At 46.6% G+C, this 71611-nt stretch overlaps 4 protein-coding genes across 6 annotated transcripts; 3 read left to right on the forward strand and 1 right to left on the reverse strand.

Annotated features, from left to right (window-relative positions):
• Positions 1–30710: 30710 nt before the first annotated feature.
• LOC123187543 (3-oxo-5-alpha-steroid 4-dehydrogenase 1) lies at positions 30711–32288 on the forward strand. Its single transcript, XM_044599430.1, has 2 exons — positions 30711–31182; positions 31732–32288. Exons 1-2 carry the CDS (start codon positions 30841–30843, stop codon positions 32206–32208), a joined length of 819 nt encoding a protein of 272 aa, XP_044455365.1. The 5' UTR covers positions 30711–30840; the 3' UTR covers positions 32209–32288.
• A 1853-nt stretch (positions 32289–34141) lies between these two features.
• LOC123184767 (UDP-glucosyltransferase 29-like) lies at positions 34142–35919 on the forward strand. The gene has a single exon (XM_044596832.1). The coding sequence runs from the start codon at positions 34320–34322 to the stop codon at positions 35715–35717; it is 1398 nt and encodes a 465-aa protein (XP_044452767.1). The 5' UTR covers positions 34142–34319; the 3' UTR covers positions 35718–35919.
• A 220-nt stretch (positions 35920–36139) lies between these two features.
• On the forward strand, positions 36140–40690 carry LOC123187546 (protein LURP-one-related 11). The gene is made up of 2 exons (XM_044599434.1): positions 36140–39999; positions 40116–40690. Exons 1-2 carry the CDS (start codon positions 39763–39765, stop codon positions 40506–40508), a joined length of 630 nt encoding a protein of 209 aa, XP_044455369.1. The 5' UTR covers positions 36140–39762; the 3' UTR covers positions 40509–40690.
• A 278-nt stretch (positions 40691–40968) lies between these two features.
• LOC123187544 (uncharacterized) lies at positions 40969–53370 on the reverse strand. Of its 3 annotated transcripts, none has more exons than XM_044599432.1 (28): positions 53026–53370; positions 52775–52925; positions 52529–52674; positions 51288–51404; positions 51054–51185; positions 50499–50676; positions 49762–49933; positions 48451–48572; positions 48057–48148; positions 47452–47488; positions 47163–47223; positions 46215–46363; positions 46031–46101; positions 45784–45954; positions 45638–45706; positions 45284–45385; positions 45114–45203; positions 44548–44626; positions 44369–44468; positions 44198–44273; positions 43810–43989; positions 43030–43152; positions 42870–42953; positions 42579–42763; positions 42352–42490; positions 42192–42251; positions 41862–41966; positions 40969–41445 (listed from the first exon to the last, which is right to left on the reverse strand). In XM_044599432.1, the coding sequence occupies exons 1-28, from the start codon at positions 53218–53220 to the stop codon at positions 41332–41334; spliced, it is 3300 nt and encodes a 1099-aa protein (XP_044455367.1). In that variant the 5' UTR covers positions 53221–53370; the 3' UTR covers positions 40969–41331. The 3 variants fall into 3 exon arrangements, with proteins under 3 accessions (XP_044455367.1, XP_044455366.1, XP_044455368.1); XM_044599431.1 differs by having other exon boundaries at positions 47452–47494; XM_044599433.1 differs by having other exon boundaries at positions 47452–47494; positions 52529–52668; positions 53026–53354.
• Positions 53371–71611: the final 18241 nt, after the last annotated feature.

A 71611-nucleotide genomic window follows, 5' to 3' on the forward strand; every position in this document is an offset into this window, starting at 1 on the left:
ACCTTCCCGAATGAGGATCCTCGTCCATCTCGCCGTCCCGCCGGTTCAGCCGCCCCGTCCTCCACCTCCAAGGAGCTGCTCCGACGATCGCCTCGTCTATCGCGGCTGCTCCATCCCCACAGCGTCGCCTTAACCTGCTCCACCGGAACCGCAACATCCTCACCGACTCCTCGGACGAAGCCGAGGCCTACTCGGCGCCACCAAAGAGGTTGTACACTCATTGCATCACACCTTCTCCTTAACTCGACCTCCCGGCGTCGACGGTGCTCCATCCCGCACCCCCATGGAGCGGCTACCTTGAAGCCGGTGCCGCGGGCGACATCTCCACGGCGGCTCTCCCCCAGTGCGAGGCCCCTTCGGCGGCGGAGGCCATACCAGTCGGATCTGCTACAGCTCTCCCCCTCGCTCGTGCTGCTGCTCTGCTCCGATTAAGCCACACTTTAGTCGACTGAATCGACTTTTGGGTCAGTCGATTTTCAGGGGTTGGGGGGGCTTGCTGGAGTTAAGGAAGAACCACCCGCAGCGGGGACGGCGGCTCGCCGGAGAGGTACCCCACTATCTATCTTAGGGTTCAGGGTGGGGTGGGGGGGGCTAGAGGGCTGGCGGGGGCGGCGGTAGCGAGTTGTTTCAGGGCGGCGAGGTGGCGCTGGGCCGGCGGTTCGGCCGGTGGTGGCTGGCGGCTCAGGGGGGTGCAGGTTGAAGATGAACTGCAGACCCTCCCTAAACTACATGTCAAGTGCCTCTCTGCTACCATTGCGTTCAGGTTCGGCAGTAGCATTCAGATTCCACAGTAAATTTTAGTTTCAACAGTTAAGTTAAGAGTCAACAGTTTTTACCTCATCTGTTGTAGTCAGGTGGTTTTTGGTGATGTTAATTTTACATCCATTTTACATCATCTATTGGAGATGCTATTAGAATCCCACTTGAGATTGACGATGTCTGTCTTGTGCTGCTTCAGCCTTGACGCCTTACGGCTCACCGGAGCTGCTCCAATGACAGAACGATCCGTCACAACAGAGCAGTGCCCTGGACGCCATCTATAGATCTTCCTCCACACCTCTGACAGCCATCTCTGCCTCAACTGCTTCAGCGACCAACCCAATGATGCTGAGGTCGACACGGCTACGACAAAGAGGTTGTACACTTGTTGCATCACTTATTACTATACATTCACGTCGATCCATTAGGGCTATTTTGGTTCAACGAAAAAACAACGATCCACTGGTTGTTACCATCACTCTAAATTTCTGCATGCTCTCCTTACATAATCTCACCATGTTTTTTTCGTATGCATGTCAGATATTGTACACAGTCATGCTGAACATGTAGAGAAAAAGAGAAGAGTTTTGCGCGGCAATACAATGTCATGCATACATCGCTCCATGGTGGGTTCAATGGCAAACCCTCCCCACCCCTCTCCAGATTGTAATCCAGAGGAAGATATCTATTCTGAGGCAGATTCGGACGCTGCTGACCACTCCTATTTACCCCCCCCCCCCAAGGTGTTTGCTCTACCTTGGCATGATGATGTTAGTCATATCATGCATATGTTGCCTTACAGTGCCTACTTTTGACATCATATATGTCATCTGCTTAGTTTAGACATGTTCTGTAATGCCACCTGTTTAGTTTCTATATCATATATGGGAATTATGCAGTCTCATGTCTTTTAGCCAGCCATAATATATGTGCAATGTGCAATGCCATCCTGTTTAACCAGGCATCATATATTTGAATGATATCTTGCCCATCCTTTTCTTCATTACATTTCCATTTGTTGATAATGTTTGTACATTAAACTATTCTTCCTGTGAATCGGCCATTTGGGTGGGAGATGGAAAAATCTGGAGTGAAAACAAGGCCTTCAGAGCAGACAGTGATACCTGTCGAAGCAGATCTCTTGTTGGGTCCCGATAGCTCCTCAGAGATGGATTCAGAGATAGATGACCAGTCCTATTCCCCCACTGAGGTGTATGCTCTAACTTGGCACGGTTATAATGCTCATATCATGCATACGGTGTCTTGCATTGCATAGTTTAGACACCATATACACAATATTCAACACCATGTTCTTAGTTCAGACATCATATCGAATGCCCTCTATTTAGCATATAAATCACATATGTGAATTAAATGATGCGATCCTGATTACTTACATAACATGTAGGTGAATTATGTCATGCGATCCTGTTTAGTTATTCATCATATCTTTGAATTATGTTATGCTATGCTATCCAGTTTAGATAGACATCATATATGTGAAATTATGTCATGCTACCCATTTTAGTTAAACAATATACATGTCAACTATTGCATGCCCTCTTTTTTTCCACACTATCTATTGCATCTGTCTCTCATACAATGTTTGTACATTCAACTATGTTTATCAGCCATTTGAATTGGAGCGGGTGATGCCAGTATCTAGCGGACTAAAAACACGGTCTTCAAATAAAACAGTGCTACCTCTTGGTGGAGATAGCATCCCGGTTGTACATGCACAAGAACCAGCCCTACCACACATAACCCAAACTCTCGCAGATTGTACCCCTACTACGATGGACAGAGAACCAGCTTCACCCAATCTAACCCCAACCCCAGCCGATAGTAACCCAGTTCCTGTTGATACAGCACCATCTCCACCACAGAGCTCCCAAACAAGAGCAGTTAGTAAGGAAGCTCCAGTGCCCAAAGGGCCAGTACTATCACGGCGAACCCCAACTCCACCAGTTAGTACGCTTATTCCTTTGGAGGAAGCATAACCAGCTAGTCGTAGTTTAGCATCTATCGCATTTGATGTTGTTAAATCGTATGTGCATATCTTCCCATCTTGGAAATATTATACTGAAGATGAAAGAAAATGCCAGTTGCAGGTGTTTGTCTAGGAGTTATGTGTAAGTAATGTTATTCATGGCAATTACTTTGCTTCGTCTCGTACATCCTACCTCCATGATGGTTATAATACAGCAAATTTTCCCATTTTTCTCTATAGAGAAGGACCGATTTGGAAACTCGGGATGAGGTAACCTGTGCTAATACCTCTGCTATCTTCAAGAATGCTTGGTGGCAGTATCGGAATTACCTGAAGAAAACGTACTTCACCGGCAAAGAAACTCATCAAATTCCCTTACGTTCGCCTAAGACACATTTACTGGATGATGACTGGGAACGCCTTGTTCTGTACTGGTCCCAAACCAAGAATGTGGTAAGGTCTATGAGCTCATTTTCTATTTTTAAGTATTATATTCTTGCGTCTTACTATACTCTGTTCATGTAGAACAAGTGCCTAAACCTGAAGAACAACTGTTCTAATTTAAGATTCCATTGCTACCATAGGACATTGATATATGTTTGTTTGATGCTTTTATTATGTACTAGTACTTGGCAATAGAAAACTTGGTAGTTTAATCCTATCCACCTTACTAATGAACTGGTTCACCGAAATGAGTTTCATATACTAGTACATGCTAAACTTGTTATGTGTCTGCTTGTTTCTTCTTTTAGAATGCTGACAGAATATTGGGGAAGAGTGCCTTATTAAGCAACGGTAAAGGAAGTAATGCAGATAAGGTTCAGGATAGTGACACATCCTGTCTTGGTTTAGTGTTGGAGTTACTGGCCACTACCGCTTGCACAAGCTATTCAAACTCACTGTCTGAATCAGTTCGGTTTCTTGAGTCTCAACTAGAAGCTGAAAGACATCGATCAGATGTGCTGCGACAAGAAGCGGAAGGACTGCGGAAGTCCCTGGAGCATTCAGATGCATACTTTCTGGTGCAACAGCAAGCGTTGGAGGATTTTAGCGCCAAACATGACAAAGCTAATCAGCTTGCTAAGCTTATTGCCAGCATGGTGGATACCCAGGATGACGATTCTTGACCTCTTCTGAAGTTGTTTCAGTTATGCTCTTGTTTTGCTACCGCGTTTATTTGCACTGGTGGCCAATTTTGAAGGCCAGTGTATATGATATGCTGCTTTGTTCCCTATATTTGCACTGGTGGCGAACTTTGATGCCTAGTGGATGTAATATGTGTAATACCCGTGATAGCCTAGCGTTAGTTGCTTGTTTATTTATTTCCTTGTTGTCTTGTTTATTTGTTTGCTTGTAGTCATTGCAGTTCTTTTTCCGCGGTTAACTAGTGGCTGCAATAACCTATTTTTTAAAACTAGGCCACAATAACCACGGGCTAATATTTACTGTAGTGACACTAGGCCTCCAACGGGCCGTATACGGGCCGTATGATCGATTGGCCAAATATGGGCCAATAACAGGCCGCATTATGGCCGTAAACGGGCTAGAGTTGGAATCGTCCGTTCATGCGCCGACCGTAACGGGCCATCGTTAATAGGCCGTATTTGATGACGCTATGAAAACGGCCCAATGTATTAACGGACCACAAATGGGCCGACTGTAACCACGGGCTGAATTTGGCCCGCAAGCAGAAAATGATAGTAACGGGCCGTAAGTAAACGAATGCTGGAAATGAGCCCAAGAATAAATGGGCTCTGAGAAGGCCGAAAGATAACATGGGCTGGAAACGGCCCAATGGAATAACGGGCCGTTAATGGGTATAAAGTGATACACTGTTCATTATGGGCCAGTTTCACCACGGGCCGTTAATGGGTGTAAAGTGATACATTGTTCATTACGGGCCAGTTTCACCACGGGCCGTTAATAGGCCAAGAGTTACATAGGGCCTCATATGGGCCGAAAGACGTCATGGGCCATACATGGGCCAGAAGTGAAAACGGGTTGGAATCATATTGGATGGCCTAGATGATGCTACTGGGCCTAATTCGGATAGGGCGTAACGGGCCTTGGGTTAGCGGGCTGTAAATGGGCTATATGCGAACAAGCCATTAACAGGCTTTCCATGGGCTGGCCCGCCACCTTTTGACCAAGTCAAATGGGCCGGCCTTTTCATAGGAATGGGCCTCTGTTGGGCCATGCCACGTGTCGACGTATCATAGGTGCCTATCTGACCCACTGACGAGCTGACACGTGTTTCGTCCGGCCAATAAGAATTTTACACGTGAAAATTTCCCATTGGTTGGGGCTGTTAACGGGTTATCGGATCCAAAACCCGACCCGATAGCTTAACAGCGTTCCGTTACGGTGGATGCCACGCGTCGGTCACCCTTGACGAAAGCACTTCTGTGATGCGCGATTTATCGTCATGGAAGTGGACACTTCTGTGATGATAATTTTGGTAATGTCATGGAACACTTCTACGACAGCACAGGTATGACTATCTTGATTCTGTCATAAATTTGTCATGGATGTACATGCATGACAAAAAAGCGACCTACTGTGACAAACATGTATCATCACAGAAGTGTATTTTTTTTTGTAGTGCAGCCCGCGAACGAAAGGGTGGAGTGGAAACCCTAGCCCGCGGAAGAAATGGGGGATGAATACTACCCTCTCTATGGGCTCCGGCGTGGGGACGACTTGTCCCTCGGCTGGCAGACGGTGGGCGATCTCCTTCGCCAAATATCTGGCTGCCCGGAGCTTAGTAATGTCCTCCTCCTTGACGGAGGAGACCATCCACTTGCCCTGACCACCAGATCCGGACATGGTCGCTTGAGTGGAAAGGAGATGAGAACTTGGGCACTGGAGCCTGAGATCGGAAAGGCGGAGACGGAGAGAGAGCGTGAGGAGAGGAAGAGGGAACCCTTATCCCCTTATAAAGGCAGTAAATATTAAACACCTCCTCGCTCGTCTTAGGATTCGCCTATGTAACACCCACGATGCGGCTATATCTCCCACGTGTTGGAGCACGACTTAGAGGCATAACCGCATTATAGGCATGTCGCAAGAGGGGTAATCTTTACACATCCCATGTACTGAATAAGAAAGAGGTACAGAGTTGGCTTACAATCGCCACTTCACAAAATACATTAATATAGCATTACATCATCCAGAATACAATCAAGGTCCGACTACGGAACCAAAATAAAGACAACCCCAAATGTGTAAGATCCCCAATCACCCCAACTGGGCTCCACTACTGATCGTCTGGAAAGGAAACATAGTAACGTCCTGAATCCTCGTCGAACTCCCACTTGAGTTCGGTCGCATCCCCTAGAATGGCATCATCGGCACCTGCATCTGGTTTTGGAAGTAATCTGTGAGTCACGGGGACTCAGCAATCTCACACCCTCGCGATCAAGACTATTTAAGCTCATGGGTAGGAAAAGGTAGTGAGGTGGAGCTATAGCAAGCACTAGCATATATGGTGGCTAACATACGCAAAAGAGAGCGAGAAGAGGAGCAAAGCACGGTCGATAAACTATGATCAAGAAGTGATCCTAGAACTACTTACGTTCAAGCATAACACGAGACTGTGTTCTCTTCCCGGACTCCACCGAAAAGAGACTATCACGGCTACACACGCGGTTGATGCATTTTTATTAAGTTAAGTGTCAAGTTTTCTACAACCGGACATTAACAAATTCCCATCTGCCCATAACCGCGGGCATGACTTTCGAAAGTTCAAAACCCTGCAAGGGTGTCCCAACTTAGCCCATCACAGGCTCTCACGGTCAACGAAGGATATTCCTTCTCACAGGACGACCCGATCAGACTCGGAATCCCGGTTACAAGACATTTCGACAATGGTAAAACAAGACCAGCAAGACCACCCGTTGTGCCGACAAATCCCGATAGGAACTGCACATATCTCGTTCTCAGGGCACACTGGATAAGCTAAGCGTACGGGGGCCAACGTAACCCAAGTTGCCAAGGGACGGCCCCCCACGGTGCTCTAGGTTGGACCAACACTTAGAGAAGCACTGGCCCGGGGGGGTTAAAATAAAGATGACCCTTGAGTCCGTCAAACCCAACGGAAAAAGGCTTAGGTGGCAAATGGTAAAACCAAGGTCTGGCCTTGCCGGAGGAGTTTTATTCAAGGCGAACTGTCAAGGGGTTCCCATTATAACCCAACCGCGTAAGGAACGCAAAATCAAGGAACATAACACCGGTATGACGGAAACTAGGACGGCAAGAGTGGAACAAAACATCAGGAATAAGGCCGAGCCTTCCACTCTTTACCAAGTATATAGGTGCATTAAAGTAAACAAGATATAATAATGATATCCCAACAATAAACATGTTCCAACAAGGAACAAACTCCAATCTTCACCTGCAACTAGCAACGCTATAAGAGGGGCTGAGCAAAGCGGTAACATAGCCAAACAACGGTTTGCTAGAACAAGGTGGGTTAGAGGTTTGACATGGCAATCTGGGGGACATGAAAAAGCAAGTGGTAGGTATCGCGACATAGGCATAGCAATAGAGCGAGCAACTAGCAAGCAAAGATAGAAGTGATTTCGAGGGTATGGTCATCTTGCCTGCAAAGTTCTCCGAGTTGACGTAAGCTTGATCCTCGTAAGCGTACTCAACGGGTTCCTCAATCACGAACTCGTCTCCCGGCTCTACCCAAGGCAAGAACACAAGCAAAAGAAACCACAATCAACCACGGTGCGATGCGCAAGCAACATGATGCAAAACATGACATGATATGCGGGATGTAATATGAAATGCATATGCGTGCTCCAGAAGGAAAAGATTGAATCAGGCCTCAACTTGGCAAACCAAGAGCGCCGCTGGAAAGATGAGTTGATTTTGGTCGAAATCGATATAACGATCACCGGAATCGAATGCACGGTTTGCAAATGGCAAGCAAAACAATAATGGCACAATCCGGCGATTAAGAGCACGATGCCATCTAAAATGCAAGAAGAAAGTAAGCTGATGCACTCTAAGATAGCAACAAAGCGCATGGCTGGGATCTACTAAAGATGCTTGACAAAAGATGAACACTGAGCTACGGCTAAATCACACAATAGCAGGTTCAAACAAGCATGGCAAAAGTGCAAAAGATATCAGCTTCACACACTTAGTGAAAATAACATGTCAGGATTTAACATCAGGAAGCAATGTTTAGAGCAAGATAACAACATGCTACAGGATCAAAACATAGCAACACAAGGCGCGGCATGAATCTACTCAAAGCATATAACAAAAGTCCCTTACTGACCATAAGCCAAAAGGGCACATAAAACATGATGGCACCCATGTAAACATAGCAAGTTTCGTTAACAGATTCAGACTTAGCAAAAAACTGGACATGGCAAAAACAGAGTTACGAAGGCACGTTCGTGAGCTCGATGCACTCACCACAAGGCATTGCATGACAAACTAAGCATACATCCAGCAAGAAGACATGTTCAAGAAGCTAACCATGGCAAGAACCATCTCATAGCATGCACGGATCAACTACAACAACCTTGGCAAAATTGATTAACACGTAACCAATCTGCGAGGAGCATTTTATAGCAAAAGTAGAGCAAAATTAAGTCATGCTAGGGTACTCCATAATTGCAAATAAAGACATGGATGGAAAGACCATAACCATATGTCAAAATCATCCTTACTGAACCTACTCAAAAGAAGCATGGATCTCTCTGTATCAACATGAATACATGGCACTAAAATAACAACAGGGAAATGACTTAGTGAAATTCTAAGTCCCTGAAATCAACAACATCACGAGAGCTACTTAGCATGCTTGTGCTAGTCACCACATTGATCACAAAAATACATGGCATACACCCCTGTAAAGATGGCATGGCATATCCCAAAACACATGTAGGGGTCAAGCTCATATGCAGCACACATTAATCATGGAAAAAATGACAAATGCTCAAGACCTGCTAAGTAACAGGAACTAACATTATGAAGCACTCTCGAAACAGTCATTATGGCATCAATATGGACTCAAACAAGCATGGTGCACTGGAACAAAATGAAGAGCACATCCTAACGAACAATTTGATATATGGCACGCCCAAAACGGAGCTACGATGGCAGAGATATGATGCGATGAACATGGCTAAAAAAATAACAGAAAAAGACTTAGAGGAAAACGGGTCAACCCTAGGGTTTCGGATCCGATCCGGATCTCGGCGCATGGAAACCGAGGCAGCCAGAGCTCTCGCCGGAGTTGGGGGACGCGGTGGCCGGACTTGAGCTCGCCGGATCCGGAGCTTGACGCGGTGAGGGGGCGGCGAGGAGGCGCGGGCGGAGGGCATCGGCGTCGGGCGGCATTGGCGGTGGGCAGGCGCGCCGGCGATGAGCGGCAGTCGGGCGCGGTGGTGGTGGTGCGCCAGCGGGCAGAGACGCGGCGGCGGGCGAAGTCCGGCGAGGGGCGACGCAGGGCGCGCGAGTGACCGGGCGACGGAGCGAGGACACGGTGGAGGCGGGCGGCGGCTGGGCCCGCGAGGGCCGGATCTGAGCCCGGAGGGCCTCGGCGGCACGCGGGTCGGCGGCGGTGACGTGGCGGCGCAGGAGTGGCTGAGGCCGCGGGGCGGACGCGTTCGGTCCGATCCGGACATGTCCGGCGGCGCGGGGAAGAAGAGGCTAGGGTTTGGACCCGGAAATTTCGGAGGAGTGCACATATTTATAGGTAGAGGGAGCTAGGAGAGTCCAAATGAGGTGCGGTTTTCGGCCACGCGATCGTGATCGAGCGGCTAAGAGGATGGAGGGGGTTTGGATGGGTTTTGGGCCACTTTGGAGGGGTTTTGGGCTGGAACACACACGAGGCCTTTACGGTTCCCCGGTTAACCGTTGGAGTATCAAACGAACTCCAAATGGCACGAAACTTGACAGGCGGTCTACCGGTGGTGTACCAAGGCCTCTTGGCAAGTCTTGGTCCAATCCAGGAACTTTTAACACTCACACACGAAAAGAGGCAAAAGGGGGGCGCCGGAGGACGTATGAGTGCCGGAATGCAAAATGGACAACGGGGAAATGCTCGGATGCATGAGACGAACACGTATGCAAATGCGATGCACATGATGACATGATATGAAATGCATGACATGAACTAAATGCAAAACGAAGACAAAACCCGACCATGAGGGAATATCATAACTTAGAGCCGAAAATGGCAAGAGTTGGAATAAAAATATGGCAAGTTACATACGGGGTGTTACAACACTCCACCACTACGAAAGAATCTTGTCCTGAGATCTAGGACTGGAAAAACTCCGAATATTCAGAACGGAGGTGGTCCTCGCGTTCCCAGGTGGCTTCTCGGTCGGAATGATGTGACCACTTCACTTTCAGGAATTTGATTGACTTGTTGCAAGTCTTGCGCTCAGTTTCTTCAAGAATAGCAATGGGATGATCATGATAAGACAGGTCTTCTTGGAGATCAATCTCTTCGAAGTTGATGGTGCGGTCAGGAGTCTTGAAACACTTGCGAAGCTGAGACACGTGAAATACGTCGTGCACATTTGCAAAGTTGGATGGAAGCTCAAGTTGATAGGCGAGATCGCATATTTTGCCAATGATCTTGAAAGGACCCACGTATCTAGGGGCAAGCTTCCCTTTGATACCGAAGCGACGAGTACCTTTCATTGGAGAGACGCGGAGGTAGACATGGTCTCCGATCTCGAAAGCCAAGTCATGATGCTTCCTATCATAGTAATTCTTCTGGCGCGATTGCGCGGCTTTGAGATTTTCATGAATGACTTTGCACATTTCTTCAGCCTCTGTGATCAAGTCATTGCCAAGAAGTTGGCGTTCACTAGTCTCTAACCAATTAAGAGGAGTACGGCACTTTCTGCCATAGAGAATCTCGAATGGGGCCTTGCCCGAACTCGCTTGGAAGCTGTTGTTGTAGGAGAACTCGGCATATGGAAGACAATCTTCCCACTTCATACCGAAAGAAATGACACAAGCCCTGAGCATATCTTCAAGAATTTGATTGACTCGCTCGACTTGTCCACTAGTTTGAGGATGAAAGGTTGTGCTGAACCGAATGTTGGTGCCCATGGCCTTCTGGAAGGAATTCCAAAACTTAGAAGTGAAGATGCTTCCACAATTTGAAGATATCAACTGCGAAATGCCGTGCAGAGAGACAATCCTGGAGGTATATAGCTCTGCCAACTAAGCTGTTGTGATAGATTCTTTGATAGGAAGAAAATGAGCCACTTTAGTAAGCTTGTCGATGACGATGAAGATAGCATCATTGCCACACTTGGACTTGGGAAATTCAGTCACGAAGTCCATCTCAATATGGCCAAACTTCCATTCTGGAATGGAAAGAGGTTCGAGGAGACCAGCTGGCCGTTGGTGTTCTGCTTTCACTCTTCTGCAGACATCACATTCATTCATGAACTGAGCAATCTCACGCTTCATTCGAGTCCACCAATACGACTGCTTGAGGTCATGGTACATCTTTGTACTTCTAGGATGAATAGATAGGAGTGAATTGTGAGCCTCGTTCATAATGACTTTACGAAGGTCACCCTTAGGAACAACAATTCGATCCTCGAAGAATAGAGTATCTTTGTCATCAAGGCGATAGCACTTGTACTTGGGTTGGCTCTTGGCAATCCCAATCTTCACCTTCTTCACCATGGCATCAAGAAGTTGAGCCTCACGAATCTGATATTCCAAAGTAGGAGAGACTTGGAGGTTGGCAAGGAATCCTTGAGGAACAACTTGGAGATTAAGTTTGAGGAAAGCTTCACAAAGATCCGGTTGGAAGGGCTTGAGAATCAAACTGTTGCAGTAAGCCTTCCTGATCAAAGCGTCAGCAATGACATTGGCCTTGCCTGGAGTATATTCAATACTCGGATTATACTCTTGAATCATTTCGACCCAACGAGTCTACTTGAGGTTGAGGTTGGGCTGAGTGAAGATGTACTTGAGACTCTTATGATCAGTGAAGATGTCCACTTTCCTTCCCAACAAGAGATGTCTCCATGTTAAAAGAGCATGGACAACTGCCGCCAACTCCAGGTCATGAGTGGGGTAGTTCTTTTCGTTGGGCTTCAACTGGAGAGAGGTATAGGCCTCTTCTCTTGCATTAACACAGCACCGAGACCTTGCAGGGAAGCATCACAGAAAAATCTCAAATGGTTTGGATTCATCAGGAGGAGTCAGAACTGGAGCTGTGACTAACTTCTCTTTGAGGGTGTTGAAAGCGATGTCACATTCAGGCGTCCAGACATACTTCACATGCTTCTGGAGAAGGTTGGAAAGAGGCTTCGCGATCTTAGAGAAATTCTCAACGAATCTTCGATAATAGCTTGCGAGCCCAAGAAAGCTGCGGAGCTGCTTCACATTCTGAAGCGGTTCCCAATTCACCATTGCAGACACCTTCTCAGGATTAACAGCTATGCCCTTGGCGGAGATGATATGCCCAAGGTAGAGAACCTCATCGAGCCAAAACTCGCACTTTGAAAACTTCGCATAGAACTGATGTTCTCTGAGTTTGTCCAGCACCAATCTCAAATGCTTGGCATGATCCTCTTTGTTCTTGGAAAAGACCGAAATGTCATCGAGATAGACCAAGACGAAGTCATTTGTGTAAGGGTTGAAGATGAAGTTCATCATGCGAGACAATGTTGGAGGAGTATTGACGAGGCCGAAAGACATGACAGTGTATTCATAGGACCCATAGCTTGTCCTGAATGATGTCTTGGGGATATCTTTTTCACAAATGCGAATTTTATGATAGCCCATACGGAGGTCAAGCTTGGAGAATACTTGAGCACCTTTGAGTTGTTCGAAAAGCTCGTTGATGTTGGGAAGTGGGTACTTGTTCTTTATGGTCTTCTTGTTCAATGGACGGTAGTCGATGCAGAGTCAATCCGTGCCATCCTTCTTCTTGACAAAAAGAACACCACAACCTCATGGAGAAGTACTTGGTCGGATCAGACCCATACGCTCTTGTATATCGAGTTGTTTCTTCAGCTCCTTCAACTCTTCTGGTCCAAGCTTGTAAGGACGTTTGCAAACAGGTTCCGTGTCAGGCTCAAGATCGATGAAGAATTCAACTGGCCGGTGAGGAGGCATTCCTGGAAGCTCTTCTGGAAAGACGTCTTGATATTCACAAACAACTGGAATCTAAGAGATGGCATTCAACTCGCCCTTCTCATTGAGAGAAAACAGTCGAATGGTATCGTCACGAGCGGCAAAGACAATCACATCCTCAGACGAGTGTGTCAATTGAATCTGCCTGGCAGCACAATCAAGTTGAGCCTTGTGCTTAGAAAGACATTCCATGCCGAGAATTAGATCAATATTCGAGTCACCAAGGACCATTGGAGAAGACAGAAACTTATAGTCACCCATCTTGATAGAAACATTCGGGATCATCGTGGTAGCCCTCATAGACTTGGCCGGAGAAACCACTCCCATAGGTTTACTCAACATTTTCGAAACAAGGTCATGCTTTGAAACAAATGATCTTGACATGAAACAATGTGATGCACCAGTATCAAAAAGGACTTTTGCAGGAGTAGAGTTAATTGGAAAGTTACCCATGATCACTTCTGAAGAGTCCTCTGCCTGAGTGCATTCACCATGTTGACCTTTGCAAACTTGGGATTATGCTTGACCACTGCATTGCTGGCAGATCTCACAGGAGGAGGAGGCGGAAGACGCCTCTGATTGAAGCATTTGTTTGCATAGTGACCCTTCTGCTGACACTTGTTGCACGTAACCTCTAAGAGCGGACGGTGATACGGAGCACTTGACCTTGGAGCATGAGACGAAGCTTTGTTCTGAAAGTCTGTGTTGGGTGGGTGGGAAGATCCATTTCCACCTTTGCTCTTCTGCTGATAAGGCTGACGGAACGGAGGAGGAGGAGGAGGCAACCAGTACTTTTGCTTCTTAGCTGTCACTTGAGTTGAAGAAGAAGGAGTTGCATCACTGACTCTCTTCTTGGAAGCATCGCACTTGAGCTAAGCAGCCTCTTGCTTTAGTGCCATGTTGTAGAACTCATCATACTTTTTCAGCTCAAAATCCACAAGAGCTAGTTGTAGATCTTCTCTGAGGCCACCTCTGAATTGATAAATCATGCTCTTCTCGTCAGGGACGTCTTTCTTGGCGAAGCGAGCGAGCCTCTGGAACAGGATGTTGTATTGGTAAACAGACAAGCTGCCTTGCTTCAGATTGTGGAACTCCTCACGCTTACTCTTAACAACACTCTGAGGAATGTGGTGAGCTTTGAAGTCTTGGCGGAAATCATCCCAGGTAATCACATGACCTCCTCTGGAATCTTTGTACTCCTTACGTTTACTTTGTACTCCCTCCGTTCCTAAATGTAAGGTGTATTAGTTTTTCAAAAAGTCAAACGATGTCTATGTTTGACCAACTTTATAGCAAGATATATAAAGATTTACAATACTATATATGTAAAATATAAAAATATATTTTATGGCGAATCTATTAGTTATGATTTTTTATTCTAAGAATTAATATTTTTGTCTACAAACTTGGTCAAAGTTAGAGAAGTTTGACTTTTTGAAAAAATAATACACCTAACATTTAGGAACGAAGGGTTGATACCACTCAGCAGCTTGGTCTTTGAGTTGGAACGAAGCAAACTTGACAAAATCCTCAGGCCTAACGTTGCTACACTCAAAATGTTTGTAGATATTCACGAGCCAATCGTCAGCGTCTGTGGCCTCGACACAGTTACTGAAGGACTTCGGCTGGTTTGCGAGGAACTGGTTGAGGGTAGCAAACTGAACTTGATTGTTGCCATGGCCTTGATTTCCTTGGTTGCGCTCTTGCAAGAGTTGCATAAGCATCTGCGTGTTGGCGTTGGTGGCGCCCATCACAGCTTTCCATGCCTCCGGAGGTGGAGGTGGTGGCGGAGGTTCCGGATTCTAACGCATTGGAGGAGCCATCCTGAAGAGGGTGACATCCGTTAGCATCTTGCAAGACATATATTCAAGATGAATCAATGGACCGAAATTGCAACATGTAGCCTTAACATTTGAACAAAAATGAACGAATGAAATCCAAAGTAAATGATCACACTTCCATAAATTGAGAAGCCACTTAGATAGATGTAGATGAATAAAGCAACAAGGTACGGATATGAACAAATACTTGGTAAGGATTACCCAATCACAAACCAAATATCCGCGGAAGAAATACTAGAGCTACATGAATCCCCACCTATGAAACTCCCGAAACTTTCTGGTTATGCAATCGGGTGTTGGGGATACAGGGGAAGCATAATATCTCACCCAAAACTAGAAAATCCTACGTCCAGCTGTATCCATCCTTCAACACATAACCAAGAAACCTTCGTAAATCATTTACCTCAACCTTCGAAAAGCATCCTTTATACGAGTTATGGCAATACTCCTGAACTCCCGCCCCAGTACTGGGTGGCGTCGAGGTTATCTCACCAACAACTGCATAAAAGAGATTTTCGTTGTCGGCGAACTCAGGTATTCCAGAACTGCAATGATAAAATTGTGATGACAACACCTTGGAGCTCAACTCTCCGGGACACTGCCACAACCCCTAAATGTCAGGAGGCACCAAGAACAATGTTCTCGTCCAAAACCATTGGAACGATTCCAAGATACCTGCATGATCCTAAAAAAAATTCGTGAAATTTGGGAAGAGAAGAGTCAAAACTCTACGTCAGGAGGCCTCACCAGAGCGACGAAGGGACTGAGGAGTAAAAAAATAATCCTACTCTCCGATATATATAATCCTATAAGACTCAAAACATTTTTCTAGACTCAACAACGCCAACGATTCGATCAAGCAGGGGGCTCCTAAGTCGGGGAAGGCTCTGATTACCAACTTGTAACACCCATGATGCGACTATATCTCTCACGTGTCGGAGCACGACTTAGAGGCATAACCGCATTGTAGGCATGTCACAAGAGGGGTAATCTTTACACATCCCATGTACTGAATAAGAAAGAGGTACAGAGTTGGCTTACAATTGCCACTTCACACAATACATAAATATAGCATTACATCATCCAGAATACAATCAAGGTCCGACTATGGAACCAAAATAAAGACAACCCCAAATGCATAAGATCCCCGATCACCCCAACTGGGCTCCACTACTGATCGTCTGGAAAGGAAACATAGTAATGTCCTGAATCCTCGTCAAACTCCCACTTGAGTTCGGTCGCATCCCCTGGAATGGCATCATCGGCACCTGCATCTGGTTTTGGAAGTAATCTGTGAGTCACGGGGACTCAGCAATCTCACACCCTCGCGATCAAGACTATTTAAGCTCATGGGTAGGAAAAGGTAGTGAGGTGGAGCTGCAGCAAGCACTAGCATATATGGTGGCTAACATACGCAAAAGAGAGCAAGAAGAGGAGCAAAGCACGGTCAATAAACTATGATCAAGAAGTGATCCTAGAACTACTTACGTTCAAGCATAACACGAGACCGTGTTCTCTTCCCCGACTCCGCCGAAAAGAGACAATCATGGCTACACACGCGGTTGATGCATTTTTGTTAAGTTAAGTGTCAAGTTTTCTACAACCGGACATTAGCAAATTCCCATCTGCACATAACCGCGGGCACGGCTTTCGAAAGTTCAAAAACCTGCAGGGGTGTCCCACCTTAGCCCATCACAAGCTCTCACGGTCAACTAAGGATATTCCTTCTCACAGGACGACCCGATCAGACTCGAAATCCCGGTTACAAGACATTTCGACAATGGTAAAACAAGACCAGCAAGACCACCCGTTGTGCCGACAAATCCCGATAGGAGCTGCACATATCTCGTTCTCAGGGCACATCGGATAAGCTAAGTGTACGGGAGCCAACGTAACCCAAGTTGCCAAGGGACGGCCCCGCACGGTGCTCTAGGTTGGACCAACACTTAGAGACGCACTAGCCCGGGGGGGGTTAAAATAAAGATGACCCTTGAGTCCACGAAACTCAAAGTCTTAGGTGGCAAATGGTAAAACCAAGGTCGGGCCTTGCTGGAGGAGTTTTATTGAAGGCGAACTGTCAAGGGGTTCCCATTATAACCCAACCGCGTAAGGAACGCAAAATCAAGGAACATAACACCGGTATGACGGAAACTAGGGCGGCAAGAGTGGAACAAAACACCAGCCATAAGGCCGAGACTTCCACCCTTTACCAAGTATATAGGTGCATTAAAGTAAACAAGATATAATAATGATATCCCAACAATAAACATGTTCCAACAAGGAACAAACTCCAATCTTCACCTGCAACTAGCAACGCTATAAGAGGGGCTGAGCAAAGCGGTAACATAGCCAAACAACGGTTTGCTAGGACAATGTGGATTAGAGGTTTGACATGGCAATCTGGGGGACATGATAAATCAAGTGGTAGGTATCGCGGCATAGGCATAGCAATAGAGCGAGCAACTAGCAAGCAAAGATAGAAGTGATTTCGAGGGTATGGTCATCTTGCCTGCAAAGTTCTCCGAGTTGACGTAAGCTTGATCCTCGTAAGCGTACTCAACGGGTTCCTCGATCATGAACTCGTCTCCCAGCTCTACCCAAGGCAAGAACACAAGCAAAAGAAACCACAATCAACCACGGTGCAATGCGCAAGCAACATGATGCAAAACATGACATGATATGCGGGATGTAATATGAAATGCATATGCGTGCTCCTGAAGGAAAAGACTGAACCAGGCCTCAACTTGGCAAACCAAGAGCGCCGCTGGAAAGATGAGTTGATTTCGGTCAAAATCGATATAAAGATCACCGGAATCGGATGCACGGTTTGCAAATGGCAAGCAAAACAATAATGGCACAATCCTGCGATTAATAGCACGATGCCATCTAAAATGCAACAAGAAACTAAGCTACTGCACTCTAACATAGCAACAAAGCACATGGCTGGGATCTACTCAAGATGCTTCACAAAAGATGAACACTAAGCTACATCTAAATCACACAATAGCAGATTCAAACAAGCATGGCAAAAGTGCAAAAGATATCAGCTTCACAGACTTCGTGAAAATAACATGTCAAGATTTAACATCAGGAAGCAATGTTTAGAGAAAGATAACAACATGCTACATGATCAGAACATAGCAACACAAGGCATGGCATGAATCTACTCAAAGCATATAACAAAAGTCCATTACTGACCATAAGCCAAAAGGGCACAAAAAACATGATGGCACCCATGTAAACATAGCAAGTTTCGTTAACAGATTCAGACTTAGCAGAAAACTGGACATGGCAAAAACAGAGTTACGAAGGCACGTTCGCGAGCTCGATGCACTCACCACAAGGCATTTCATGACAAACTAAGCATACATCCAGCAAGAAGACATGTTCAAGAAGCTAACCATGGCAAGAACAATCTCATAGCATGCATGGATCAACTACAACAACCTTGGCAAAATTGATTAACACGTAACCAATCTGCCAGGAACATTTTATAGCAAAAGTAGAGCAAGATTGAGTCATGCTAGGGTACTCCATAATTTCAAATAAAGACATGGATGGAAAGAGGATAACCATATGTCAAAATCATCCTTACTGAACCTACTCAAAAGAAGCATGGATCTCTCTGTATCAACATGAATACATGGCACTGAAATAACAACAGGGAAATGACTTAGTGAAATTCTAAGTCCCTGAAATCAGCAACATCGCGAGAGCTACTTAGCATGCTTGTGCTAGTCACCACATTGATCACAAAAATACATGGCATACACCCCTGTAAAGATGGCATGGCATAGCCCAAAACACATGTAGGGCTCAAGCTCATATGCAGCACACATTAATCATGGCAAAAATGACAAATGCTCAAGATCTGCTAAGTAATAGGAACTAACATTATGAAGCACTCTTGCAACAGTCGTTAGGGCATCGACATGGTGTCAAACAAGCATGGTGCAATGGAACAAAATGAAGAGCACATCCTAACGAACAATTTGATATATGGCACGCCCAAAACGGAGCTACGCTGCCAGAGATATGATGCGATGAACATGGCTAAAAAAATAACAGAAAAATGACTTAGAGGAAAACGGGTCAACCCTAGGGTTTCGGATCCGATCCAGATCTGGGCACATGGAAATCGAGGCAGCCGGAGCTCTCGCCGGAGTTGGGGGACGTGGTGGCCGGACTTGAGATCGCCGGATCCAGAGCTTGACGCGGCGAGGGGGCGGCGAGGAGGCCCGGGCGGACGGCGTCGGTGTTGGCTGCGGGCAGGCGCGCCGGTGACAAGCGGCCGTCGGGCGCGGTGGCGGTGGTGCGCCGGCGGGCGGAGATGCGGCGGCGGGCGAAGTCCGGCGAGGGGCGGCGCTGGGCGCGCGGGTGACCGGGCGGTGGAGCTAGGACGCGGTGGAGGCGGGCGGCGGCTGGGCCAGCGGGGGCCGGATCTGGGCCCGGCGGGCCTCGGCGGCGCGCTGGTCGGCGGCGGTGACGTGGCGGCACGGGGGTGGCTGAGGCCGCGGGGCGGACGCATCCGGTCCGATCCGCACGTGTTCAGTGGCAAGGGGAAGAAGAGTCTAGGGTTTGTACCCGAAAATTTCGGAGGAGTGCACATATTTATAGGTAGAGGGAGCTAGGAGAGTCCAAATGAGGTGCGATTTTAGGGCATCTCCAGCCGCGCCCCCAGGAAGGCCTCTCCAGGCGTTTTTTTGCGCCGGCGCCGAAAAATCGGCCCAGTCGCGCCCTCAGGAGCCCGATTTTCGCCGGCCTGGGCCGAAAACAGCGCCGGCGGACCCAGGCCGAACCCGGCGCGCTGGGGGCGCCCGGGGGCGCCGGGGCGAACTGTTTTGGCGCGAAACAGCCGCGGGCCCGCCTCGTCAACGACACGGCTCTCTTCTTGGCCCTTCGTCGTCCTCATCGCCTCGTTTCCCGCGGCGAATCAATGCCAAAGCTGCCGCACTGCCGCGCCGGTCAGCCTGCGCCATTGATGCCTCACGAGCGGCGCAGTGAAGACCGGATGACGCGCGTCCCTCGCCCTCCCTCGCCCGCCACGTGTACACACGGCGGCATGCGCACGGGCGGCGCCTCGGTCTATATAAGATGCGCCCCAGCGCACTCGGCGATCTCACACTCCCTCGCCGTCGTCGTTCCTCCCTCTCCTCTCTCTCACCGTCTCCAATTCATCACACCAATGGCCGAGCACTTCCCAGGCTACGGCGCGGCGATGAACGGCTTTGGCCGCCGCCATCTCCACGAGAACGAGGCTTGCCTCCTTTTCGAGGCCGAGTACCCGGTCCCGCCGGACATGCGGGTGCCCGAGGCGTGGAGGATCAGCTGGAGATGCCCTTAGGCCATGCAATCATGATCGAACGACCGAGAGGATGGAGTGGCCCAACGGCTGGAGATGCCCTTAGGCCACGCGATCGTGATCGAACGACCGAGAGGATGGAGGGGGTTTGGATGGGTTTTGGGCCACTTTGGAGTGGTGTTGGGCTGAGGGAAATATGCCCTAGAGGCAATAATAAAGTTATTATTTATTTCCTTATATCATGATAAAGGTTTATTATTCATGCTAGAATTGTATTAACCGGAAACATAATACATGTGTGAATACATAGACAAACAGAGTGTCACTAGTATGCCTCTACTTGACTAGCTCGTTAATCAAAGATGGTTATGTTTCCTAACCATGGACAAAGAGTTGTCATTTGATTAACGGGATCACATCATTAGTTGAATGATCTGATTGACATGACCCATTCCATTAGCTTAGCACCCGATCGTTTAGTATGTTGCTATTGCTTTCTTCATGACTTATACATGTTCCTATGACTATGAGATTATGCAACTCCCATTTACCGGAGGAACACTTTGTGTGCTACCAAACGTCACAACGTAACTGGGTGATTATAAAGGTGCATTACAGGTGTCTCCAAAGGTACATGTTGGGTTGGCGTATTTCGAGATTAGGATTTGTCACTCCGATTGTCGGAGAGGTATCTCTGGGCCCTCACGGTAATGCACATCACTTAAGCCTTGGAAGCATTGCAACTAATGAGTTAGTTGCGGGATGATGTATTACGGAACGAGTAAAGAGACTTGCCGGTAACGAGATTGAACTAGGTATTGGATACCGACGATCGAATCTCGGGCAAGTAACATACTGATGACAAAGGGAACAACGTATGTTGTTATGCGGTCTGACCGATAAAGATCTTCGTAGAATATGTAGGAGCCAATATGGGCATCCAGGTCCAGCTATTGGTTATTGACCGGAGACATGTCTCGGTCATGTCTACATTGTTCTCGAACCCGTAGGGTCCGCACGCTTAAGGTTTCGATGACAGTTATATTATGAGTTTATACGTTTTGATGTACCGAAGGTTGTTCGGAGTCCCGGATGTGATCACGGACATGACGAGGAGTCTCGAAATGGTCGAGACATAAAGATTGATATATTGGAAGCCTATGTTTGGATATCGGAAGTGTTCCGGGTGAAATCGGGATTTTACCGGAGTACCGGGAGGTTACCGGAACCCCCGGGGAGGTATATGGGCCTTAGTGGGCCTTAGTGGAAAAGAGAAGAGGCAGCCAGAGATGGGCCGCGCGCCCCTCCCCTCCCTTGGTCCGAATAGGACAAGGAGAGGGGGCCGGCCCCCCTTCCTCTTTTCCCCCCTCCGCGAATCCTATTCCAACTAGGATTGGGGGGGAATCCTACTCCCGGAGGGAGTAGGACTCCTCCTGGTGCGCCTCTCCTAGGCCGGCCGCACCCCCCCCCCTTGAGCCTTTATATACGGAGGTAGGGGCACCCCAGAGACACACAAGTTGATCCACATGATCATATTCTTAGCCGTGTGCGGCGCCCCCTGCCACCATAGTCCTCGATAATATTGTAGCGGAGCTTAGGTGAAACCCTGCGACAGTAGTACATCAAGATCATCACCACGCCGTCGTGCTGACGGAACTCTTCCCCGACACTTTGCTGGATCGGAGTCCGGGGATCGTCATCGAGCTGAACGTGTGCTAGAACTCGGAGGTGTCGTAGTTTCGGTGCTTGATCGGTCGGGCCGTGGAGACATACGACTACATCAACCAAACGCTTCTGTTGTCGATCTACAAGGGTACGTAGATCACACTCTCCCCTCTCGTTGCTATGCATCACCATGATCTTGCGTGTGCGTAGGAAAATTTTTGAAATTACTACGTTCCCCAACAGTGGTATCAGAGCCTAGGTTTTATGTGTTGATGTTATATGCATGAGTAGAACACAAGTGAGTTGTGGGCGATATAAGTCATACTGCTTACCAGCATGTCATACTTTGGTTTGGCGGTATTGTTGGATGAAGCGGCCCGGACCGACATTACGCGTACGCTTTCGCGCGACCGGTTCTCCCGACGTGCTTTGCACATAGGTGGCTTGCGGGTGACAGTTTCTCCAACTTTAGTTGAACCGAGTGTGGCTACGCCCGGTCCTTGCGAAGGTTAAAACGGCACCAACTTGACAAACTATCGTTGTGGTTTTGATGCGTAGGTAAGATTGGTTCTTGCTAAGCCCGTAGCAGGCACGTAAAACTTGCAACAACAAAGTAGAGGACGTCTAACTTGTTTTTGCAGGGCATGTTGTGATGTGATATGGTCAAAACATGATGAGATATAAGTTGTTGTATGAGATGATCATGTTTTGTAACCGAGTTATCTGCAACTGGCAGGAGCCATATGGTTGTCGCTTTATTGTATGCAATGCAATCGCGCTGTAATGCTTTACTTTATCACTAAGCGGTAGCGATAATCGTGGAAGCATAAGATTGGCGAGACGACAACGATGCTACGATGGAGATCAAGGTGTCGCGCCGGTGACGATGGTGATCATGACAGTGCCTCAGAGATGGAGATCACAGGCACAAGATGATGATGGCCATATCATATCACTTATATTGATTGCATGTGATGTTTATCTTTTATGCATCTTATCTTGCTTTGATTGACGGTAGCATTATAAGATGATCTCTCACTAAATTATCAAGATAAAAGTGTTCTCCCTGAGTATGCACCGTTGCCAAAGTTCGTCGTGCCCAGACACCACGTGATGATCGGGTGTGATAAGCTCTACGTCCATCTGCAACGGGTGCAAGCCAGTTTTGCACACACAGAATACTCAGGTTAAACTTGACGAGCCTAGCATATGCAGATATGGCCTCGGAACACTGAGATCGAAAGATTGAGCGTGAATCATATAGTAGATATGATCAACATAGTGATGTTCACCAATGAAACTACTCCATCTCACGTGATGATCGGACATGGTTTAGTTGATTTGGATCACGTGATCACTTAGAGGATTAGAGGGATGTCTATCTAAGTGGGAGTTCTTAAAGTAATATGATTAATTGAACTTAAATTTATCATGAACTTAGTCCTGGTAGTATTTTGTAAATCATGTTGTAGATCAATAGCTCGCGTTGTTGCTTCCCTATGTTCATTTTGATATGTTCCTAGAGAAAATTGTGTTGAAAGATGTTAGTAGCAATGATACGGATTGGATCCGTGATCTGAGGTTTATCCTCATTGCTGCACAAAAGAATTATGTCCTTGATGCACCGCTAGGTGACGGACCTATTGCAGGAGCAGATGCAGACGTTATGAACGTTTGGCTAGCTCAATATGATGACTACTTGATAGTTTAGTGCACCATGCTTAATGGCTTAGAATCGGGACTTCAAAGACGTTTTGAACGTCATGGAACATATGAGATGTTCCAGGAGTTGAAGTTAATATTTCAAGCAAATACCCGAGTTGAGAGATATGAAGTCTCCAACAAGTTCTATAGCTAAAAGATGGAGGAGAACCGCTCAACTAGTCAGCATGTGCCCAGATTGTCTGAGTACTACAATCGCTTGAATCAAGTGGGAGTTAATCTTCCAGATAAGATAGTGATTGACAAAATTCTCTAGTCACCATCACCAAGTTAGTAGAACTTCGTGATGAACTATAATATGCAAGGGATGACGAAAGTAATTCCCAAGCTCTTCGTGATGCTGAAATCAACGAAGGTAGAAATCAAGAAAAACATCAAGTGTTGATGGTTAACAAGACCACTAGTTTCAAGTAAAGGGCAAAGGGAAGAAGGGGAACTTCAAGAAGAACGGCAAGCAAGTTGTTGCTCAAGTGAAGAAGCCCAAGTCTGGTCCTAAGCCTGAGACTAAGTGTTTCTACTGCAAAGGGACTGGTCACTGGAAGCAGAACTGCCCCAAGTATTTGGCGGATAAGAAGGATGGCAAGGTGAACAAAAGTATATTTGATATACATGTTATTGATGTGTACTTTACTAGTGTTTATAGCAACCCCTCAGTATTTGATACTGGATTAGTTGCTAAGAGTAGTAACTCGAAACAGGAGTTGCAGAATAAACAGAGACTAGTTAAGGGTGAAGTGACGATGTGTGTTGGAAGTAGTCCCAAGATTGATATGATCATCATCGCACACTCCCCTATACTTTCGGGATTAGTGTTGAACCTAAATAAGTATTATTTGGTGTTTGCGTTGAGCATGAATATGATTTGATCATGTTTATTGCAATACGGTTATTCATTTAAGTTAGAGAACAATTGTTGTTCTGTTTACATGAATAAAACCTTCTATGGTTATACACACCAACGAAATGGTTTGTTGGATCTCGATCGTAGTGATACACATATTCATAATATTGAAGCCAAAAGATGCAAAGTTAATAATGATAGTGCAACTTATTTGTGGCACTACCGTTTAGGTCATATTGGTGTAAAGCGCATGAAGAAACTCCATGTTGATCGGCTTTTGGAATCACTTGATTATGAATCACTTGATGCTTGCGAACCATGCCTTATGGGCAAGATGACTAAAACGCCATTCTCCGGAACAATGAAGCAAGCAACAGATTTGTTGGAAATCATACATACTGATGTATGTGGTCCGATGAATATTAAGGCTTGCAGCAGGTATCATTATTTTCTGAACTTCACAGATGATTTGAGCAGATATGGGGATATCTACTTGATGAAACATAAGTCTGAAACATTTGAACAGTTCAAAGAATTTCAAAGTGAAGTGGAAAATCATCGTGACAAGAAAATAAAAGTTTCTACGATATGATCGCAGAGGTAAAATATTTGAGTTACGAGTTTGGCCTTCAATTAAAACAATGTGAAATAGTTTCACTACTCACGCCACCCGGAACACCACAGCGTAATGGTGTGTCTGAACGTCGTAATCGTACTTTACTAGATATGGTGCGATCTATGATGTCTCTTACTGATTTACCGCTATCATTTTGGGGTTATGCTTTAGAGACAGCCGCATTCACGTTAAATAGGGCACCATCAAAATCCGTTGAGACGACGCCTTATGAACTATGGTTTGGCAAGAAACCTAAGCTGTCGTTTCTTAAAGTTTGGAGTTGCGATGCTTATGTGAAAAAGTTTCATCTCGATAAGCTCAAACTCAAATCGGAGAAATATGTCTTCATAGGATACCCAAAGGAGACAGTTGGGTACACCTTCTATCACAGATCCGAAGGCAAGACATTCGTTGCTAAGAATGGATCCTTTCTAGAGAAGGAGTTTCTCTCGAAAGAAGTGAGTGGGGGGAAAGTAGAACTTGATAAGGTAATTGTACCTTCTCCCTTATTGGAAAGTTCATCACAGAAATCTGTTCCTGTGACTACTACACCAATTAGTGAGGAAGCTAATGATGATGATCATGTAACTTCAGATCAAGTTACTACCGAATCTCGTAGGTAAACCAGAGTGAGATCCATACCAGTGTGGTACGGTAATCTTGTTCTAGAAGTTATGTTACTAGACCATGATGAACCTACGAACTATGAGGAAGCGATGATGAGCCCAGATTCCGCAAAATGGCTTGAGGCCATGAAATCTGAGATGGGATCCATGTATGAGAACAAAGTATGGACTTTGGTTGACTCGCCCGATGATCGGCAAGCCATAGAAAATAAATGGATCTTCAAGAGGAAGACGGACGCTGATAGTAGTGTTACTATCTACAAAGCTAGAATTGTCGCAAAAGGGTTTCGACAAGTTCAAGGTGTTGACTACGATGAGAGTTTCTCACTCGTATCTATGCTTAAATCTGTCCGAATCATGTTAGCAATTGCCGCATTTTATGAAATCTGGCAAATGGATAACAAAACTGCAATCCTTAATGGATTTCTTAAAGAAGAGTTGTATATGATGCAACCAGAAGTTTTTGTCAATCCTAAAGGTGTTAACAAAATGTGCAAACTCCAGCGATCCATCTATGGACTGGTGTAAGCATCTCGGAGTTGGAATATACGCTTTGATAAGTTGATCAAAGCATATAGTTTTATACAGACTTGTGCTGAAGCCTGTATTTACAAGAAAGTGAGTGGGAGCACTACAGCATTTCTGATAAGTATATGTGAATGACATATTGTTGATCGGAAATAATATAGAATTATTCTGCAAAGCATAAAGGAGTGTTTGAAAGGAGTTTTTCAAAGAAAGACCTCGGTGAAGTTGCTTACATATTGAGCATCAAGATCTATAGAGATAGATCAAGATGCTTGATAAGTTTTTTCAATAAATACATACCTTGACAAGATTTTGAAGTAGTTCAAAATGGAACAGTCAAAGAAAGAGTTTCTTGCCTATGTTACAAGGTGTGAAATTGAGTAAGACTCAAAGCCCGACCACGGCAGAAGATAGAAAGAGAATGAATGTCATTCACTATGCCTTGGTCATAGGTTCTATAAAGTATGCCATGCTGTGTACCAGATCTATTGTATACCCTACCACTGAGTTTGGCAAGGGAGTACAATAGTGATCTAGGAGTAGATCACTGGACAGCGGTCAAAATTATCCTTAGTGGAATAAGGATATGTTTCTCGATTATGGAAGTGAAAAAGGTTCGTCGTAAAGGGTTACGCCGATGCAAGTTTTGACACTGATCCAGATGACTCTAAGTCTCAATCTGGATACATATTGAAAGTGGGAGCAATTAGCTAGAGTAGCTCCATGCAGAGCATTGTTGACATAGAAATTTGCAAAATACATGCGGATCTGAATGTGGCAGACCCGTTGACTAAACTTCTCTCACAAGCAAAACATGATCACTTTTTGGGTCTTAATCACATAGTGATGTGAACTAGATTATTGAATCTAGTAAACCCTTTGAGTGTTAGTCACATGGAGATGTGAACCAATCACATAAAGATGTGAACTATTGATGTTAAATCACATGGCAATGTGATCTAGATTATTGACTCTAGTGCAAGTGGGAGACTGAGGGAAATATGCCCTAGAGGCAATAATAAATTTATTATTTATTTCCTTATATCATGATAAAGGTTTATTATTCATGCTAGAATTGTATTAACCGGAAACATAATACATGTGTGAATACATAGACAAACAGAGTGTCACTAGTATGCCTCTACTTGACTAGCTCGTTAATCAAAGATGGTTATGTTTCCTAATCATGGACAAAGAGTTGTCATTTGATTAACGGGATCACATCATTAGTTGAATGATCTGATTGACATGACCCATTCCATTAGCTTAGCACCCGATCGTTTAGTATGTTGCTATTTCTTTCTTCATGACTTATACATGTTCCTATGACTATAAGATTATGCAACTCCCATTTACCGGAGGAACACTTTGTGTGCTACCAAACGTCACAACGTAACTGGGTGATTATAAAGGTGCTCTACAGGTGTCTCCAAAGGTACTTGTTGGGTTGGCGTATTTCGAGATTAGGATTTGTCACTCCGATTGTCTGAGAGGTATCTCTGGGCCCTCTCGGTAATGCACATCACTTAAGCCTTGCAAGCATTGCAACTAATGAGTTAGTTGCGGGATGATGTATTACGGAACGAGTAAAGAGACTTGCCGGTAACGAGATTGAACTAGGTATTGGATACCGACGATCAAATCTCGGGCAAGTAACATACCGATGACAAAGGGAACAACGTATGTTGTTATGTGGTCTGACCGATAAAGATCTTCGTAGAATATGTAGGAGCCAATATGGGCATCCAGGTCCCGCTATTAGTTATTGACCGGAGACGTGTCTCGGTCATGTCTACATTGTTCTCGAACCCGTAGGGTCCGCACGCTTAAGGTTTCGATGACAGTTATATTATGAGTTTATACGTTTTGATGTACCGAAGGTTGTTCGGAGTCCCGGATGTGATCACGGACATGACGAGGAGTCTCGAAATGGTCGAGACATAAAGATTGATATATTGGAAGCCTATGTTTGGATATCGGAAGTGTTCCGGGTGAAATCGGGATTTTACCGGAGTACCGGGAGGTTACCGGAACCCCCCGGGAGGTATATGGGCCTTAGTGGAAAATAGAAGAGGCAACCAGAGATGGGCCGCGCGCCCCTCCCCTCCCTTGGTCCGAATAGGACAAGGAGAGGGGGTCGGCCCCCCTTCCTCTTTTCCCCCCTCCGCGAATCCTATTCCAACTAGGATTGGGGGGGATCCTACTCCCGGAGGGAGTAGGACTCCTCCTGGCGCGCCTCTCCTAGGCCGGCCGCACCCCCCCCCCCCCTTGAGCGTTTATATACGGAGGTAGGGGCACCCCAGAGACACACAAGTTGATCCACGTGATCATATTCTTAGCCGTGTGCAGCGCCCCCTGCCACCATAGTCCTCGATAATATTGTAGCGGTGCTTAGGCGAAGCCCTGCGACAGTAGTACATCAAGATCGTCACCACGCCATCGTGCTGACGGAACTCTTCCCCGACACTTTGCTGGATCGGAGTCCGGGGATCGTCATCGAGCTGAACGTGTGCTAGAACTCGGAGGTGCCGTAGTTTCGGTGCTTGATCGGTCGGGCCGTGGAGACGTACGACTACATCAACCAAACGCTTCCGTTGTCGATGTACAAGGGTACGTAGATCACACTCTCCCCTCTTGTTGCTATGCATCACCATGATCTTGCGTGTGTGTAGGAAAATTTTTGAAATTACTACGTTCCCCAACATGGGCTGCAACACACACGAGGCCTTTATAGTTAACCGGTTAACCGTTGGAGTATCAAACGAACTCCAAATGGCACGAAACTTGACAGGCGGTCTACTGGTGGTGTACCAAGGCTGCTTGGCAAGTCTCGGTCCAATCTGAGAATGTTTAACACTCGCACACGAAAAGAGGCAAAAGGGGGGTGCTGGAGGACGTAGGAGTGCCGGAATGCAAAACGGACAACGGGGAAAATGCTCGGATGCATGAGACGAATATGTATGCAAATGCGATGCACATGATGACATGATATGAAATGCATGACATGAACAAAATGCAAAACAAAGACAAAAGCCAACCACGAGGGAATATCATAACTTAGAGCCGAAAATGGGAAGAGTTGGAATACAAATATGGCAAGTTACATACGGGGCGTTACAGCCTGTTCCCTAGGGCGGTATAAACGACATGGTTGAGTTACCCATGCCCGCATTGATGAGAATCCCGTAATAAAGGGACACGATCTCTGTTTCGACAAGATGTGCCAATAACAACCGCGTCTCAAAGCGTGGAATGGCAGAAGAAAAATGGTTCGAAATTGTAACCGGACAGACGCGATGTCGTGTTGGAAAAAAGCTGTCAACAGATTGGATTCGTGCAAATATTATATTCTCTCTATGGTTGTGTATGGTGTGCGTAACAGGTCAGGATAATAACATTGCATTCAAAGACTATCTTGGAGTTCGGAGAAAGGGGAACCCACCTTACAATGCCGAAGATAATCAGCGCGCCGGACTCCTCGTCATTGAAAGCCAGGTTCAGGGGCTACTGAGGGAGTCCTGGACTAAGGGGTCCTCGGGCGTCCGGCCTGTTATCCATGAGCCGGACTGATGGGCTGTGAAGATATGAAGGCCGAAGACTGCACCATGTCCGGATTGGACTCTACTTGGCGTGGAAGGCAAGCTTGGCGACTGAAGATTCCTTCTCATGTAGCCGACTCCATGTAAACCCTAAATCCCCTTGATGTCTATATAAACCGAAGGGGATAGTCCGGAAAGGACAACATATATACTCATTATCATATTCCTAGGCTAGACTTCTAGGGTTTAGCCATTACGATCTCGTGGTAGATCAACTCTTGTAATACTCATATTCATCAAGATCAATCAAGCAGGAAGTAGGGTATTACCTCCATAGAGAGGGCTCGAACCTGGGTAAACATCGTGTCCCCCGTCTCCTGTTATCATCGATTCTAGACGCATAGTTCGGGACCCCCTACCCGAGATCCGCCGGTTTTGACACCGGCACCGAGGATTACAATGGCAAGCGCTAAGTTCATGGAGTAAATTAAGCAATCAGGCGCTTAGAGCAGGCAGAAAAAGGATCCTGCTTGCCTACTTCCTCCCCATGCTCCCATCCGTACTCCCGCTTCATCCAACGGCTATCTTTTTTTTCCTTTTTCCTTTTAATCTAATCATCTCCCCCCTGATTTTAAGGGGGTGGGGTCGGGCTTTATTTTGTTCCAATCAAATCAAGCCAGTATGTGGGAGTACGGATGGGCGCACGCGCGGTGAGCAGCCAAGTCTCGTCCGCAGAAAAATAGGCAAGCGCTTGACGCCTCATTTGACCCGGCTTATCTGTTTCCTCTCCATGCTTCCATCCGTACTTTCACTTTATTCTATGGCTGGTTTTTTTTAATCTAATCATCCCCTGATTTTAACGGGATGAGCGCACGCGTGGGGCGTAGGCAAAGTCTCGCCCGTAAATCTAATCAGGATTCAACGAATTAACTGCTAATTAGCCGTGAATCTAATCCTAGCGCTCGTTCTAAGCGCCCGCGTTGGACAAGCCTAAGCCGCATGTACGTGCATATGCATGCTGCCTGCAGAATTAATTCGCGCCGTTCATTTCAGGTAGGTACAGCAAAGGCACGCGTGTGGTGTGCTGTGTCTCATGCATCCTCCATCACAGCTCACTCCATAGGCTCCCATGACGCCACGTCTCGTCGGCAACCACCGTACCTGAGCGTAAAACCAACGGCCTGAGTACCAAGGAGATGCGCAACGCAAGGGTCGATCCAGTTCAGAGCTAGCTCCTACACCAAGGCCAAGTGGACGATCGATAAAGCGACATGTGGTGGCCGTCGTCGCTGCTGTACCCGCCGCCGGCGTCGGCCTTCGTGACGGCCATGTCGGTGGTGTCGTTCGCGTCGCTGGCGTCCGCGGGCCTCTCGGAGCTCCGCGGCCAGCACATGGCCTACTCCAAGTTCTGGCACGTCGTGTCTGGACAGCAGCAGAAGAAGGGAGGCACCGGTGGCGCGCAGCTTCCGGGCCGTGACGGGATGCTGGTGGCCTACGCGCCGGCTCTAGTCGCCGCCGCCGCGTCCTTCGTCGTCCCGGGTGCCGTGGAAGGGCTGCGCGCGGAGCTCCTCGCCGCCGCGCTCGCCGTCCACTTCCTCAAGCGTGTCCTCGAGGTAATATTATGATTCAAGAAGGTCTTGCTTCAAAATTCACGCTGGAATTCTTTCTTCAAGACACTCGATCTTTTCGAGAAAAAAAGATATACTACTAACGTAGAACTGGTCTTTAATTAGGTGCTGCTAAAAGTGTTGCAAATCATGTACTTCAACCGTGTTTTTAACCCAAAACGAGACATGTTATAGAAGTGGGGTTCACATCTTCGCTGAAATTTGACAGGAAAATTAGGAATTTTAGTGCATTCAGGTCAATCTATTGTGGTGGCGCATTAATTTGAGCCAAATTTAAACAAAATCCAAACTTATTTCGTCAAACTTTAGTTGAATTGGAGTTGAATATTTTCTCTCATTTGACTGAAAAATGGGAAGCAAAATCAAGGAAGAGAAATATCTGTGTTTTCAATGGTAGTTGAAACCTGAAAATAGACTAAAAAACCTTCACAATAATTTGATGATATCCAATTTTTATAGGTTTATTGAAAACAAATCGAATATTGTTCGATTCCAAAATAAGTTGGACCGCTACTTAACTTGCTCTTTTACAAGGTACTCTTCATCCACCGGTACAGTGGAAACATGCCACTCAACACCGCGCTCACCATCTCCTCCAGCTACCTGCTCAGCGCCATCACCATGATCTACGCGCAGCACCTCGCCGTCGAACTACCTGACCCTTCAACCAACCTCCTCTACCCAGGTGTGCTCCTCTTTGCCGTTGGCATCGCCGGCAACTTCTACCACCACTACCTCCTCTCGCAACTCAGGAAGGGAGGTGACGATGATAAAGGGTACAAGATCCCCAAAGGAGGGCTCTTCGAGTTCGTCACCTGCCCGCACTACCTCTTCGAGATCACCGGATTCTTCGGGTTCGCGATGATCTCGCAGACGGTTTATGCGCTCGCCATGGCCTCCGGCACGGCAGCCTACCTCGTCGGCCGAAGCTTCGCCACCCGGAGATGGTACGAATCCAAGTTCGAGGAGTTCCCAGCGAGCATCAAGGCTCTGGTGCCCTATATCTTGTAGTGAGCCAACTAATTGGTTGACAGCCGGATTGTCTATTTACAAGCAGTCTCATGTTTATCTAACCTCGGCGACCATTCTAAGCCTTTGTGTCTGTCGACATCTGAATCGATCGTCCCTAATCTCATCTCACTTCATACATAAACTACTGACTAAAAATAAAATTAATTGCTATACTCCACGCGCTGAAAAAACATAGCTTGCAGAATGTTCGTTCTTCATCTTTGAAAGAATTATGAAACTATGATCCATACATTAGACCGTAAGGGAGTATAATTTTGGTTTTCCTCCCTTACGGCATACCTAGCCGAAGTACTAAAATCTATAAAGGAGTAAAATTTATCCTCCACCGTCCAAAATCTCTCCTAATCCCCCTAAATATGCTCACTCCCGCCGCGGCTGAGTAATATGTAGTGGTGGCCTCTCTTTCTCCCACCATCCCGTCGCCCTGTCTCCCGCCGCTGCAGCCACCATGCCCCGCCGCCTCCATCGATGACCGTCTCTCTGGCTGGAATGGATAGCCCGGTCCCTTCCCACACCCCGCCGGCCACTGACACTGGCTTGTCGCTGCTGGAAATCACCCACGTGCAGCCGCCGGCGCCGAAGAAAACTTTAGGGATGAAAAAAAACCACTGGGTTCAAACTCATCGTCCAACCGCGGGAATGGCCTCTGATGTGGGGACCGCTTCTCCGGTCATGGCTTGTGTCGGAGTGCATTCTCCGGACACCGGGGATCTAGGATATCCTGTATTTGTGCGTTCGGCCAGGGGCTAAACGGCTAGTCAATCCACTATCAAAGTTACACAAGGAAATAAGGACACAACTGATTTTATATACAGGTCCGAGCCGCCATGTTAGCATAAAACCCTACATCCTGTTGGTATTCATATAATCTGCGAAATACAAGTGCTCAAGTTGTCGGGGGGATGACCTCCGGGTAGGCTCAAGGAAACAAGTTAACATTTCAAAACATCAGGACGGCTCAAGTCCCTCAAGTTGGCTGGCCCTCCAGCCAGCTCCCCCCAATGGAGGACGGCTAGGCGCGGCTTCTCGCCCGGGCTGGCTGGCCGCAGCCAGCAGCCAGCAGGGTAAGCGCCCGTCAAACCCAAGTGTACGACAAGACACCCACCACGTCGTGGAGAGTCTGGCTCGCGGGCAATTGCGGCATCTCCTGCGATGTTGCACACCTCTCCACTCGCGTGGAGGTGCTGACCACCAGCTCCAGAACCAGTGCGACGGCGGCTGCTCGCTCCTGCCAGGAGAAATTGCTCCGCACAACGGTGCAGAGCCTGTACGCGCCCATCGCAATTGGCATGGACCCCAATGCTGTCGCAACCGAACTTGTGGAGACGCGCAAGCGTCTGCTCGACAAGGACATAGGGCTTGCCACCATGCAGTGGCGACAATAAGGGGTACAAGATCCCCAAAGGCGGGCTCTTCCAGACTTGTACTAAATGTGTGTGCAATTTCATCACAAAAAGAATGTACTTTGATCTTTATGATATGGATCAGATACATATTACCATGCAAAAAAAAACATTTTGGTGTGAGCTGTAAAAAATTATGTACTTTTCTTGTGAATAGTACATGTGGTAGAAACATGTGATTTTGTCATTTTTTTAGCTTGCATAAAAAGGTATTTGGCCATGATACTTTGCAAACAATTAGTAGTACACATTCAATGTATGTGTGTATTTCCTTTCTAGTTTTATTACGCACCTATGTCTGGAGCATGCTCCTGTAACAAAAATGGAGTTGTGCCCCGTCTTAGATCGAGTCACACGGCCATCTCGAACGTGATGGAAGAAGCCGGACACGCGCCTAGCGCGCCCGGCGGCACGTGGCCAAGGCAAAGTGACTCCGCGCGCCAGACACGATGACGACGCAGCCCATGACCTCCGGGCGGCTCGCGCGCGTCGCTCGCTCACTGAGCTCCGTGCACGTACGCGCGTCCATGGTCAGCGCCATCGCCGACCCAGGCCGTCTATAAATCCACGCGCCCCGAAGGCCGGAGTAGATCACATCACAGAGCACGAAGAAGATTTCTAGTCAGCTGAACCGAATCAGTAGATCCTCCCAGGCCTCCCTCGTCACCGACTCGCCGACCGATCGCCATGGCGCAGGCCGAGCGCGAGTGCATGCGCGTGGTCATGTTCCCGTGGCTGGCGCACGGCCACATCAACCCGTACCTCGAGCTGGCCAAGCGCCTTGTCGCCGCCAGCCCCGACGACCACCTCGACGTCGTCGTGCACCTCGTCTCCACGCCGGCCAACCTCGCGCCCCTCGCGCACCACCAGACGGACAGGATCAGGCTCGTCGAGCTCCACCTCCCGGCGCTCCCCGGCCTCCCGCCCGCGCTGCACACCACCAAGGGCCTCCCCGCCCACCTCATGCCGGCCCTCAAGCGCGCCTGCGACCTCGCCGCGCCACGCTTCGGCGCGCTTCTCGACCAGCTCTGCCCGGACATTGTCGTCTACGACTTCCTCCAGCCGTGGGCGCCGCTCGAGGCCGCGGCGCGCGGCGTGCCCGCGGTCCACTTCAACACCTTCAGCGCCGCCGCCAAGGCGTTCGTCGTCCACTGCCTCAAGAATGAACGGACCCCCACCGCCTTCCCGTTCGAGACCATCAGCCTCGGCGGCGCCGACGAGGACGCCAAATACACGGCGCGGCTCATCTCCCGCGACGACGGGACGGCCCTGATCCCCGAGCGCGACCGCCTGCCGCTCAGCCTGGAGCGCTCCTCCGGGTTCGTGGCCATCAAGACGTGCGCCGACATCGAGCGCAAGTACGTGGACTACCTGTCCCAGCTGGTGGGCAAGGAGGTCGTGCCCACCGGCCCGTTGCTGGTAGACTCCAGTGGCTCCGAGGCGAAGCGCGACGGCGGCCGCATCATGCGGTGGCTCGACGGCAAGGAGCCGGGCTCCGTGGTGCTCGTCTCCTTCGGCAGCGAGTACTTCATGTCGGACCGCCAGATGGCGCAGATGGCGCGCGGGCTGGAGCTCAGCAGGGTGCCCTACCTGTGGGTGGTGCGGTTCCCGAACGCGGAGGACGACGCCCGCGGCGCGGCGAGGTCCATGCCGCGGGGGTTCAAGCCGGCGCGCGGGCTGGTGGTGGAAGGGTGGGCGCCGCAGTGGCGCATCCTATCGCACCGATCCTGCGGCGCGTTCCTGACCCACTGCGGGTGGAGCTCGGTGCTGGAGTCCATGGCGGCGGGGGTGCCGATGGTGGCGCTGCCGCTGCACATCGACCAGCCGCTGAACGCCAACCTGGCGGTGGAGCTGGGCGCGGCGGCCGCGCGCGTGAAGCAGGAGCGGTTCGGGGAGTTCAAGGCGGAGGACGTGGCGCGGGCGGTGCGCTCGGCTGTCAACGGGAGAGAACGGGTGGCGGCGAGGCGCCGTGCGAGGGAGCTGCGGGAGGTGGTGGCGCGGAACAACGGCGACGACCGGCAGATCGCGACGCTGCTGCAGAGGATGGCGCGGCTCTGCGGCAAGGGCCAGGCCGTGCCAAATTAGTGGGCTTTTTTTCGTTTGAACGTTCTTTTGGTGTTTTTTCAGCGGTTTTAGTCGAGAATAAATAAGAGTCGGGCGCAGTGGCTGCCACAGCCCACCTGAACTCGTTTTTCTTTAGGCAAACAGCCCATCTGTACATGCCGCTCGGACTGCCCGGGTGACTAGCTTCGGCCTTTCCAGAATGAACTAATTCCAGCCTTTTTCAGTTTCCTTCAAGAAAAAACCGGCCTTTTTCGGGAAATAACAACAGTCTGATATTCTATCAAAAAGCCCATCAGCCTAAACCTCGGCCTCCTCCTCTTCCGGGAGCTCCTAACCGGCGCCTGACCTTCTGGCGCCCACGCTGCTCCTGTTATGGGCCCGGCCCAGGAACACGCAGCAGTCCAATGCAATAGCCCGTAAAAATACCAAAAATATATGGCGCTGCTGTGGAATCGAACACGCGTCACTTACCGCCAGTAAATGGTTAGCCAACCACTCGAGCCACCCCGCAGTATTAAAAATTTCAGCGCGATAAAGCTTGAGAACAAAACGCTGCAGCCACGTAGATTTTTGGATTATTTAAAAACATTTAGAAAAACATGATTTCTTTTGAACAACAATGTGAAATATTTTTGAAAGTTCACAGGTTTTATAAAGAATCACGAATAAAACAAGTTCATGGATTAAAAAAAGTTCAACGATTTCGAAAAAAAGTTCGTCGGTTTTGAAAAAAAGTTCACGAACGTAAAAAAAAGTTCATCAAATTTGAAAAAAATTCACCGACTTAAAGAAAAGTTCATCGAATTTTTTAAAAGTTCACCGACCTAAAAAATGTTCATCAAATATGAAAAAAAGTTCACCAGATTGAAAAAATATTCATCAATTTTTTTAAAAAGAATTTCACGGATTTTAGTAAAAGTTCATCCTATTATAAAAAAAGTGCATCAAAGTTGAAAAAAGTTCATCCATTTAAAAAACTGTTCATCCGATTAGAAAAAGTTCATAGAATTTGAAAAATGTTCATAATATTCCGTGAACTTTTTTGCATTGAATTAGAAAAAGGAAAAAAAGAAAAGGAAAAAAGGGATAACAGAAGAAGAAGCAGTACATTATCACAGCAGGTGGAGTGGTTGGCGTGGTTGGCATGTCTTGCACCGAAGCTCGAAGGCGCGGGTTCGAATCCAACATAGCACCATTTTTTGCAGACTTTTACAAAAGGAAAAAAAATGAGAAATGGGCTGGCCCATGGCGGAGCGGGGGGTGTGCGCCCTGTACCGTTAAAGCTGTAGCGGGCGCTTAGAGCGCCGCTTAGGATTTGCCTCCTCTTCCTTGGCCACCTCTTCCTTTTTCGGTCACATCCTCTTACTCCATGTCTTGGGCCATCTCCGGATGATGCCAAATGGAGTCAGAGGCGTAGTTGAGCTCATTAAGTCCAATCGTGGCCAAGGACTCCAAAGACACTAAGAAAACACCCCCCACCATCAAAAGGAAAACCGCTACAACAACAAAACAAGGAAACTACATCACCATCGGCTACCAACAATTATGATCGGCCGAAATGTTGAAGTTCTTTTTACCTTGTAGGCATTTCATCAAGCACTTGGCGGCCACGACACTTGTTGCAGGCTGTGGCCGTCGCCTGTGCCGAACCAGTGATTGTAGGTCCCGCCGAAGCAACTGCACGAGGCGCTGGCCTTGGACGAGGCGTCATTGTGGCCTTCTTCATCTTCTTCACGGCCACCTCAACGAGGGCCGCCGGCATCGCCGTTGTTTTTTTGCTCGTTTGGCTCCGGCAGGAGCGTCGGGAGGGCGGCGGGCCATTGCCAGAGAGGCGGACGCCAACCTGGCCATTTTGCCACTGTTGGAGGAGGAGCTTGAACCCGGTGTTTTTTTTTCATCCCCAAACTTTTCTTCGGCGCGGGTGGCGGTGAGTGGGTGGTTTCTGGTGGCAACAAGCCGGCGCCAGTGGCCGGTGAAGCAAGGAAAGGGTCCATGCTATCCATTTCGTCCGGAGGGAGGGTCATCGGTGGCGGCGGTGGGGCATGGTGGTTGCGGCGGCGGGAGACAAGGCACGCGAGAGTGGGAGAAAGATAGGCCGCCACTTTTACTCGGGCGCAGCGGGAGTGAGCATATTTAGGATTGGGGGATTTTTGGTGCTGGAGGATAAATTTTACTCCACTATTCGGTTTAAGGGATCGGTTCGGTGCGCCGTAAGGGAGGAAAACTGAAACTATCCTCCCTTACGGCCCAAATGGGGATCGGTTAGAAATGCCCTAATATCTTTAACGGGGTTAGGACGACAAATGTGCAACTGCATGAGGTCACATTTTACACTGGCAGAGCTTCTAGAAACAATGAAAAAGAAGAGCAATGCATATCAAATTTGAACTCACACATTCAGTCAGCTCATCTCAAACCAAACGATATGACATGTCAGGGCAGGGAGAGAAGGCACATGTTTTTGGTCGACGAGAGCTCCGAATAGATCAAACCCAGCTCCAGCCGCCTTATGATCTGCTCCATGACTCAAACGAGCTGAGCGTGATCGCATGAACATGGCTACTGGCTAGCGTCCCAGCCAGAACCACTCACCGAACAGATATAGCTAGGCACCTCGATTTTGACAAGGCAAGCATCTGTACACATTGTCGATTGCTATTTGTGTCAATAACATGGTGCTAAACTGCCACTTAATCAACAGGATCAGGACCACCGAATCAGGGTCAGGACCACTGTATCACGATCCAGATCAGGATCACCAGTTTAACTCGATGAATTTCGCCGATCCAGAATTTAAAAATTGCTTAAGCCCAGCAGCAGGCAACAACCTCTGGCCCCGTTTCGAGTTGCCTTGTATCATTACCATGGGCATCTCCAATATCTGCGCGTAGATTAGTACCCTATATTATTATTTATATATCCACCGAAAATTGAATAATTGTACGTCTCAGAGATCATTGGAAATGGGCATTTCCCAGACACGGCCTAGAAATAGCAACAGCAATCCACTATTATTGTACTGCCCAAAATCTCCTGTCTGAAAACAATAGAGATATTACACGAGAGTCGGTACTTAACAATGGAAGCATATGCATATGTGTGTCCTTTTGCTCTCTGCTCAAGACCTCGAGTGCTTATCTGCAGCCCCGGACTGAACCGGCTCGCATCACCGTCGACCTCGACCTACTATGCGGACTAACATATATTACAAGTACGCGCGCATCAGCTGCCAATAGCATCGGCTGGATGGAAAAATCAGTTCCTTCTTGGAGCCTTGTGTGGCGCTTTTCCTTTTCCGCTTTGGTGACGACGGGCGTGAGTGCTGCCTCCCGCCTGCTACGGCTGACTAGACATCTCGACCTGATCTACTTGCCTTATTTAAGCACTTCTAATCCGCATTATTGCCTGATAAGTAGTAGAGTATTGCTGTTGCTTCGTCCCGTCAGCAACTGCAGTTCCAAGCCCATGCAAAAAGCGACTGGCAGCATCTCGACGCATGCACCTTTCTTGCTACTACTTTTAAGTCCGATCCTATGAGGTACCAAGGGCCGTTGTGAATGTCAAAATGTGCGTGCCTTTCAGGCATGCATGTCGCTGTCAACGCCTCCGGTTCGAGTTTACTAATCAAGCACGGCCATTTTGAGCTAGCTTTGTCTTACGCTGAAGATGAAATGGTTGGCCTGCTGTTGGTTTCAGTGCTTGGGCATGAAAGATAGGGCACGAACCACACGCAGGGGGGCGGGGGGCACTAGAACTTGGACACGAATAGACTATTTGCCCAATTGCCGCCACAGCTCGATAAGCATGCATGGCATAAATGTGTTTCAAGGGGGTTTTAATATCTGGTTAACTAACTAATACTCCAAAAAGAGCATCATCCCAACTTGTCTTCCTCTGGATCCAGATAGTTTAAGCGAGCCAGCAACCACGTCACCAGCACTTTTGCGCTTTTGCTCTCTTCCCCATCCTCTGTGTATATATCGAGCCCTAGCTTACTTGACCAGATCACATAGAGAGGCACGTCAGTGTGCAGACGGACAGAGGGCAACACTTAGTACGGGTAGAGATGGCGAGGGTACACTCTTCGCCGTCGTTTTCTTCTTCTTCGTCGCCGGCGGGCGAGGGAAGGGGGAAGGTGTTCACGCTGTGGCTCAAGTCGCTGGTGCTCAACGGGCGGGGGTGCACCGTGTACGACTCCGACGGCCACATCGTCTACCGCGTCGACAACTACGGCTCCAAGTGCAGCGACAACGTCTGCCTCATGGACCTCCGCGGCAACATCGTCGTCAACATACACAAGAAGGTGTGTACATTTTCCTTTGCTGAGAATATCATAAGGTCTATGAAATACTATGTTGGCGCTCAAACGAATGTATGATCGATGTTTCTGACTGGTTACTTAATTGTGGATTCCTGCAGAAGCTGGCGTTTGGCAAGTGGGAAGGGTACAAGTGGACCGGCCGGAAGCAAGAGGCCAGCGCGTGGTTCAAGGTGGCGCGGCCGCGCAGCGGCATCTTCCACCGGAGCGGCCGCCGCCCGTCGTCGTCGCCGTGCGAGTTCGAGAGCGACGCCGGCCGCGCCATGCGGTACATGATCGACGACGACGGCGGGGCGCGCGCAGGGAAGCGAGCGTGCTGCAGGATCGTGGACGCCGGCACCGGGCTGGTGGTGGCGGAGGTGAAGAGGAAGGTGACGGCGGGCGGGGTGGCGCTCGGGGAGGACGTGCTCGCCCTGGTGGTGGAGCCCGGCGTCGACGACTCGCTCATCATGGGGCTCGTGCTCGTCTACGGGCTCATGAATCGCACCATGTGAAGCAAAACCAGAACAGAATAGAGACTTGTATAGTCTTTCTTCGTGTGAATTACCGTGTATGCAACTGCGAGTAGAACGACTTCGTAGTGTGACACAGATGACATGATCTACAAGTGATTTTGATTCCATGTAGTGCGACACGACATCTCCATCAACTTGCGATGACTTTGTTAGTCTCAAGATTTGCGTATATGCGGTCGTTTGTACTGCCAAAAATGTTCAGCGTCGCCTAAGATGGGTATAACAAAACACACTTTGTTCCCCAGGTTCGATCAGTGCAAGTTGTTCATTCCCACCCGATGACTTCAATCGTCCGATGGCCATCAGTGTTAACTACTACGCGTGTAGATTCTAACTCTCGACCAGGGTCATGCGTTGACCTAAAGGTGCAAATCACTGAGGAACATACCACATCAATTAAGGTCTTAATTAAGGCCTTGTACAATGCAAAGATGCATAATTATTTGTAAAGAGTAGACACTCAATTAGGCACCCCTTCTATAGGGATAAGCACTGATGCTTAACTTGGTTTATTTTCCTAAGCACCATGTACTGTATACAAGACCTAACTGGATTCGCACTGGCTGGAACATCAATTAACTGAACTGTATTCTGATGCTCAGTCTACATACAGGTTTGACCGTTCAAGGAGAATGGTGGACCAACCAGGTCCTACGCTATCTGTAGGAACTCCAAACTGACATTACAAAACAATTGACTCAAAAAAATTGCCTATAAATGAAAACCAACAGAGCTATTCATTGCCTATCTTCTCAGTCGTTTCACTATAATGCTTCTGCTCTATGTACAGACTAGACATAAGCTACATGAAGTAGCTTAGAGGTGTCTTCTTTCTAGATCCGCCTTCACCGTAAAGCTCGTTCCACTGAACAAGCTCGTTCATATTTGTCGAATCAGATGATATACTTGCACATACCTACACACGAGGCAAGTTACGTTAGGATCACACTTTTATCAACAACTTGGAGATGAAAAAACATATATGACAATGCGGGTAACCTTAATTTATTCTAGTACTCCCTCCGTCCCGAAGTGTCTCAACTTTGGACTATCTTTAGTAGTACTAGTACTAAACTTAAGACACTTATTTTGGGACGGAGGGAGTATATCCTAGAAACAAATTGACGCTACAACCCAGAACATATCAATACTAGCATTACACTCCAATCTTGAAACTAAGCCCGCAAGAGCTGTGATCAGCATTTGTTATATATTTGATGGATTAAGTTCCGCAGGCGTGAGGGGCATCAAATCTACTGGTGTAGTTGAGTCTGATTTGCATTAAGTTTATTTTTCTCTTCTTTTCCAGAAAAAAGTAGCAGTACTATTTACCTGCTCGTGTGCCTGTTTGAGATCACTCATATTTAGGGGACGGACATCACTGCTAGAATACTTAGGAGGCAATGGTTTGTTTTCTGCTTCTGCCAAGGATCTCTCCTGCAAGTAGACACAAGATGATAGATTAGAGGTCTGATGTAGCCTCAACAAGGATAATAAAAAATAAATCAATTCAAATCATTAATGATATGGTTAACCAGATATTCTAAAAGCATCGATAACATCAGAAACATTGAGAGAAATCAGAAGGATCAGAGATTATTAATCAGTAAAACTGACAACACATAGGAAAGTAGTACAAGAAATTAAGAATTTAAAACTAACCTTCTTCTCTTTTTCAAGGATTTCCCTTATGGGACTATGTGCAGCAGTAATACACAGATTCTGGGGAAAATTCAAGTTGTCAGCAGAAAGAATATGGAAATTACCTGTTTAAAAAGGAAATCAAATAAGAAACAAATAAGCTTAACATAAAATTAAATACCTTCAGATCACTGCCTGAATACCCCTCAGTCAGGCTAGCCACTGCTTCCAGATCTACATCTTCTGCCAAATCTTCTTTGGCTAGTATTACACTAATAATCTTTTTCCTATTGGTTGCGTCTGGTAAATTCACCATCAACCTAAACAAAAGTTTCAGAAGAATTATGGCTGGTTGGCAATGCCAGTGTCACAATTTGCATTTATTTGTTAAAATATGTATACCCATACCTCCTTGGGAGCCTCCTAATAACAGCCTCATCAAGATCAAACGGCCTATTAGTGGCAGCAAGTACTAATACACGTTCTTTGTCTTTTGTTCTCAGACCATCCCAGTTCACCATAAATTCATTTTTCATTTTACGCATGGCTTCATGTTCCCCTGGGTTTTCACGTCTACCCAGCATGCCGTCAACCTGCAAAACAGGGGACACAGCAAGGTCTCTTAATTAAGACACTATTATTCTGCAGCCTGTTGAATCATAATCAAATCATCAATGATGATGAAATTTTTTGACTGACCTCATCCACAAAAATGACACTGGGAGCAATTTTGCTTGCAAGTGAAAACACAGCTTTCACATATTTTTCCCCCTCGCCAAACCACTGTTACAATTACAGGTAAGAAAATGTAGAACTAACAATGGAGAGCAATCTAGATAAATATCTGTTATGGGAAAACCTTCGAGCCAATGCTTGACATTGATATGTTGATGAAGTTAGCACCAGCCTCTGTTGCAACAGCTTTAGCAAGCATGGTCTTCCCCGTACCAGGTGGACCAAAAAGCAATATTCCTTTACATGGCTGGTGCAAAATGAAAAATCAGAACAATATTGCACACTGGGTAAGTTAAGAAATACTAATTAATAAGGAGAATAATATGATAACGGCAGTATTCAACCTGCTACATTCAGTTTGAAGTGATTCTTGTTGCTCTTTTCAATTAAATTTGGGATTGCATGATATTAACCACTTCCTGTCCCATAATGTAAGATGTTTTTTGACACTACTAACAGGACGTCTTATATTTAGAAAGTGAAGCTGTATAACAGAAGGCTCACAAAAGCATCATACATAAATTCAAAATGCTAGAAAGCACAGAATGATAGGAGATGATGGACAAACCACAGGTGGACAGCATTACAATATTTACTAAACCACTCAACAAGGATGAGTCATAAGCGCAGAAAGGGGGATATCTAACTATAATTCAAAATGCTAGAAAGCACAGAATGAATAGGAGATGATGGACACACCGCAGGTGAACAACATTACAATATTTACAGAACCACTCAACAAGGATGAGTCATAAGCGCAGAAAGGAGGATACCTAACTATAAAGGTAAATGACAAAACAAGGAGCCATTGTTACAGGTGAAACAGAGGACTCACAGAAGGAACATGTGGATTGTTTTAGAAGAATATTAAGCATAAATAATGAAGATTAAGAATGCCTTGTACCTTCATAAGTTGTCCCTTGGAGAACAACTCTGGCCTTTGCAATGGAAGCATCACTAATTCCTTCAAAGTTTCCTTGACATTCTCTAGTGCTCCAATGTCATCAAAGGAAACACCTATCTCATCTGGAGGGATAACATCACTAAGAAGCCTCTTTTCAAATTCATTCTCCGTGGCAACATCCTACAATGAAAAGGAATGCATGTAAGTCATTGGCATTAGACACCATTAATGTGATAATGACCCAGAGCCTCAAATAATAGATGAAACTCAAACTCAATCTGACTTATTTGCACACTTCAAATAAATAACTGGGCCAGGCTGATCATGGCCAGGTCAAGTCATATACATGAGGTGATCTTTGCTATTAAGAAAAAAAGACGAAAGTCACCTTGAGTGATTTCTTTGTGCTCTTTTTCTTATGGTCATTTTGCATCCTTTCCGACAAATCAACCCCATGCTGAAGGCTGAAATGCAACAATTTCAGTAAGATAATCATTAGATGAACCAGAAAGAACTTTCTTGCACAACTTTGTGAAGTGTACAAGGTTAGAGAATAAACCTTTCACCAGAAAGAGCAAGTAACACATCCTTTCCAGGAGTTGGAACAGTAGAATTCATAACTTGATGACTCAAAGCATAACCAACTATTTTATCGACACCTGGAAACAAAAACAATAGACAGATGATGCTACATGGACATTATACAGGATAAAACATCATGTAGGAATGACTACTCACATTCATTTGTAAGAGTTCGATCTTTAACACATACTGTGGTCTCTACATCAGCACATTCCAGACCATTGCGAGTTAGAAACTGCATCCGATTGCATAAAGACATTAGTTAAACCAAGAGATATAAGGAACAGCAACATCAGTGGAGTGGAGCGACAATTCCATTTTTAGAGGTCGCACTAATACAGGTGATGCAGGAATACTATTTTGTCCCATAGTGGAGGCAAATCTATCGAAAGTTTCAACAAAACGTAAGAAAATTGTCAAATAAAAATCAGAACATCCTAATCACTCTGGGAATCTAATAGCAGCTTAATGACATACTTTTTTTTAGTAATCATGTTTGGACTCCCAGCTACATAGGGAAAGACTAACATATAAAACGCAAGACATTAGGCTGAAGAGAACATATGATAATTGAATAACAGGGGTGTGCAAACAAGCAGTTACTTAAAACTGAAACATAATAACATTGGGTATGTTCGAGAGCAAAAGAACATTGAAGGTTTTTAAGTCTATTATAGTCCAAAAGTAATATACAAAATGAAAAGTCACTAATTAATACTTACAGACTGGACTTTTGAAATGTTAGCCTTCACTTTCAGAATTTCAATATCACGATCCAATAGCTGTTTCCACTTTGAGAGTTCCAAGTCATCCTGTAGCATGTATTTAGAGTTATAACTAGGAGAGGACACTACCAAGTAGACATCATTGTTGAGTAACACAAATGGCATACCTGTGGTGGTTGTATTGTCACTTTACTGGGGAAAAGTTTAGTGACATGCTTCGCAGTCTTCGCTGCTTCTTTGGTTTTATCATTCACCCGGCCAAAGCTATCCTGCATTGGTGTACATTAGATTGTAACAACAAAAAAGTGTAACAGAGCACTTATGACAGAAACCATTATTTAATTTAATTGATAAAAGGGTCCAGTAAGAAAAATAATACAGTGGACAAGATAATAAGCAATTGAGATATATATATCAGAAATATCCTTTCAGTATAAGCTGACAATGTGTTGTAGTGCCATGGAGTCCCTACACTAGCATGGCATAAGTAGGGATACTTCCAGCAAAACCAGAAAAGGCACCTGGAACGCAAGGTCGAGTATTGCTGCTTGACCGTATGGGAACTTCGAAAGGAAAGGAGACCCGTTTAGCTGTATAAACATCTTTTTTGTTAGCTAAAAGAATGAATACTTAGAAATCAGGTGCAGATTATCTTTACAGTAAGTACCTTATCTTTCCGACTGTCTGCCTGGGTCTGAGACCCAATAACAAAAACACCTGCTGGAAAAATTTCGAGCTTGCTCTTTAGACCATGATAAGAGTAAGTGTTTCCACACACTTTCTCAACGTCCTTCAAAAATAGGATAAGGGGTCCATGCGCACTTTCTTCAGAAACAAACTGCATAAAATTCCAGTGAGTAATAGGAAAAAATGACAAATGCTGATAAAAGTAAGGTTGCGAAGATCGTACAAACCTCAAATATTACATCAAATGGATGTTTAGCTCTGTCTTCCCATCCTGGACCATCGAGGCACAGAGAATCAACTGGAAATACAAATAGGCATAAGTAAGTTGTTACAAAAATTAACAATATAGCAATAAATGGCAAAAAACACTGCATTTAAGAAGTACATAAGAACAACAGAAGAAAAACTCGCCTGAACAGAAGAAACCATGATCAACCTCACAATTGCCTCCTAGATCAATGCCCCCAGGAATTGGTTTGTCAAAACTGACTCCGATTTTTGAGGATCCATTTTCCTCAAAAGGAAGTCGCACTTCACCCTGGGAACCATAATCTGGAGCTCTGCAGATTGTATAATTTGGCATAAATTTTTAATAGATGCAAGTAAAATATGCAGATGGCAACAACAAGAGAGGTCAATTGCAAACAAAGGGGTGGAATGCTAACATAATAGGTAATAATTCAGAAAATCCATATGGTTAGCGATCATTGCATATCATCACAGGTCAGACCAACAAGCAGGGACTCAAACCAGCCTGGTTCTTTTATCCAATAAGAAAACCTACTGCCATCTAAGATAGACTATGCAACTTAAGTACAAAAGATCAATGCAGTACAATATAATATGCAATATTTACAGGAAAATGGAGAAAGGATGATTCTCATGATTATTGCATCAGATCTACTTTTCCATATAACCCATTTCGAATGTAAAAATTTCATACAAAACGAAACTTATACTCCCGCTGGATGTGCAACAACAACAACAACAACAAAGCCTTTAGTCCCAAACAAGTTGGGGTGCAGTTTCCTGAAAATTTCATATGAGAATCCTGCATTGCAAACAGGGCTAAATCCAGACCCATGTAAAAAAGCTTATAGCTGCTACCAGTTACTGCAAACTCTCTATAGCAATTCACGATCATCGTATATCATACAATAGGTTTTCCAGCTTTGCACAGCACAAATAATTTTCTATCTGTAAACCCTCCTACTCAAAACTGCTATAGCATGTAAGGTACTAAGAGTAACCAAGAGAAAAAATTACATAAAAAAAAGCTCCTGGGACATTCACACATGTGGCGCAGGAAGCTGAAAGGATGCACATTTAAAAAAACAAATCTTAAGGTATGGGACACACCTTTGTCCCTCGAGGATAAACCTTGTTGACTGCAAAGAACCAATGTATCGCACCCTATCACCTGAATAAAATATCAGAAGCATTACTACCGCTACATCAGATTGTTTCATTACACTAAGAAAATATTGTAAAAACAAACAGTAGTCTCTTCATCGTTCATAGTACCACGGACAAATGCAGGGCCACCATACTCAATTCAACAGGTACTCTCAACATCTAGACTTAAAAATAGTTGCCAAAAAATAGCAAAGAAAATTTAGTGCTAATAACAGAGTCATGATAGCCTTACCTTTTTTGTACGGCTCTGATTCCTTTGACTTTGAAGACTGTCCCTGAAAATAAATGACACTCAGGTGTTGGCATTTGAATTCGAACTAAAGAAATACCAAAGAAAAGACCACCACCCCCACCCCCTGTCCCTCTCCTTTTGCACACAATTCATATGCAACTGTTTAAAGCGAGCATGCAGTTGCATCAGTGTGTAACTTACAGCATACATCATTTTCTAGTTTACATCTCAAGGTGTCACCTGATTCATTTATGGTGAAATTAACTAATGCTACATCTTTTCGGATGTATTTATAAACAGCACCAGTCTTGTGAGTTTACTGCAACTCTTCTGTACAGCTTGTTTACAAAGTTCAAACTCTGAAAGAAGAAAACATTTCGAGCTTCCAGAAAATACTAGCAGCATTGGACAAAAAGGTAAAATAGAATAGTTGAAGCATATATTTCATCTCACGAAAAAGAAGGCGCATATCTGTCATCTTACAAAAAGATAAGGCCTACAATAGAATAGGTTGTGGTTTGTTCAAAATGAGCTGCGGTGGCGCTGTTCAATATATCATCAGTCCACTGCAAGAAGAATAAGCATGGCATGGTTAAGAGGCTTACACTCGACAGCAATGATGAATCTACGACGAGCAGCCTAGCATCGAAGTGTTTGGTGAGAGCCTTCATCAATGTTTCTTGGTATATCTCAGACCCTACAAAAAGTAAATTTGTTTTTAGTAAACAATCCAAGCATTTCCAGTCTAGGGAAGGGTCCGACCACTTTGGGTCTATAGTACGCAGCCTTTCCCTACATTTCAGCCTCTTACAGAAATGTAGGGAAAGGCTGCGTACTATAGACCCAAAGTGGTCGGACCCTTCCCTGGACCCTGCGCAAGCGGGAGCTACATGCACCAGGTTGCCCTTTTTTTTTAAACAATCCAAGCATTTAGCATTTAACAAATATACAAAATCACTAACTGCAATACCCCATAATTTCATCAAGTATAACTAATACCTGCTGGACCAGATAATAGTACTCGTTGAGAAATAAAAGATATTTTTTTTGTCCACTCCATGGCTTCCTTGCAACACAAATTTACATGTGCTGGTGTCAGGAGAGAACTTTTGGTATTCTCACTGCAAGGATGAGAAGGCATCAAAGATAGTTCTTAACCACCAGAGACCAATCAATCAATATGCAACAGGCCAAATTAACTGGAAAAAAAAGTAGGTTGTACTCGAGTAATCAGTACTCACTTGCTAAATGCCTGTGTCTTGCAAAATATAAAACAACTTAGATTATTAGATATCCAATAGGTTGCTACTCACAAAATGAATTGATGGTGATGCCAAGCTTAAGCCTATGTGATTGTTCATACACTTGAGCCACTTGGGGGGTAACTTTATACTAATTTTGGTGTCAAACAGGACTAACATCTCCACTGTTTGCAACAGATCTAATGGGTCACATCAGGGTGAGAGGAGGTGACCAACGAACCACTATAACCAATTGAAACATTTGTAGGAGCAAGATTTAGTATATCCAATTATCATGCACTATGACCAACCGATCATTCTGCCTGCCATTATGTCACATCTTACTTTTTTTAGAAAATGGCGTCACAGCTTACTAGCTAAAAGAAAGTATGATTTAGAAATGAGAATGGCATTGCAATTATTTTTCTTACATTTTTTAAGGATGTTACGAGGAATAACAAATAAGAAGAGAGATGGGGTTTGTGAAATTACAGAACTAAGCAATTGGGGAGAAATCATCCTTCTATAGGATCATTATAAGAATTTCTTTACTTATTATGTGAAGTACAAAATAAACATTATATGCTCCTAAAATGAAGGATAATAAGGAGGTGTTTGTTTCCAGGGACTTTTTGGTGTAGGGACTAGAAAAAGTCCCTCTTAGAGACTTTTTAACCAAATAGGAGGGACTACTAGGGACTAAAAGTTGCTTTTTGGGACTAAATGAAGAAGACTCTCAAGGAGAGTCTTTTTGGGACTTTTTGGGACTTTTCCAACAATGCCCCTCCATGCACCCATTGGCCCACCGCCCCATGGTGTTGTTTGGTTGTTATTTCTCTATATACTAGGGGTAACATGGTCATTTAATAACCTCTAGGGAGGGACTAGGGACTTTTTAGTCCCTGGAAACAAACAGGAAGGGACTTTTTAGTTGGGACTAGAAAAAGTCCTAGGACTTATGAACCAAAGAGGGCCTAAGAGATGCATCAAATCATATATATTTCTATATCTCGAACAATATAACAAAAGAGCTGTTTTTTTTTCATGAAGAGAGTAATAATCTAGATACCTCAGATAATATGGAAAACTATCAAATGACTCTGATATATCACTTGCACTAACAACTGCCTTCTTCAGATCTTCTTTTAAAAGTTTATGTTGAGCAAATGGCACATTTTCTTCAGAAGAGAACTGGTTCTGCTCCTCCATTGTTTTACATAAACTGCTGACTATCTCTGTATCTAGTGAACAAAAAAGAGATCTGTTTAGCCTCACTTTTCTCTTTCATCATAATAACAAATAAAAGGTACTCCCTCTATTTTTATTTACTCCACATATTAGCTTTGGTCAAAGTCAAACTTTGTAAACTTTGATGAAGTTTATAGACAAAAATATTACTCCCTCCGTCCGGAAATACTTGTCATCAAAATGAATAAAAGGGGATGTATCTAGATGTATTTTAGTTCTAGATACATCCCTTTTCATCCATTTTGATGACAAGTATTTTCAGACGGAGGGAGTAACATATACAATAACAAATCAATACCATTAGATTCATTCATTATTGAATATACTTTCACATCATATAGAATTTTTATTGTAGATGTTCAAAGAAATCTATAAACTTGGTCAAACTTTATGAAGTTTGACTTCAGTCAAATCTAATATGCAGAGTAAATGAAAATGGAGGGAGTACCCAGTTTTGATGAACAAGATAAAAAAACAGAAGTCGTCTTATGTTGCATCCCTTTTTTCTAAAATGTTAGGGATTAGGAGGGCCTTAGGGAAGAAATGAAGCTATCTCACCATGAGGAATCAATGGAGAGCAGCCACTACCAAAATTAAACGGCACTGATAACTTGGCCCTTTTAGATGATAAATGATCCAGTGTGCCTTTCATAACTGGATGCTGCCCTTGCTGAACAAAACTCGGGGAAGAAAGGATTGATGTGCTTGATTTTTCCTCTGGAAGAGGCTGAAATATCTTCCAACATATTAAGGACTTCCACGCCTAAAATGCAACCTAACCCCAACATCTGTCCATCTAACTTTGCCTAGTAAGGCCAAATTTTGGCAGGCCCACATTAGCTCCCACTTCTTCCATGTGGGCATTGTTAGCCTGTAAAGTTTTCCCTGGTGTAGTCCACTACATAGTTTCAAATAAATACATACAATATGTTGAGCAACAAATTATACTATCATAGAAAGCACAATCTCATTTCGCTTGCAAGGCAGGAGAACCAAACATTGCTAGTCTTGCTTAACAAAGCACAGTGGCAAAAACATCCAGACATGCCCGTAATCACAGATAGGAGCAATACACATGTACTAAGAAAGCGGTCAGTCACAAAAAAAGGATACATAAGCATGCCTCCCAAGTGAACTAAAAACAACTTCGTCGCCTCCAGTCAAGGTGACCTTAGCAGCCTTGTCTAAGGCCTTCCCATTTACATAGACAACTTTGGATATAGAGACCTCAAGGGCAGCACCCCTCTGGTAAACAGGTCAAAATTGACAGTCAAAACCTCAAAATGATGAATGCAGGAAGAACGGAGTACTAATAATAAATTAATAAAATTAAGAATGCAACCATACCCTAACATGCCTCAGTCTGCAAACAAGTGATCCAGATAATGCGTCCGTCAGTTTCAAATCATGTTTACCACCATGGCCAACGGTGAAATAGGAAGCATAAATAGGAACCGTGGGATACTGAACAGCAGAAAGAAGAATATAATCATTAGCAAAGATAATTGTTTAGAATTAGTAAATGTTAAGACTAAATTACCAATACTACAGAACTAAGTGGGGAATTGACAAAATGGTAGGCTATTTGACACGGTTACAAAAAACAGATGTCAGCAACTAAAAAACAAGTAACTGTGAAATGGTATTTGCTATGCATGTATGCACCAACAACAGGGATCACCCTTGATCCAATGTGACTCATTTGTATCAAATGGTCCAAATGAACCTCCAGACAATTTCAGAGTAACGTAAGATGTTCCTACTCAGTTGTAGAAAAAAACGTTCAAGATTTTACAAATAAGATGATTACGCAAGTCCACAAGACAAATTAAATGACTCAATGGTGGCTGTGGCAACTGGCAAGGATTGGCATCTAAACATGATATCATTCGCAAAATTTAAGCGTACTAAGCTAATAGTATTAGCTTAGTACGCTTAAATTTGTAGCTTAGTACGCTTAAATTTGAGCAGGAAGACAATAACAATCCTATAGTTGCGAATGCAGGAGACTGGAAACTCAAGATAAATATCAGAATGATGATTTAAAAATTACTGAACAGTTACTAGCGCAAGATTACAAAACCCACATACACAAAAATCACAATGTTTAATAAAACTCTGACAAAGGCATTATACATGTCGGGCCAAATAATGACAGGAAGTAGATACTGTACAGAAGCCAGCAAACAGTAGCAAAACGAGAATAACTAGTCGATGTTCTCTGGTATTTGGATAACTTAGATGGAATGGTTCTTCGCTCCATTTTGAAGAAAAGCTAGTTTCAGCTCTAACAGCACATAATGGTCCTGTGTTGCCAACTAAAGCCATGCATGAAGCGTTATATGACAGATGATTCACAATAGAGCTTTGGCAGACATATATAATGACCCACTCAAGACACAGATTTGTACCAAAATGAATTTTGAATTAAAATCTGCTAAGTTTACTAAAATGTTTGTGCTGTTTGATAGCTAAGAAGGCTACAGCAGTTTAATTGTCCGTCAAATAACTTGATTAGATGCTATGCGGTCACCAAATAGAATTGTGGCACTGTTCCTCTCATCAGTGAGTTCTCCTAAACAACAGACCTGAGAAGATTGGGAAATCAATCTGGCCCAAGCATGAGTCCGGCTACTGGCCGCCCCGCGCCTCGTCTTCCACTGCGTCATCTCTTCCGCGGTCGTCTCGTCAGATGGAGGCAGACGCCTGGGCGTCCTCTTCTTCCTCGCTGAAGCTTCAGCAAAAGAAGAGCAATCAAAAACCTCCCCCCGGGCTAAACCAAGCCCTGGCCCCTCCTGAAACGAACCGCGAACTCGGAACCCAACAGCACGCACCTCCTGAATTCGACACCGTGGACGACGCCGCGACGGCCCCGGCGGACCTCTCCGCGGCCGGCGCGCTCAGCTGCGAGCTCTCGATCGCGCGGCCCGCTGCCTTGGCGGCGGCCTCGAACACGGGGGCCGACACCGGGCGCGTCGTCTTGCCCTGCCACCACCACCACCGCACAGCAACGAATAATCAGATCAATCGGTTCCCGGAAATCATCAGCGATACAAAAACAGAGGAACGCGCGCAGGGGGCGGACCGCGGCCTTGGCCCGCTTGGCCGACCGGCTACGCGGGGCCGGCGGTGGGGAGGCGGCCTCCGCACCGGGCGCCGACGCCGATGCCCCCGCCGCGTCGCCCGAGTCCGGGGCCGCCGCGGGCGGGGGCGTCGGGGGCGAGGCCTCCTCCGACGAGGCCCGGCGCTTCCCCGCGGAGCTGCGCCTGGTGTCGACCATGGCGCCGGGGTAGGGATCCCCGCGGCGGGCGAGGGGCCAAGCGTAATTTGGCGACGGGGCGGGGGCGGGGGCGGAGGCGTGACGAGGGGGGAGAGGGAGGCCACGGGGGGCGCGGGGGTGTGGTTTTGTTTCCGTTTACGGATCGCGAGGTTGGTGGTGGGGGGAGGAGGGAGGCGCGCTTATTTATACGGGGCCCGAGGGGGTGGGGAGATCGGCTGGATGGCTGGCGGCGGCCGCGTCAACGGGGATTTTTACCGGCGTTTCACGGAAGGAGGAGAAACGGCCGCCCTGGTGGTGGTGGTGGATTCGATCGGTCCTTCTCTCTTCGTCAGCACCGAGCGAGCGAGCGGGCCGCAGCTTTTTTTTTCCTTCTTTCTTTTTTCCTCGAAGTTTGCCGAGTGCCGACTAGGTAGGGGCGTTCTCGCGATTCGCGAAGGCGGCCGCCGCGCGATGCGAGGCGGGGTGGTGGGGCCGAGGCGTGTGCGTGTCGCGTGTGCGCCGCGCGCGCCGTCGAGGGCGTGGGGTGGGGATTAGGTGCGGTGTAGAGACACGGAGGCGCGGGCGGCGTTAACTGGGTGGGGAGGCATGGCTCGGGTTCGGCGTTGCTTTCGCGGCGTCCTGTCGTGTGATCCTTTGCGCTGGTGGAATGGACGGATGGCTTGGGTTCGTCCGGGACCAGGTGTACGTGTGTTGCTGCCTGCGTTCGTGTCGCTCTCTTCTTCCGATGGTACTCCAGACCTTTTGGGCGTGTTTGATTCCGTTTCATTGGTCACGTTAGGTGTTGGTCCGCACACGCGCGGACTTAAAAGCCTCTATTGGGCATCAGCGCTCTATGATTCAGGCCCGGGACATGTTGGTCTGTAAAAGCATCTCCAACAGGCGCGCCAAACTAGCGCCGCGCCGCAAAATCCCCCTTTTTAGCGTGCGCGCAACCGGAATAACTGCTTCAGCGGGCGCGCGAAAACCGCGCGCGCGGCATACGTAGTCCAGCGCGCGGGCCGAAACGCAATCGCGCGCCGCTTATTTGCTGCGCCCGCTCCCGCGCGCTCGCTCGCACCTCCCACCCCCCCCTCCTCCCCTCCAGCCGCGCCGCCGCCGGCGACCGTTCCGGCGCTTCCGAAGAAGAATTTGATATGGAAGAGGAGGAGGATCTTGCAATGATCCTAGCTATGCATATTAATAAAAAACCGAAACACGGTGGTTCGGTTATGGGTCGGCAAAAAATTTGGAGGGATAGGATCGATGCCCACAACAGATTGATCAGGCATTATTTTGCGGAGAATCCCACATACTCCAAGTCGTATTTTCGTCGCTGGTTTAGGATGAGCACCGAGTTGTTCAGGCGCATTGCAGAGAAACTAGCGAGCCATGACCGCTTTTTTCAGCAAAGGAGGAATGCCGCCGGAGAGCTCGGGCATAGCACCTTTCAGAAGGTGACAGCCGCTTTGCGTATGTTGGCATACGGTATACCGGCTGATCTAGTTGATGATCACTTGGCTATGGGTGAGAGCCAAGCCATCATGTGTGTCAAGCGCTTCGCTGTCGGAATTGTGCAAGTGTTTGGCGAGGAGTATTTGAGATCTCCCAACGTTGAAGACGTCGCAAGGCTTTTAGCGATGAACTAAGCTCGCGGCTTTCCTGGCATGCTTGGCTCAATAGATTGCATGCATTGGACTTGGAAGAATTGTCCAAAGGCATGGCATGGGCAATTCGACGGCCAAAAAAAGGGTTCCACTATAATCCTTGAAGCGGTGGCCGATCAAGAGGCTTGGATTTGGCATGCATTCTTTGAAATGCCTGGATTTTTGAATGACATTAATGTTGTCAACCGGTCACCACTGATGAGTAAGATTGCAAATGGGGAGTTGCCACCGGTGCAGTTTGTAGCAAATGGTCGTACATACAACTATGGCTATTATCTAGCGGATGGCATCTATCCAAAGTGGCAAACCTTTGTCAAGCCGTTGAAAAAGCCAGAAGGTAAGAAAAATCTTGATTTCCACAATGCTCAGGCGGCAGCTAGAAAAGATGTGGAGAGAGCTTTTGGGATTTTGCAAGCCCAATTTGCTATTGTGAGAGGACGGGTTAGATTTTTGGAATCAAAAGATGCTTTGGTACATAATGCACGCTTGTATGATCATGCAGAACATGATCATCGAGAATGAGCGTGACCAAGATGTAGACTACTCTCAGTATGAGCTCTTGGGATATCCCGTGCGAGTGCGACGGAGGCTGAAAGGGTGGCCCGTTTTGTTGCCTCCTATCATGCCATTCGACGTCCTGCAGCGCATAATGATCTTCAGAAGGATCTCATTGAGGAGTGGTGGGCATGGAATGGACGACAAATAGCATCATGATTTGTGCGTTCGTTATTGTATTGTTGAACTATTTGTTGTGTTTAATTGCACTATTTGTTGTATTGAACGATAAACTGTTTGTTTGAGTTGTAATAAACGAAATTGAACTATTTATTTTTGTTTGTTTTTGATTTTTTTTGCTTTTGTTTTTGAATGCATATGTTGTTTATGCGAGTCGCGGTGCTGCATTTTTGCGCGCTGCTGGAGCGGCGTGCTCACGCTGCATTTTAGCGCGGCTGCTGGAGCCAGCGTTGCGCGCCGCGCCAAACCAGGCGATGCGCGCGCGGCATACGTGTTTTTTGCGTGCGGCGTGACCGGCGCCTGTTGGAGATGCTCTAAGAGAGCGGTTTGTCGCAATTCTGAGCATGTGATCAGATATGGCTCTATGTTAGTCTCGGATAGAGAGATGATGGTGAATCTAAACTACATCTACAACCGTAACGATGTAGAGGTTGTGAAATGCTTTGAATGAGAAGAGACCCTTTTGCCAGCCTTGTGGAGACATTTAGGGAGAGGGGGTGCTACAATACAACATACACTCCTTTGTGGAGTTATGTGGTTTGAGAGCCGAGTTTGTGCACTCAAGGACCCGGAGCTAAGAAAGTTGATTATGCAAGAAGCACATGACTCGCCGTATTCCATTCACCCTGGCAACATGGATCTGAACGAATGATTTTGGTAGACGGGGATTAAGAGGGACATAGCTAGCCGAGTAAATAGCCCTATGTGATGTGGGTAGTGGAGTTAAAGTTGAACACCATAAGCCAGTGGGACTGCTACAACCTTTACCCCCTACCTACTGAAAATGGGATATAATCGGTATGAACTTCATCACAGGATTTTCCAGGACCCAGTCTGGTTATGATTCTATTTGGGTATTGGTGGATCACCTAACCAAGGTCGCACACTTCATTCCAGTGAAGACCATCTACACTAGTGTCAAGTTAGCAAAGATTTACATCACAAAGATTGTGAGTCGACATGGGGTTCCACGGGAGATCGTCTCTAACAGGGGCACCGAGTTCACATCAAAGTTCTGGGAGCAGTTACACGAGTCACTAGGAACCCGACTAGAATTCAGCATAGCATTTCACCCACGGATCGACGGCCAGACTGAAAGGGCAAACCAGGTATTAGAGGACATGCTAAGAGCTTATGCTCTCGATTACGGATCAAGTTGGGAAGAGAATATACCATATGCAGAATTCTCCTACAACAACACCTACCACGCAAGCATTGGAAATGACAGCTTTTGAAGCACTATATGGATGCAAGTGCAGAACCCCACCGCTTTGGAGTGGCGTGGAAGAAAGGAGTTTGTATGAGACTGGCATCATTCATGAAACAGAGGAGAAGGTTAAGTTGCTTCGCAACCATCTCAAGATCGCTCAATCTGGATAAAAAATCTATGTTGATGCCAAGAGGAAGGAAGTCACCTATAAAGCTAGAGATAAAGCTTATCTCAGAGTTTCATTGCTTCCAAGGTGAAATGATTTGGAATCAAGAAGTTAGCACGAAGATTTGGACCTTACAAAGTACTTGACGTGAGGGCGAAGTGGCTTATCAATTGGAATTATGAGAGAAATTGTCAACAGTTCACGATGTGTTTCACATTTCTTAGCTGAATGAGTGTTACCCGTATATGATGGGCACGCCCTTGAGAGACATGGTACCTCTAGAGGAAGTTCAGATATGATAGGATCTTACCTATGAGGAGAAACAAGTTAAGATCTTGGAAACAATTGAGAGAGTCACTCGAACCAGTGTTATAAAGTTCTGTAAAGTTTTGTGTGACCACACACTGAAGAGGAGGCAACATAGGAGTGAGAATATGATCTTCAAGAGAATCAACCACACCTATTTGCGAACCACGCCGAATCTCGGGAACGAGATTACTCTTAAGGGGGTTAGTTTTGTCGCATCCCAAATTTTCCAATTTTAGGATGTGCATTTAGAAACATTGCATTTCATGTCTTCACTACATATTTGGAGTTTTGGAAACTAGAATGACCATTTCTTAAAACCTAAAGTCATTTGGAGTTTAATTAATGGCTACATGAATTTCCATTTGCATAAAACCATTTTTTAAAATTGCATGTGTGCAGGGAAATAATTTTCCTAAAATATATATTTCCCCTAGTTTTTTGTCAAATAGGTTTGAGTTCAAAGGATTTGAAATTGGTTGAATTTGGGCCAATTCAAACCATATTAAAATCTTGGCTTAAACGGAAAGAAAAGAAAAAACAAAACAAAAGTCCTACAAGATAGCCATGTTAGCCAGCCCAGCTAGCGAGACCACTCATGCGAGCGCACGCGTATGTTACGTAGAAAAAAAGTGAATCGATACGCCCATTGATGAGTGATATTTTGACACTCATTCACCCTTAGTTTAAACCAAGATATTCGCTTTGATATTGCTACTAATGACTAATGAATGCAAAGAATTCTAAAAATCCTCTCTTTGATGTGTTTTCACAGGAAATGGGCTAAGAAGGGAAGAAATCACATGAGAACACGGAAAGAAATGGAAATGAAGAAAGAAGGGATCAACAGGAGGCCTGCCAGAAGAAACAACACAAAAGACAGCATTTCATACGACCGCAAGCGCTCGTATGAGCAGTCGTACGGCGTGGATTCCGAGGCAGACCATCTGTAACACCCACGATGCGGCTATATCTCCCACGTGTCGGAGCACGACTTAGAGGCATAACCGCATAGTAGGCATGTCGCAAGAGGGGTAATCTTTACACATCCCATGTACTGAATAAAAAGGGATAAAGAGTTGGCTTACAATCGCCACTTCAAACAATACATAAATATAGCATACATCATCCAGAAGACAAACAAGGTCCGACTACGCAACCAAAATAAAAGAAGACAACCCCAATTGCTAGATCCCCGATCGTCCCAACTGGGCTCCACTACTGATCAACAGGAAGCGAAACAACACAACGAACAAGATCTTCATCGAACTCCCACTTGAGCTGGGTTGTGTCACCTGCACTGGTATCATCGGCACCTGCAACTGTTTGGAAGTATCTGTGAGTCACGGGGACTCAAAAATCTCACACCCTCGCAATCAAGACTATTTAAGCTTAAGGGTAGGAAAAGGTAGTGAGGTGGAGCTGCAGCAAGCACTAGCACATATGGTGGCTAACTTACGCAAATGAGAGCGAGAAGAGAAGCAAAGCTCGGTTGAGAAGCTATAATGATCAAGAAGTGATCCTGAAACAACTTACGTTCAAACATAACACAAGAACCATGTTCACTTCTCGGACTCCACCGGAAAGAGACCATCACGGCTACACACGCGGTTGATGCATTTTAATTAAGGTTAAGTTTCAAGTACTCTACAACCGGACATTAACAAATTCCCATCTGCCCATAACCGCGGGCACGGCTTTCGAAAGTTCAAAACCCTGCAGGGGTGTCCCAACTTAGCCCATCACAAGCTCTCACGGTCAACGGAGGATATTCCTTCTCCCAGGAAGACCCGATCAGACTCGGAATCCAGGTTACAAGACATTTCGACAATGGTAAAACAAGACCAGCAAAGCCGCCCGAATGTGCCGACAAATCCCGATAGGAGCTGCACATATCTCATTCTCAGGGCACACCGGATAAGCAATCCGTACAACTAAAACCAAATCTCAAGTTTCCCCGAGGTGGCGCTGCAAGGGGCTCTAGTTTTGGACCAACACTTAGAGGAGCACTGGCCCGGGTGGGGGGAGGGTTAAAATAAAGATGACCCTTGAGTCTGCAGAACCCAAGGGAAAAAGGCTTAGGTGGCAAATGGTAAAACCAAGGTCAGGCCTTGCTGGAGGAGTTTTATTCAAGGCGAACTGTCAAGGGGTTCCCATTATAACCCAACTGCGTAAGGAACACAAAATCAAGGAACATAACACCGGTATGACGGAAACTAGGGCGGCAAGCGTGGAACAAAACACCAGGCATAAGGCCGAGCCTTCCACCCTTTACCAAGTATATAGGTGCATTAAAGTAAACAATATATGTAATAATGATATCCCGACAATATCCATGTTCCAACATGGAACAAACTTCATCTTCACCTGCAACTAGCAACGCTATAAGAGGGGCTGAGCGAACGCGGTAACATAGCCAAACAACGGTTTGCTAGGAAAGGTGGGTTAGAGGCTTGACATGGCAATATGGGAGGCATGATATAGCAAGTGGTAGGTAGCGTAGCATAGCAATAGAGCGAGCAACTAGCAAGCAAAGATAGAAGTGATTTCGAGGGTATGGTCATCTTGCCTGAGATCCCGCAAGGAAGAAGAACGAGTCCATGAAGAAGATACACGGACGGAGTCGAACGAATCCTCACAAACGCGGCGTTATCGGAACTAAGCTGAAGAAGCAACACCGAAAAGAAGCAAACAACATAGTAAACAACCACCACATAAGCATGGCATGATGCACAACCAAGTATGATGCATGTCCGGTTTAATTAGGCATGGCATGGCAAAGTGCACAAACAACACTACAAGTTAAGTGGAGCTCAATATGCATCGGGATGCATATTGACAAAACACCACATTCCATTATTTAGTTCACTCCCGATTAGGTACTCAACAAAATTAAATGTTGGTTAACATGGCAAGAGGTGAAACATGAGTAAAATACACAGCTAGGCATTTTAAATGAGTCCGGAAACATCAAACAACAATTCCGGTAAATCCTCATGTGCATTAGCATTTTAATGCAAACAACAATTTTACCCATTTTAAAATGTTGTTATCATGATGCGGATGACATGTGCCAGTTTATGCAATTTTTATTAAAAGTTGACAAGAGCATTATGAAGCATTTGTCACCGTGGTAGAAAGAAAGGGGTGCCACGGCAACGAAATGGAAATGATGTCGCGGCAACATTCCGATGATCCGGTAGATCACGGGGATACCGGTGCAAAAGGAAGTGGGTGTGAGTGTCTCATGCAAGAAGATGGGGTGCTCCCAGATACCGGGTCCCCACATGTCGACGGCAAGGCAACGAGGAACTCGCGAAGAACAACTCAGACACGGTGCAACCACGAGCATCTCATACATCACACAACATTCGTTCACGGGCGTCATCTCGGTGGTTATACCTTCCAAGGGAGCATTCTCGAGCGGTTCGAGTTCGTAGAGGAAGTAGTCATTCCGCGACGGTAGTAGAAGTAGTGGTACTATCGGTCCTCGGCGATGGTAGTGGAAGTAGTGGTTCACGAGTCGAAGAGGAAATGGTCGTTCATGTTCGGGGAGCGATAGTGGTACACGATCATCGGGGAACTTGACGAATCCATGTCGACGGTAGTCATACACTTGGTCTTGTTGGATCCACAACAATGGTAGTCGTTCTAGGCATCGGGCGTTGGGGTACTTGGCGTTCTTGGCAATTCTGAAGACGGGGGTAGAGGTACACGTTTTCATAGATGTTCGAGTCGCCGGTACAAGAACTTGGCGGTCCATGTAGTAGAACTTGGCGCATCCAAGGTCTTCGGGCGTAGTGGTACACATGTCATCGGGGTACTTGTCGGATCGGAGAGGTACTTGGCAACGGTAGAGGTACAGGCGGTCTTCGGACTTGCCGGTCTCGACGAAACGAAGGGGTACTTGGTACAATCTACGTAGTCACGCACTTGTCGTCGAGGGACTTGGCAAAAATCCTGGTCTCGGGTTCTGTAGTCGTCCACAAGGTCCAACATAGAGTCTTGGCAAACCCAGGGTGCATCTTGTCGTAGTTGTACAGTGTGGTGGCCTTGGGTCCACGGCAACAAGAGGTCGACAGCAAGGTGGATGTGCTACTGCTGCCCCACGGAGGCAGCGAGGCCAGGGAGGTGCAACAGCGAAGCTGAGCTCGTGAGTAGAGGAGGAAGTCGTGGCGCTGGTGCAAGGGACCTGGTGATCTGGTCAAAGCGGAGCGGGCGAGGAGGCAGGGCGACGACAGCCAGCGGGGACGCGGGGAATACGGATCCGTTCGATTCCTAGCTGGAATGAGTGCAGAACGGCGGCAAGGCGAAGCTTGGCAGAGCCGTTCGTCCATGGCGGGGTCCTGCTCCAATTGGGCGACAAAGACAAGCGCAGTGCCCATGGCAGGGGCCGAGGCGCGGTGCTCCAGGTTGCCGGTGTCCGGCAGGGTCACGGTGGCGGCCTTCGGCGAGGGAGCCGAATGGAGGCAGGGCGACGGCGGACTGGAGGGACGGGGAGAGGGAGCAAGGCGGTGGAGTGTGAGGACGTGACGCGGGGCATGTGTGCGGCGCAGGAGGAAGGATGGGATCGATCGGGCGTCTCCCTTGGAGGCGCTGGTTGTATGCGTGTGGGAGATCGAGAGGGTGAGGGGGAGATGAGTGAACGAAGGAGAGAGGGATGGGGATCGAGCGAAGGAGCTCCTCTCCCTCGACTCGATGAATGCGGGCATGTGTGGCGGTGGTCGCGGGAACGAGGGGAGGAAGAGACCGAGAGAGGGAACGGGCTCTAGGGTTAGACGGGGGAGTGGGCCTAGGGAGGCCTGCGGCGGGGCCTTGGTGCCAATTGTTGGGGAACGTAGCAATAATTCAAAATTTTCCTATGTGTCACCAAGATCAATCTAGGAGATACTAGCAATGAGAGAGAGGGAGTGCATCTTCATACCCTTGAAGATCGCTAAGCGGAAGCGTTCAAGAGAACGGGGTTGATAGAGTCATACTCGTCGTGATCCAAATCACCGATGACCCTAGCGCCGAACGGACGGCACCTCCGCGTTCAACACACGTACCGAACGGAGACGTCTCCCGTGCCTTGATCCAGCAAGGAGGAGGGAGAGGTTGAGGAAGAGAGCTCCAACAGCAGCATGACATCGTGGTGGTGATGGAGTGGCAGTTCTCCGGCAGGGCTTCGCCAAGCTCACGCGGAGGAGGAGAGGTGTTGGGGAGGGGAGGGGCTGCGCCTTGGATGTGGTGGTGCAGCCCTCCCTTTGCCCCTCTATTTATAGGGGAAGGGGAAAGGGGGTTGGCCCCCTCTAGATGAGATCTAGAGGGGGGGCGGCCAAGGGGGAGGGGGCTTGCCCCCCAAGCCAAGGGGGGGCGCCCCCTTTAGGGTTTCCCCCAACCCTAGGCGCATGGGCCCTTGGGGGGTTGGCGCCCCAGCCCACTTGGGGCTGGTTCCCTTCCCCTTATAGCCCATAAGGCCCTCCGGGAGAGGTGGCCCCTCCCGGTGGACCCCCGGAACCCCTCCGGTGGCCCCGGTACAATACCGATATGCCCCCGAACCTTTTCGGTGACCGTATGATAACTTCCCACATATAAATCTTCACCCCCGGACCATTCCGGAACTCCTCGTGACATCCGGGATCTCATCCGGGACTTCGAACAACATTCGGTAATCACATACAAGTCTTCCTAATAACCCTAGCGTCATCGAACCTTAAGTGTGTAGACCCTACGGGTTCGGCAACCATGCAGACATGACCGAGACAACTCTCCGGCCAATAACCAATAGCGGGATCTGGATACCCATGTTGTCTCCCACATGTTCCACGATGATCTCATCGGATGAACCACAATGTCGAGGATTCAAGCAATCTTGCACACAATTCCCTTTGTCAATCGGTACGTTACTTGCCCGAGATTCGATCGTCGGTATCCCAATACCTCGTTCAATCTTGTTACCAGCAAGTCACTTTACTCGCTTCATAATGCATGATCCCGTGACCAACTACTTAGTCACAATGAGCTCATTATGATGATGCATTACTGAGTGGGCCCAGAGATATCTCTCCATCATACGGAGTGACAAATCCCAGTCTCGATTCGTGCCAACCCAACAGACACTTTCGGAGATACCTGTAGTGCACCTTTATAGCCACCCAGTTATGTTGTGACGTTTGGTGCACCCAAAGCATTTCTACGGTATCCGGGAGTTGCACAATCTCATGGTCTAAGGAAATGATACTTGACATTAGAAAAGCTTTAGCAGACGAACTATACGATCTTGTGCTATGCTTAGGATTGGGTCTTGTCCATCACATCATTCTCCTAATGATGTGATCCCGTTATCAACGACATCCAATGTCCATGGTCAGGAAACCATAACCATCTATTGATCAATGAGCTAGTCAACTAGAGGCTTACTAGGGACATGTTGTGGTCTATGTATTCACACATGTATTACGGTTTCCAGTTAATACAATTATAGCATGAACAATAGACAATTATCATGAACAAGGAAATACAATAATAACCATTTTATTATTGCCTCTAGAGCATATTTCCAACAGTCTCCCACTTGCACTAGAGTCAATAATCTAGTTCACATCACTATGTGATTGTAATGAATCCAACGCCCATGGGGTTTGTTCATATCTCACTTGCGAAAGAGGTTTATTAGTCAATGGGTCTGAACCTTTCAGATCCATGTGTGCTTTACAAATCTCTATGTAATCTTGTAGATGCAGCTACCACGCGCTACTTGGAGCTATTTCAAATAACTGCTCTACTATACGAATCCGGTTTACTACTCAGAGTCATCCGGATTAGTGTCAAAGTTTGCATCGACATAACCCTTTACGACGAACTCTTTTACCACCTCCATAATCAAGAAAATTCCTTAGTCCACTAGTTACTAAGGATAAGTTCGACCGCTGTCATGTGATCCATTCCTGGATCACTCTTGTACCCCTTGAATGACTCATGGCAAGGCACACTTCAGATGCGGTACACAACATAGCATACTGTAGAGCCTATGTCTAAAGCATAGGGGACGACCTTCGTCCTTTCTCTCTCTTCTGTCGTGGTCAGGTATTGAGTCTTACTCAATACTCACACCTAACACAGCCAAGAACTCCTTATTTGCTGATCTATTCTGAACTCCTTCAAAATCTTGTCACGGTATGTGTCGTGGAATTGTCACGGCAGATGTCCTCTTGCAAGGACTTAATCGTGGAGCCATCACAGCTAGGAAGCTTGAAGGGGTTAATCGGGACAAAGGACACGCGAGGTTTACACTAGTTCAGCCCCTTACGGTGAAGGAAGGCCTACGTCTAGTTGGGTTGGAATTGCTTGAGGTTTCGGTGACCAGGGAGCGAGATACGCTATGCCCGGTTCTTGATTTGTTGTTTCTTACCCTAAGCCGCCAGCGGGTCATCCCCTTATATACACGGGTCGACGCCCACCGGCTTACAGAGTCCCGGTCGGCTCATAAACAGTGTCCGGCTCGGTGACTAGTTACTTCTACCTTACAATACAAGTCACGCCCTCATGGCGGTTTATCACCATGGGCCATAAAACGCCTGTGGGCCTTTAGACCCTTTACTGAACCTCCATCTTCATGTCTTGGTCTTGGGCTTTAGATGGGCTTATCTTTGCGTAACCCGGCCCCTCCTGGGCGGCTTACATAAATAGTTATATCCCCAACATTAGGCCCCAGATTGATTTGAACCGGTTCATGTCAATCTTTAAAAACTTTATGAACTGGCCTTCAGTCTTCTGTTTTGTGCAGAAACTTTAACCCGCTGTGACATCATCATTTGGATCCGGGTTAAATCTCCGTGACGTCATCTTCAATAAAACTCATATTTTATTCCGTCATATCCTCCAACGGATCTTTGCCTTTACTAACCATCCCGAAAATCGAGGCGTCGGGGTTGTTGTAAAATGATATTCCGTCTCCTCGTTTCTCGCGCCATATTGGTCGGCCCCTCCTTATAAATAGATGCAACCTAGGTCTTTTTCATTTCCTTCAGTCGTCTTCCTCCTCGCACCTCCTTCTTTGCTGCTCAAGCTCCGCCGCCGCCGCCGCCGTCGACCCCCTCGTCTTCACCGACTCAGGCCGCTGCATCACCCTGATCTTGACCAGAAAACGACGGCGACCCTCCGCAGTTCTTCCGCATCTGTGAGTTCCTCTTTTCCCCCTTCTTAGATCTGCATTGAAACCGTCTTGAGTTCGTCGCCGTTCATCGCCGCCTGACGCAAACCTCCATTAGCTCTCACCTCCAATGCCTTGTTTAGATTATAAAAACAACTTAGAACTACTGCTGAAAATGTTTGTGCTTATCCTGTATGAGAACAGATCTCATTTCCCTTGTTTTGGAAGCCTTCCGCGAGTATATGAACTTCTCTGTACTGTTTTAGATCTAGAAATATTTTCCTTTCTAGAGCGTCGTTTGATCCAAAACAATGATTGCAACTTGTGAAACCTGTTTGTTCCACACTTAGCCAAAAAAAACTGCGTCTGTTGACTCTGTTTCAGCCATAGTAGTCCGCGTAGCCGGTTTAAGATAATACCGGCTGCCAGCACCGCTTGCCTCTGGCGACTTAAGAAAACCTTAATCATCTTTAATACCTGCAGCTGTTAAACATTATCACATAGTTACCTGCATGTCATTAGGCCCCTTCTTAAGCCGCCATTTTAAATAACCCAATAATGTTTATTCTCCGGGTTATAATAAACCAGAAAAATTTCCTTTATCTTGTTGTAGGCTTCAATTTACCCAATGGCACCCAAAGCTGTTAAACCTCCGGTTACCTGCAACTGGGTCCCATCCATTGTTACAGAGAACAAACTGTCCGAGTTTGTAAAGTCTGGCCACCTGCCCAAGAAGGATGTCATGTCTTATCGTGCTCCTGAACCGTCTGAAGAGAAACCTCAACCCAAGGAAGGGGAGGTGATCATTTTTACCGATCACATGAGACGGGGATTTGCTCCTCCCAGTTCAAAATTCTTTAGAGACGTTCTGCATTTCTTTGACTTAAGACCTCAAGACATCGGGCCCAATTCCGTGTCAAATATCTGCAACTTCCAAGTTTTCTGTGAGGTCTACCTTGGAGAAGAACCCAGCCTACTTTTGTTCAGGGAGTTGTTCTATTTGAACCGGCAGAATGAGCGCGCCAACGGACCCAGTCTAGAACTTGGTGGCATCTCGATTCAGCGACGGAGAGACTGCCTTTTCCCTTATGCTGAACTGCCGAGTCATCCAAAGGATTGGAACCAAACGTGGTTCTACTGCCAGGACACTTCTCCGGCTGGTGAAAACCCGCTGCCCGGCTTCCGCGCCTTGCGCCTTGAATCCAACCACCCGCTGCCGGACAAGTTGACTGCTATTGAACGTCTGTCACTCACCCCCACTATTAAGAAAATCAAAGCTCTTTTGGGGAATGGTTTAGATGGCATCGACCTGGTCCGAGTCTGGGTTGCTTGGCGAGTGATTCCGTTAAGCCGCCGCCCCGGCTTAATGTGTACTTACTCAGGCGAAAAGGATGACCCACTGCGTCATAGTCCTGACGACTTACCAGATGATGCGGTGGAAGCTACAACCCAGTCTTTGCTGAAAGAGGGCACGGTGACTAGTAATGCCTTTGGCTTACTTCCTTTCTGCAAGAAGAACCCGGCCCCTCCAGTGAGTTATTATCCTCCACAATTATCTTTATTATGTTATACCTTACCTTTACTCATAACCCTTTATCCTTATTCATAGGCAAATAGCGACTTCTGGAAGGTCAAGTATGACCATGAGGCTGCCAAACAAGCCAGAGCAGCGAAAAGAGCCGAAAGAAGAACCGCTAAGACTGGAACTTCAAGAAAGAGGAAACCCAGCGCCTCAGATATGATGAAACTGGATGATACTGAGGATGATGAAGAAGAGGTAACTCCTAATTCCTCTGACTCTTTTATCATCATGTTATTGACATTAATTCCTTTCAGGAGGATACAGGCAACAGCCAAGCTGTTGAAGAGGTAACTATAATCTCCTCCGACTCAGAGCCTTTACCGAGGTTGAAAATCCGAAGAGTGACCCGGAAAGTAAGATTTTCACATCCTTTAGCTTACCAAGACCCTCAATTTCTTTTGAAGCGACAGATTTATGAGAGCCAGAGGCAGACCCGGACCAGCAAAGACGCGGAACTCTCCTCCGGCTTACCTGATGTGACCAGGAAGCGCCAGGCTGAGGTTATCTCCGATTTACGCCTTCTTTTTCCTTTGGCGGGTTTCATTCGTCAGCCTCTCAATTCCTCTGACTCCAACTATCAGGATACTTCACCTTCCTCCGGTGAGTCTATGCAGTCCAACATGCCAGCCTTCAAAACTGCTCCCAGGTAATATGAAATTGTTGTACCCTATGCCTTATTTTACTCATATTTTTTGTATTTAACATGTCTACCTTTTCCACAGTGTGCAAGTAAAGCCCAGCAAAAGGGCAAAAAAGAATAAGCCGCCCCAAGAGCCGGTTGTGACTGAACCAGAGCTGGGCACAGCTGCTCCTGACGCCTCTGCTCACGAGCCGCCGCCTCAACCATATCATGATGTTCCTATATCTTCCTCTGACCCGCCTACTGAGCAAACCCTCAACGATTCTGATAACCCGGAGGCTCCTAGCCTATCCAAGGCAGATGATCCGGAAGTTGAGATTCTCAAGACTCAGTTTGTTGAGCCGGCACAGCCAACTGTACTTGCCAAGTGTTCTGCTAAAGAGGAATTGTTAGAACGCCGAAAGGCCAAGCTGGACGTCACTGACTATACTCATTTGAGTATTGGAGAGATCGTCTCCGGCTATATCAATCAAGTACATAGCAGCCGTGACCTGGAAATTGACATGGTGAAGCAGATACAGCAAAAATCTGAGGTATGACTTATGCTAGCTTTCTTTAACCATACTTACTGTACCAGCCCCCAAGTCTATTGCTTATAAGTAAATATGTTGTAGACTTTAGAAAATTGCCTAGCACTGCTTATCCGGCTTAGGAAAAAGACATTTAACCCAGTTGTAGCACTTGCGATACACATTAGCCCCCAAGTGCCAAACATCTTTGCTTGCAAAGTGCTTGGGACTTAATTTCCATGAGCCGGAGTACTAATTGAAAGTTCTTCAGTATACATTAGCCCCCAAGTGTCAAGTACCTTTGCTTGCAAAGTGCTTGGGACTTAATATTGTTTACCGTAATCTTGACTACTATCCGGTGCAATGCAGGCCATCATAAGTCAATTTGAATTGGAGATTGTTGACCTGAAGAACTGCGTGGCAGCCTAGGAGATTGAAACTCAAAAGGCTAACTCCAAATTTGAATTCAGCGTCTCTGAACAAGAGAAGCTGAAGAAAATTTTTGAATTGAAGAAGAAAATTTGGGCTGATGAAAAGGCCGCACTGGTGACCCGGGCCGAGACAGCAGAGGCATCGCTTGCGGAAGCAACGACCGAACTGTCCGACTTAAAGCGCCAGATATCTCGAATGGTCTCATCAATCTTTGGTGAGTGACTTACTCAAACCTTAAATGACCATTTCAGTTGTTTCCTCTGACTCACCTTATGCTTAATAACGCAGGCCCCAGGAGCACAAATCTCAAGCAGAACATGGTGATCAAGCTGAAGGCGGTTTATACTCTGGTGGAACAGCTCTACACCGGGTCACAACGTGCTCTGGCCGTTGTGGCTTTATCAAATGATGTTCCCTATCTCCTGCAAGATGTGCTGAAGCGGCTTGCTGTGCTACCTCAGCGAATCCAAGAGTTAAGACGAGCATCTGCAAGAGCCGGAGCTATAGCCGCATTGAGCCAAGCCAAGGCGTGGCTTCCAGAGCTAGACCCCGCTGATATTGCTCTTGGGTATCCAAGTTTGAAGGAAGATGGCACCGTGTTTAATGATAAGGACTTCACCGCCTGTGTGAAGGATATACGCCGGTGGCTACTCTTATTGGGAACGACACTGACCTCACCAAGTGTCAGCCGGGTTATGACAAGGAGAATCGGAGAATCCCCACGCCGCATTATGACGATGTCAGCTTGATCCCTCCAACCCGTAAGCACACCTTTGCCCCTGAAGTCGACCCAACCGGTTTAATAGATGATGAAGCTGAGTTTGAGGCCTTGAGTGGCATTGACTGGGCCTCATCATCCTTCCAGGACAAAGCAGCCGGCGGAGAGACGGAGAAGGATAACCCGGAGGCTTCAAATCAACCCCAAGAGTAGATTGCCAGGCGCCACCTGCTTATGTCGTTGTAGAAAAACAATGCCGCATCATTCAGACTCGGGGAGTCTTGTAACAGAGTAGAAAATACTTGAGTTTGCTATGCCTTTGCGCATGCTTATGGCCCTTAATACTTGCATAAGCCGCCATCACTATGCACTTTGTAGTTTATATGAATCTGTTATGTCCTTTGCAGAAATACCTTGCATTGCCCTGTGATGCTTACGGCTGCTTTTCCGGCTTATATAAGCCAACCCCCGAGGGTAAGTTTAACTCCTGAAAATTGGCACATACAAGTTCACCTGGTACTTAACAACCTGATGTAACCAATATTAATCCTGGAGGATTGCAATGTATTCCATTGTATTTTCAAGAGGGTCACAAGATATCCAATGTTGATACTTGTAAAATATGATGAACAAAATTCAAGGGTTTATGATTCGAATACGATCAGTGAACCGTTCCAAAGGGGTTGAGCTAAGATTCGGATACGATCTGTTAGCCCCCAGTGGCTGTGGCGATGCCGATCAAGTGGGTATCGACAGCTATGTTCTCTTTGGTTCGAATACGACCTATGTTTGAATAGGAAGCCCCCAAGTGACCATAAGAGTTGTTTAATGACGCTGATTCGAATACGATCCACGTCAGACCCAAAGGGGTTAAGCTATGATTCAAATATGATCAAGAAGCCCCCAAGTGGGTTTGGCAGTATGCCGATCAAGTGGGTATCGACAGCTATGTTCTCTTTGGTTCGAATATGACCTATGTTTGAACAGGAAGCCCCCAAGTGATCACAGCTAGATTCAGATATGATCATAAGCCGGACCAAAGGAAAGCCGGATTCAGATATGATCCGCTTCTCCTTGGTTATCTCCACCACCTGACAAAGAAAACACATAAACCTTTTTTGGGAGTGGAAAAAAGGACAGAGGTCCTGCTTTATTGCTTTATGTAATATATATAGTATAAGTATATACACATTAGAGCCGATGGCTCAAGTATAATAAGGCCGAAGATGAGCGATATTCCACGGCCGACGGGTCTCCTCCTCCGACTTACGTGAGTCTTTGTGCTCCCGAACGTCGATAAGGTAGTATGATCCGTTGTTCAGATTCTTGCTGACCACAAAGGGTCCTTCCCAAGGAGGGGATAGCTTGTGCATGTCAGATTGATCCTGGATGAGTCGGAGCACTAAGTCGCCTTCCTGAAAGGTTCTGGACCTAACCCGGCGGCTGTGGTAGCGGCGCAGGTCTTGCTGGTAAATCGCCGAGCGGGCTATTGCCAAGTCTCGCTCTTCATCCAACAGGTCAAGTGCGTCTTGCCGAGCTTTTTCGTTGTCTTCCTCAACATAAGCCGCCACACGGGGTGAGTCATGACGGATGTCACTTGGCAGGACCGCCTCTGCTCCATACACCATAAAGAAAGGCGTGTAACCCGTAGATCTGTTAGGTGTAGTATTGATGCTCCAAAGTACAGAAGGTAACTCCTCCACCCAACAACCCGGCGTCCGCTGCAAGGGGACCAAGAGCCGGGGCTTGATACCCCTCAAGATTTCTTGATTAGCTCGTTCTGCTTGACCATTGGATTGAGGGTGAGCCACAGCTGAAACGTCAAGCCGGATATGCTCTCGTTGACAGAACTCTTCCATAGCTCCTTTGGAGAGGTTAGTGCCATTATCAGTTATGATGCTGTGTGGAAAACCAAAGCGAAAAATCACCTTTTTCATAAACTGGACCGCCGTGGCTGCATCACACTTACTGACTGGCTCCGCCTCCACCCACTTTGTGAACTTGTCAACCGCCACCAAGAGGTGCGTCTTTTTATCCTTAGACCTTTTGAAAGGCCCGACCATATCAAGCCCCCAGACTGCAAACGGCCAAGTAATTGGAATCATCCTCAATTCTTGAGCCGGCACATGGGCTCGTCGTGAGAATTTCTGACATCCGTCACATTTACTGACCAGGTCTTCTGCATCAGCATGAGCCGTCAGCCAATAAAACCCATGACGGAAAGCTTTGGCCACAAGAGATTTTGAGCCGGCATGATGACCACAATCACCTTCATGAATCTCACGAAGGATCTCCTGACCCTCTGTAGGTGACACG

This window comes from Triticum aestivum, chromosome 2A, assembly GCF_018294505.1.
Source record: "Triticum aestivum cultivar Chinese Spring chromosome 2A, IWGSC CS RefSeq v2.1, whole genome shotgun sequence".
NCBI lineage: Eukaryota > Viridiplantae > Streptophyta > Magnoliopsida > Poales > Poaceae > Triticum > Triticum aestivum.

Excerpts from the sequence above, each read along its gene's own strand:
- LOC123187543 (XM_044599430.1), top strand. The coding sequence starts at position 30,841 with ATGTGGTGGCCGTCGTCGCTGCTGTACCCGCCGCCGGCGTCGGCCTTC. Across the intron at positions 31,183-31,731 it reads TCCTCAAGCGTGTCCTCGAG|GTACTCTTCATCCACCGGTA; the intron begins GTAATATTATGA and ends CTCTTTTACAAG.
- LOC123184767 (XM_044596832.1), top strand. The coding sequence starts at position 34,320 with ATGGCGCAGGCCGAGCGCGAGTGCATGCGCGTGGTCATGTTCCCGTGG.
- LOC123187546 (XM_044599434.1), top strand. The coding sequence starts at position 39,763 with ATGGCGAGGGTACACTCTTCGCCGTCGTTTTCTTCTTCTTCGTCGCCG. Across the intron at positions 40,000-40,115 it reads TCGTCAACATACACAAGAAG|AAGCTGGCGTTTGGCAAGTG; the intron begins GTGTGTACATTT and ends GGATTCCTGCAG.
- LOC123187544 (XM_044599431.1), bottom strand. The coding sequence starts at position 53,220 with ATGGTCGACACCAGGCGCAGCTCCGCGGGGAAGCGCCGGGCCTCGTCG. Across the intron at positions 45,386-45,637 it reads TACTCGACCTTGCGTTCCAG|GATAGCTTTGGCCGGGTGAA; the intron begins GTGCCTTTTCTG and ends ACACCAATGCAG. Across the intron at positions 43,990-44,197 it reads GCACAAAGAAATCACTCAAG|GATGTTGCCACGGAGAATGA; the intron begins GTGACTTTCGTC and ends TTTTCATTGTAG.